The sequence below is a fragment of the Aplidium turbinatum genome, chromosome 18 (genome assembly GCF_918807975.1).
Source record: "Aplidium turbinatum chromosome 18, kaAplTurb1.1, whole genome shotgun sequence".
Classification (NCBI taxonomy): domain Eukaryota; kingdom Metazoa; phylum Chordata; class Ascidiacea; order Aplousobranchia; family Polyclinidae; genus Aplidium; species Aplidium turbinatum.
Genome location: NC_137489.1, coordinates 7409076 through 7481164, shown reverse-complemented (window position 1 = coordinate 7481164; position 72089 = coordinate 7409076). Strand labels below are relative to the sequence as shown.

At 36.4% G+C, this 72089-nt stretch overlaps 3 protein-coding genes across 5 annotated transcripts in view; all 3 read left to right on the top strand.

Moving 5' to 3' along the window:
* Window positions 1-14333, top strand: part of LOC145787813 (uncharacterized) — a 15466-nt gene extending 1133 nt beyond the window's left edge. Inside the window, exons 2-14 of one of the 3 annotated variants that reach the window (XM_082599647.1) lie at window positions 2339-2386; window positions 7043-7168; window positions 7382-7594; window positions 7761-7844; window positions 8243-8352; window positions 8448-8524; window positions 8731-8930; window positions 9872-10084; window positions 10687-10867; window positions 11413-11542; window positions 12026-12215; window positions 12511-12675; window positions 13192-14333. In XM_082599647.1, coding sequence (XP_082455773.1) covers window positions 2357-2386; window positions 7043-7168; window positions 7382-7594; window positions 7761-7844; window positions 8243-8352; window positions 8448-8524; window positions 8731-8930; window positions 9872-10084; window positions 10687-10867; window positions 11413-11542; window positions 12026-12215; window positions 12511-12675; window positions 13192-13374 — 1902 coding nt within the window. In that variant the 5' untranslated portion in view covers window positions 2339-2356 and the 3' untranslated portion in view covers window positions 13375-14333. Of the gene's footprint in view, window positions 1-2338; window positions 2387-5154; window positions 5231-5832; window positions 6915-7042; window positions 7169-7381; window positions 7595-7760; window positions 7845-8242; window positions 8353-8447; window positions 8525-8730; window positions 8931-9871; window positions 10085-10686; window positions 10868-11412; window positions 11543-12025; window positions 12216-12510; window positions 12676-13191 lie in introns of those variants that run through there. The other 2 variants (XM_082599645.1, XM_082599644.1) reach the window with 2 other exon arrangements.
* A 15320-nt stretch (window positions 14334-29653) lies between these two features.
* On the top strand, window positions 29654-38665 carry LOC145787944 (uncharacterized). The gene is made up of 6 exons (XM_082599783.1): window positions 29654-29657; window positions 31704-31867; window positions 34365-34664; window positions 35276-35441; window positions 36210-36272; window positions 38379-38665. The coding sequence occupies exons 1-6, from the start codon at window positions 29654-29656 to the stop codon at window positions 38438-38440; spliced, it is 759 nt and encodes a 252-aa protein (XP_082455909.1). The 3' UTR covers window positions 38441-38665.
* Window positions 38666-57333: 18668 nt separating this feature from the next.
* LOC145787788 (uncharacterized) lies at window positions 57334-65834 on the top strand. The gene is made up of 13 exons (XM_082599615.1): window positions 57334-58415; window positions 58544-58669; window positions 58883-59095; window positions 59262-59345; window positions 59744-59853; window positions 59949-60025; window positions 60232-60431; window positions 61373-61585; window positions 62188-62368; window positions 62914-63043; window positions 63527-63716; window positions 64012-64176; window positions 64693-65834. The coding sequence occupies exons 1-13, from the start codon at window positions 57510-57512 to the stop codon at window positions 64873-64875; spliced, it is 2778 nt and encodes a 925-aa protein (XP_082455741.1). The 5' UTR covers window positions 57334-57509; the 3' UTR covers window positions 64876-65834.
* Window positions 65835-72089: the final 6255 nt, after the last annotated feature.

Below are 72089 nucleotides of genomic sequence, written 5' to 3'. Positions count from 1 at the left end.
TGGATTCAACGTCTACAGACATTGAATCCATGTAAAAATCACGAGTTTTGCTGTCTGGGAAACAGTCCGATTCTAATTCAAGCTTTTACTCGCTTTTGCTGAGTCATGGTGGAAGTTGTAAAACACAGTTGCGCATAAACGTATTAATCTGCAAGTCATCAGCATAGTTCGTCTAGGTCAGCAAATGACATCAGCTAAAAAAATTACATTGTGATTTTCCATCACGTTTATTACGCGCATGGCCGCAACAACGGCTGGTGCATTGCACCGGGGCCCCTAAACGAGAGGGCCCCACGTTGCTAAAAAAATTTATGAAATATATCGGTAAAAAACTAAAGTAAACTTGTTATTATTTCATTTAAATCGTCCACGTATGATTTTTTTTCGTGCAGCATTTTTGTTTACTACTGGAAGTTTTTTTCTTTCGATTGTTGACAAAAAGTTTATAAAAAAATCTCTTCATGAAAAAGTCGGCCATGTTTAGGAGTCTTGGGATTTACTCTGCGACTGTTATATCACCAACCGCAAACATTCCTGTCACATAAAGTCTGCTATAAATAAATTGAAGTAGGTATTTTTGATTTTTACTTGTTTCAACAAACGGGTGTTTTGCTGCCTTGAGGCCCATTAACCCAAAATGAACTAATTTCAATTCCCTCGATTTCAACATAATATAACATTAATTAAACCAGTGATGTTGAAGAAGTTGTCAATTTTTTTGGACTAGTTCGGGAAAAAGTTTTGTACAGTATTTCTCACCATGATGCAATTTTCGGCGGTTTACGTGGACTCTGTCATTGTGACTAAAATACACTTTTTTAAGCATGTTTTTCTGTCTGGGGAGTTCTAAGCTATTTTCTGCTACATGTAAAACTTCAAAGTGATTATATGTCGGCTTGTGTGAAATTTTTTGCGTAATCAGTCGGCGAATTAACGAATATGTTTTGAAATGTAGTTCCTCATCACATTTTGATGAAAGTACCTTAAATTTCATAAAGTTGTGCCATTTTTTAGCAACAGTTGATAGCAGGCAATTTTAAGCTTTTGAAATTAAATTGATCTGTCGTCGTTACTTTAATGAAAGCACTTTTAGTTTAGAATGCTTTTGTTTATCTGCAGTTTTATTTCTGGTATGACAAAAATCAATGAATCAGCACTTTTACGTACGAGAAGTGACACTTTTAATTTTTGATTTGAGAGTCATAAACTCAATTTTTAGTTCTGATGATCCCTATTTCTGACTCCCAACAAATTGCAGAAAGACAACTTAAAACACAAACAACTCATTTCCGGTTGGCGGCACGATTTTTCTTGGGCACATTTTGTAATTCTTTTGAAGTCTGCCTCCCCAACGTGTTTCTTGCTACCATTTCCTATGCCACCATATCGTTCGGCAATAAATTTTGATTCATCATATAAAAATAAATCATTATGAAAACATCGCTTTGCAATTAGGTTGTTATAAAAAGGTTAAATTTTTATGTTATTTGTATTTGCCACAGTCTTTGAGTGAATATTCTAAAAACAACGGCAGCAACAAAGAAAACATTGCACTAACCAAGTCTAATATATCAAGAACTATATGACCAGTTGTCGTTGGCTGGACTTGATCATGGAGCTTTATAGCACTGTAGGTGATGTTCAACAATGCGATTAACTGTTAATAATGATTTAGTTCTTTTATCACTTGAATAAAGGTTGAATAAACGTTGTCAGATAGTAGAAAGTCTTTTTTTATTGTAAAATTAACTTCAGATTACAAACAAAGAAAATTTGCAATCGCTAAAATACTGAAATTGTATTGATAGATTGGGCTTAGAATATTAGACTTCTTCAAGATAAAGTTACTTAAGGTGATTTAAGATTTACTTTTGGAGACAAATACACAAAATTTATGCTCTAATGAAGACTACGTAGCCACAGAATGAGCAGAAATGCTTTGTTCTCGAGGGGCGAAGTGTTTAGTCCAAGTCACTGTCGTTTTGGCATCTTTCTAGAATCTAGAGCACTTGTGTGGGCACGACAATAAAGGATATGTCCGAAAATGGACACGAAGAATAACGTTTTTTGTTTTTTCATCAAATTTTGACCTCAATCTTCTACTACGAGGCTGAGAAACGACAAAAAGTTATTGTTTTTTTCTTTCCGCCCACCTATGGCCACTGTAAAAGTAGCCACACTGCACATTTGCAGCAATGTAACTTTTTAACGTGTTCTTGAACTATTTGTCAGTCAAATTGCAGCAAGGAAATGTCCAATCAACAAATCATTTTCATAAGGGTCAGTTTGTGAACTGCTGTTCTATGTTATTTGTTAATCCTCAGTTCTTGCATTTCAGAAGCAACTAGCTTTGAAAATGGCAACGGATTATCTCATCAATGTACAGGTGAGTTAAAAATATCAGTGTCGTGTAGCTTAGTAGGCTACTACAAAACAAATATTAAGAAACAATAATAGAATTTTCATAGATTTCAATGTGCGAAACTTGAAAATTTTTCTTTGTAGTATATGCCGTCTCTGATGTAGGGTTGGAGCACAGGGGGTTCTTGCATTCTCGGTGTTTCCATGGTGCAAGAAACATTTTTTTTTTAAACACTTTCTAACTTTTTGTTTGGTCCCGTATAGCTGAATAATGCAACGTAGACCAAAGAACGCAAATTTGCAATCTTTGGTTGGAATTTAAATTCAAGAGGTCATTTTTTCTAATGCTGCAACAAAACGTTTACTTTACGATAATGTCCCATTTTTGATATGAGTCAGTTTTCATAAATAGGGAGCCTACAATAATAGAAAGTTGATAATCAATTGATTACTATTGGTCTGACATTTTTGAATTTTTATTATATAATGTGTCAAATTTTCAATAATGTTCTCAAAAACTTCAACCATGTAATGTTGATCAAACCCACAAAATTCTAAAGTTTGCAAGGTCTCATAATTTTGACTAGATGAGAAATGAACAAGCCTTTTATGGCGTGATATTTGAACAAGGTTACGACCCCTACCTCTTCTCTATCGGGCAACGTCAAATTTACTCAAAAACGATCACAGGCTTACAGATTGACCTGTTTTGTCTACAAACGTAGGTCATCCTGCTCATACTCTACCATTTGTGATTGGCACATTTTTCTTCCGGCCGGTATCATAAGACTTTCATAAAAAACGTGTTGACAGAAGTCCCTCGGTGAAAGGACAATAACAACCATTGATGGCAAAGTAGATTTTCTCCCTTTTCACGTTTACTTATCTAACCTCCTCCCCTGCATGTGTCCACAAGTGTAATATAATGTGAAGATAAACTGACAGAAAATTTAGCCTATGCCAAACAGTCCTGTATAAGTCAAAGTTTGCCGGTTTAAACTGGTTTGGATTTAGTAAATTATTAATTTTGGTTTAATAACCTAAAGTCGGTCAATATTTGCCTTACGAGAATTAATCGACAGAATAGAATGACATGACAATGCATATATTCATGAAATTGAACTTGCGCATAGGGCTATGTACAAAGTTCATCTGCATTCTTAAATTGATAGAGCTTCGGTAGAGAGTTTGTCTTGTTGAACTCTGGTTGAACCATAGGCATACGAAGCCGAGTAACGTGATCAAGTTTAACATCTTCAAGTTAATTACATATAGAAACACAAAACTACGCAACAAATTAAGTATCGAACGTTTTCAACATCACAAAATGTCCTCTTCACGAATAATATACATACAACATGTATGCCTATGATTTTTAAATTGATTGTTGAATAGGCTAGTCTACCGAGCATTTTAATTACGAAAAATAGCTTCTAACTTCTTGACTTTTTAAAAAATCGAATTTGTCAAATGAATATCCATAGCCCATAGGTTATATATAAAGCGCATGCCAAAAAGTAAACCTGAAGATTTGCTTTATATGATTCCTGTCCACTTTATTTGAAAGCTAAGTCTTTATAGCAACCAGACATGAGGCTGGATCATACCCCAATATTTTGTTATCGTATTTTGCATGATAGCCTATGTTGCAGTGCAAGCCCAACCGACATTTAATTTTGGCCTACTTGTTTTTAATTGTCGTAGTCGTAAGTAGTATAGTTGGTAGTCTCCTGTGTTTATGACAAGTAACTTATTTGACATTTACGGAATAGCAATGAGCATTTTTTATGACAATGTAGCTTACAGAACACTGCAAATCACATACCGGTATGCAAAAGAGTGGAAACAGTGAAGAGACATGTATGTAGCCTAGAAATTGAGTTAGTTGTTCCACTTTAGTTTTCCAAGAAAATTTGCATTTATTTTATAAGCAAAGAAAAAACTTTCTTGACATTTTACGACATCTAGGTTTTACATAGCCAAAATTCAATTCCTTTATTTAAACACCCTGATTTATCACCATTGGCGTTTAACCAAAAGTTTTGGGGTAAATAGTGCACTCACTTGTCGTTACCATCTGGTCTGCGCAGTTGAATCATTTAAATGTATCATTTTGGAAGATGTGAGCAATTATGCGAAAGCCATATGGCTTCTGTCAGCTATTAAACTGGCGTCCTTCTCGAAAGATCGTGTCTGACGTCAGCGTTCTTTGTTCGCCATGTGATCGCATGGTTGAGCGGTTTCAATTTTTCCTTGTCATTCTGTTTGTGTTTGGTCTTGGGATCAGTTGTTCAAATTGTCCAAGTTAGCGCAAGAGTTGGATGATAAAGCATTGTGAAAGTGGAATAGTGATGTGATAATTTATTGTTGGTAAAAAGCCTACTATTGTTGTATTAAGAAAATTTGTAGACAAGTTATAAGACTTACATAACATCCAGTTAAGAATAGTCTAGTGTAGCCTCGTTCAAATTTTTAAAATCAGAATTGTGACTTGTCAGTGAAGTAATGGCGATATAAGAAACACTTTATATGGGAAATTTCATATGAAATTTAGCTATTCACAATTTATTATGTATTTCTGTGTAAAAAAGCTAAGACAAATAAAAATCTTTAAAATTCAAGAGTTTGATACCCTAATGTTAGAAACAATTCAGATTGATTGATTGAATTTTTGGACCAGGAAAGCTTCTTTGAAAGCTTAATCCTGGCAGTTTTGCATACTTGTAGAGTTTTTAAACCACTGATGCAGCCCCTGTCACCAAGATAAACAGGGAGAAGTTTCCGATTGTTGGTGTGTTTTGCAAGAGAGAATTTTTCCATTCATTTGATGCCATTGAAGGGAAAGCAGATTATCAGCAAAGAAATGGAAGTAATTTTTCTGTTGTGTGTTGATTAACAGTTGGCCTTACGGTTTAAGTTGCAAGTCACTACTATCAACAATAAACATACCATAGCGTATGATGAAACAATAGCCTAAATAGTTTCACCTAAGTCACATCTAAGCTTGGTTCAAAAAGAAAGTTTGATTATTGCACAAACATTTGAAATGTACCGTAATAGTGCACAAGTATAGACGCAACCTATTTCATCCTCTAAACACTTAAGTAGTCATCTGAAAAGATTGAGAAAAAAAATAGAACGAAGCTGATGTCGCTGATCGGAGTTTCCGCAAACATTTAAAAATTTTCCTTTTGAACTAATCATTGAAATTTAATGGGCCACCACAAAATAAGTGTGACTAACCCTAATCTAAATTTGATAACCCTAACCCTAGAGTGAGGTTAGGTTTATCAACTATTATTTCAAGATACTTCGCGTTGTCAATTGCTTGTAGTATTTTGAAATTATAAGGTTTAGGGCCTTAGTTTTAATATGAAAAGTGCGAAAAGGTTTTTGTGTTATAACCTAAATTGCTTGTTAAATTTTCTAAAAAATATTGACCTGATGAAGTATGGAACTTGTACGTTTAACAAACTTGTGTTTACCACAGATTACTATTTCAGCGATTATCTCTGTTGCTAGCAATGAATTGTTTGCTTTGAATTGCCTTTTAGTTAAGCATTTGCAACATGGCTGCTACCTGTCTTTATTTGATTGATATTATCGCTCTATAGTTTAATTGCATTTCAATACTATTTACCGGTACAATGGAAGTTGGGAGACGCTGGGCAATGAAGAAAAACCCAGCATTATATCTTTTAGACATTGCAGTTTTATTGGCATTCTTTCGCCAAATAGACATAGACAATGTATTTTCACCTTCTCAAAATTCTTTTGAAGAATTACTAACTCACGGTGGCCCTATTGTTGGCATTCTTCCCTCTGCATTGCATCCTCATCAATTTGGAGATGATTTATTGAATCTAAAGTTGTCAGCTCTAGATTATAGCAGTTTGCACAATGATTATCAAACAATTATGGATGATGCGCATAGCAGGATTCCTAGAGTTATCCAACATATTCAAAATACAACCAACAATGACACCGTTTCTGGTCGAAATATCACTGCTATGATTTTACAATTCCCTGAGAATGAAGTTGCAAGCGCACCCACAGAACTTAGTGTTTGGAACAATGCTACAGCACAAGTTTCTTCCAACACTGAAATTGAAAGAAATATTTTTGATTCTTCAAATACATCACAACTCGACATTTTTGACACCATGTCACTCAATGAACACAGTAACTTTTCTGAACTTTTATCTAATTCACAAAATAGTGAAGAAATATATAATAATGCTGATGATGTTCGGTGGCGAGAGTACCTCACAGAGTATAATGCTACCAAAGAACAAGGAAAAAACAGCTCTGAAAATAATAGTTCTAATCCGGATTACATTGATATCGGAAGTCTTGATGATATTGAAATGAATTCTCTCCCTGATGCTCGTCTCAGAACAACATCTGAAATCAGTGAAGAAAGTGGAATTGAACTTTTGGAAGCTTTAGAAGTCAAGTTGGTAGCAACCAGTGATTCACCACACAGTGAAAGCCATGAAGAACAGCTATTATTTCCAAACCAAGACAATAACGTCAATTTTATTTCTTTTGAGGTGCAGTTTTCTAACCAGTTTTTAGTTTGCTTTATATTTTACATTGCTTTTTGCAATCAATTTGACTTCATCTTGTCCTTTGAACAAAACTACATTGGATTGTTTGTTAATTCTGTTTTGTTTTTCAGAATGCAGACCTGATGCACATGTTGCACCAGCAAGATGTTGATCTTGGATACACTTTACCACAAGCACATGACCTTACAAAATCATCGAATGATATGAATGAAATTTCAAAAGAAAATGATACGCAGGTATGACATACAGTATTACGATAATCAACAGCAAGTTTTCTGTTCTGTGCAGGTGTACTTTTTTGTAAGAGGACCAGTAGAATTTATTTGATATAATACTATTTTATTTTCACTCAATTCTGGTGTTTTTGCCACATTATTCGATATTTCCACAGCTTAAGAGCAATACTGCATCTTGATTGATATAACTGTAAACATAACCTATTGTTTTAGGAGGTTATGGATTTCATAATTGATGGTGAAACAGGCGAGCACATTCCGGTTGCAGCTTCGCAACTGTCTACTAGTATTAACACTCCAGGATCACTGCTCTCACACTCAGTGGTCAATCCAGCTGACACAAATAACACTTTAAGCATTGAAGAGTGCTTCCAGTTGCTTGAAAGCTCTCTCGATGACATTCAACCGCAGAATCTACAAAATCAGGTTTGTTATGTCATATTTTGCCAATAAACTCAAAAAGTATTATTTGTCATTGGTCTTTTCATGTTATGTAAGTAATGTAACAATGTAACATGAACTCAAGTACCCAGGTTCCTGTTTTGAATGGTCCTTATTTTTTCCAATACGTCAATTTTGTTTTGTATCACAGATTGCACTGGACAATCAAACCAACACAATTAGAAATTTATCGTCATTACTTGATGAAAATGAAACCGCCGTGCCAACACAGATTGTAAGTCTCAACTTTGTAGAAGACAAATGATTGCCACTTTAGATATCATGCGAGTAGTCTTAACTGTTCATTTGTTGTTTGAAATGCTTCTCTTTTGTCGATTTTACAAATACCTTATGGAAATACTCACTATGTGATTATCTACATGTAGTTTATAAGAACAAGGCATTTTGATTCTTCCTGTCTTTATGCATTATGCAATACATTTAGCTGGCTGACTCGGAAATCAATGAGATGTTTGTATTTTAATGTCATATAATTTCTTCCTCGTTATACTTCCTATTAGGCTACCAACCATCTGGTAGAGCAGATTTAAACTATTTCCAGCAGTGTATTTTTTATGGAAGTTAAAGTGCTTGCAGAGGTAGTAAGAATAAAACATTTGATTTATGTTTCAGAACAACGATTTGTGGCAACAAATTGCAAATATATCAGAACTTGCTGGCTTAAACTTTACAGCAGAAGACAGCCAGCCGTTGCTGCAAAATTACAATGATACAGATCTCAGGTAGGTTAGCCAACCATTATTTTAGTGGCATAGTTTTCTGAATTGTACTCTCTTTACTTGCGTGAGTGACATTAACACTTCTTTTTTACACTTAGACCGTCATCCAGTCTACAACCCAACGTTACAACAAATGAACAACCACTGGATCTTTTTGTTCAGCCAAATCATCTGGGTACATTTGTGTTTTCATATTTAGGTGCAATGGTGCATGACGAAAATATTTGAAAACAAAATAAAGAACTGATAAAGTGGCTAAAAATCTCGATGAAGAGACATTGCACTGATGTTATTTTACAACCAATAGGTTTGGGTTAAAACTAATTCTCATCAGTACGGCGCATGTATAACTCAGCGGTTTATTACCTTTTTGCTTTTTAGATGATACATATGGTGGTTCACCCATCGTTATGCCACCCGCAGCTCAACCATATGATGTCTCTGGTGGGTTTCCATCGACTAATTTGAACTCTTCTTTAAACACTCCACCAACTGATGCCATGTCTTTCACACCAAGTTCAGAATATAGACTTCCAATGGATGCCGGCTTTGCTTCAAACACCACTTCTCCTGACCGAGAGGTAGCTAACTTTTCTTTAATTTTGCTTTTTGTTGTTGTTTAATTTTGCTTCTAATTTCCAGCAAATTGATTTGTGTAATCAGCATAAAATAAGAAAATTGTTTACCCAGCTAATAAAATGCTTCATTTTTATGTCAATATAACATCTCTATACATCGATGGATTTTTCTAGCTGATTTTGTCATCTAAAGCTTGTTTGATCTTGATTCTTGATGTGAATCCCAGACAGCAAATCAGCTGTTTTTTACGTTGATTGAACGTCTGCAGACATTGAATCAATGAAATAACGGCTGATTTGCTGTTTGGGAAAGCATCCTGTGTTCAAGTTTTTAAGTATCTATTACATTTTATTTAATTGGAGGTGCTCATATTTTATCTTCTAGTTTACCTCTCGCCAAAGATCTAAAGTTAAATTACCCCATCATATTTTGTTCTTTTAAACTAAATTGTGAGCATTTATCATGATGTACAATCAGTCTGTTTTTTCTTCAGTAAATTTACTGGACCCCATCATCATAATCCATCGTCGGTTTGTTCCCCACTAGTGGGGGTGGCCGATTGTTTCCGCGCAGCAATTGTTTTAATCCCTTTTCTCCATTTCACCCTGTCCCTTGCATCTTCCTCCTTCAGTCCGACTTTTTTAAACTCATCCTTCACTTGTTGTTTCCACGTTCTTCTTGGACGACCGCGTTTCCTCTTCCCATCCACCTTTAGATCTAGTGCCTTTCTAAGAAAACTTCCTTCCTCCCTCCTTATCACATGTTCATACCATCTTACTCCATTTGCCCTTGCCAGTTGGTCTATGGTCTCTCTCATCTCTAGCATATCCAACAATTCTTCAGTAATTTCAGTAACTTCAGTAATTCCCATTTATAGATAAAATTTGTCTCCGATTGGAGCTCTTGACAAGTCAAATTTTTAAAGCACTGTTTTCTCTTCTAGGAATCTAATTATGGCTTCGGCGGTTTGAGCAACCTGACCCTTGTGGATACGAACGCCAGGCAACCATCCACTTACAGCAATGGCTCCATGTTGTCGTCACTGTCTGAACCGGGACAGGGGTTCTTTGACCTAAACTTGAAACCGGTCGAAAGTACCTCAAATGTACCCCATCTTGCGTCGTTCAACTCTACAGTGTCCCCATTCAACAATATGGTAAATTTGTCTGGTTCTATCTTGCTCAGAGTACCACATTCTGTTTTTTGTTTATTTTGTTGAATAAATTCGATTAGGTCATCACTTCTGTCTTCCTGTGCTTGTTTCTGGATACTGTTTTACAGATAAGCGAGTTGCTCAAAAGAATCAGTCACCTATCGTTTAAATTGATCACTTGTGACATGCGACAGCCTGGTTTAATTCATATTTTGCTGATACGAAACAGATACCTGTCAATTATTACGTTATTTGTTATTTCTGTAGGCTGATACTCAGTTTACCTTCATAGCTAAGATACAATATCAAACTAACTTTTATTTTTCATTGGCTTAACTTTGGTACTACAAGTCCTGCCAAAGTGTACTACAGTATTAGTTCAGTGTTTTAATGCTATTTTTGTTTGCCATTTGTTATTTGCGTTGTGTTTCAAAACACTTTTTTTCGTACCATACTTTGCTCCCCCTGTTTACCTCTTGTTGAACGGTATATTTTCAAAATTAGAAAGCAACTCTTAGTTTTTCACCCACATGCAGGTTGAATGAGAATGTTTGGTTCTTAAACGAACCTCTTGCTGTCGTCTAAGTTCAGATTTATTTTTCTAGAATGGGACTTACTTCAATCCTCCTGCCTTACAACCTCCCGCATCGCTTTCGTCATCTTCATTTCCATCCCTTTCCAACTCCTCCAAAAATCACCATCCAGCTGGGAGCACTCTGGATGTCAATGCGATTTCCGAATTCAGTGATTCGGACTCCGGAGTGTCCTTGGAGCTTAGTCCGAGAGGTGAGACAAAAGTGCTTTTACAATGATTATGATAACCTTGAATACCTCTTCTTCTATTTAAGTGAGTCAATAGGTTTTAGTTGTATAATTTGCATCGCACTGCTACTTCTTATCAGTCAGGGCTAAGTCATTTAATCTTTTCTCCTTGTGGAACACATAGCTCATTAACAGAAGCATCTATTGGATTTCATCATCATCATAATCCATCGTCGAAAGGATTTATTTACAGCAATTACAACAGAAGGCCACCTCTTTTCTTTACTGCGCTATGTTTTTGAGCTCTTGATTTTTTGTGGGTTTGGTCGGGATTTAAATTCTTTTTTCAATGCTATAGCACAGCAGAATTAAATTAAAGTCGTAATTTTTTCAGCTTTTTTCTCCACGATAACTTTCACATACAATTTGTGGCTTTTGATCACTTCAACACCGAAGCACGTCAATTATACATAAAAAAAACAAAAAAAACAACTCGCTCTTTAGGCAGGAGTGTAAACTGTTTTAGTGTGAACGAAAAGTGCGCTTCATCACTTTGAATAACCTTCTAGGATTGTACTCCAACGGCGGGCAGCAGTTGAACAACAATGGTGGAAGTGTCGACATGCGAACATTGAAGTCGATCAACCACAACCACACCTACAATGGAACCGATGGGGTGCGGAAGCAAACGAACAAAAAGTGAGTTTTGAATGCAAAAAGGCACCGTTTGTCAATTTCCAGACAGCAAAATCAGTCGTTTTTACATTGATTCAACGTCTGCAGACCTTAAATCAATGTAAAACTAGCGGATTTTGCTGTCCGGATACGTGAAGCTATTTGTTTATTAGTTTACCCTTACTCAATGCTCAATCTCTTGTATGCTACTATGCATGGGTAGTTTCAGTTACCGAAGCTAAGTTATAGTCTGCTTAAAGGGTTTTAAGTGTCGCTAATGTGATTTTCTCTGCCTTAACGTGTTTTTTGAAAAAGAAGTGCTGTTTCATTCAAGTAAACTTATTCGCAATCATGTCATCGTCTTACGAAACACAACTAGCAAGTCAAGCCCTATTTACATTAATTCAACGTCTGCAGACGTTGAATCAATTTAAAAATGCGCTGATTTGATGGCCGAGAAAAAAAATGTCTTATGTAGTATCTGATTATGATCTTGCTGTCCAATAGGAAGCCTGATCCTAATCAGCCGCGAGAATCACGTGACAAAAGAAAAGCGCGCGAACTTGACCTTCCTTATTCCATGGAGGAGATCATCTCCTCCCCCGTGGAGGAGTACAACGAGATGTTGCTGAGGTCATCACTCACTTCTGCTCAACAAGAGTTGGTCAAAGACATTCGGCGTCGCGGAAAAAACAAGGTATTTTCATTGTTGCATTGCCTTATACTGCATTATACCAATAGAACAACATTGAGTAGTGCTTTTCTCCCCTTATTACACGTTTGCGGATAATTTTTATGTGTATTAACGTTGTTTTTGAGTCACAGAAGTAAGTCAAAGTCTTAAGACAGTGATTCCAGATTGCATCTCATTTGGGGAATAACCAACATCGTTTAAACGTCGCCATCATACAAAACTACAACGCTTCACAAGCTTGGAATGCTATCGTTTCAAAGTAAAGTTGAAATTGCATCATTATCCGTCTTTTTTGCAGGTTGCAGCACAAAACTGTCGCAAGCGTAAGATGGAGACGATAAATGACATGGAGGAAAGCGTTGACATACTGCGGACACGGAAGCATCAACTGATGGACGAACAGAGTCTTCTAAATGCGCAGAAGGAAGACTTGAAAGCACGATACAATACCTTGTACCAGGAGGTGGGTGCTTTGGGTTTGCTGTGTTCAACGATATTGCCTCTCCCTGGTAAAATCTTAACGTCATTTCCCGGACAGTAAACCCGTCATTTTTACATTTGTTCAACGTCTGCAGACGTTGAATCAAGAATAGTAGTCAATGAGCTGGTCGGTCCGACAAAACGGGGTCGGCTGTCAAGCATAACTTTCTGTTAACTTTGTAATAGTTTCAACTGGTATGTAATAAATCCAGATAGTTTAAGAAATTTTTTGCGTCTAATTTAGTGCGAAAAACATCACTCTCCATAAAATTGTGGCTTTCGACTGTTTCGAAATTATGCTTAACAAAACCTTTTCTAGAATTCCTTTTTAAAAAAGTTTAAGATAATAATGTATTTGGCAGCTCTGACTCCCCACAGCAAAATCCGTCATTTTTACACTCTAGGTCTGTCTGCTTTGTAAAATGCCGAGAGCAATCCGAATCTGCAATGTTTGTAACGTTGTACAAAAACACATCATTACTTTTTATTATGCTTTCAGGTTTTTTCATCTTTACGTGACGACCTGGGGCGGTCGTACGACCCCAACCATTACCGCCTGGAGCGGGCCGGGGGCATTGCCATCATCGTCCCCCGAATGAGCCAGTCCGCTCAACAGTCCATGGACCAGGACGAATCTAACATGACTGTTAATTTTTCAAAAGTCAAAACTGAAAAGTCGTAACAGCCAAGACAGGATATTCTTGCTGCTCGTTTAGAATCAGTTCGGTTATATTGCGTTGATACAACGTTGCTAAACTACATTGGACGGTCCGTAGTACGCGTAGTGCCATATCACAAAGGCCTTATGTATTCATCGGCAGATATTAGTGGCACTGTTTGCTTTTTGAACTACCTTGGTATTAGAATTATCGGTTGCTAGCAATAATATGGTGATGTCTCGATGTTCATATGAAGATAAGCAGCACCCCTGACAGAAAAATGACGGATTTTTCTGTCTGAGACTTTATTTATTTGTTTTTTTCCGAATGGAAGAAAAACGATCTTGTTAAAATAGAATGCAGCAACAACAAAAGAACATGGCAAAACCACAAAGGCTTAAGACGTACATATTATGCTGCAAGGTATACTTTATATGCAGACTAAAGTTAATTTTAGCACCACCACCAAGCCTCAGCTTATTTATAGCCAATTTATAATGACAGCTTTGTCTCGTCACTACTCAATATAGCCTAACAATTCATCTGTGTTACAACCCTCAACTGGCAAGTAGCATAATAAAGTATGTTGTTGGTAAATCGTTGATAAGAGTTACATGTTTATCGTAGTCGTCCCAGATAACAAAATCCGTCATTTTTTACATTGATTCAACGTCTGCAGACGTTGAATCAATGTAAAAATGACGGATTTTGCTGTCTGGTGTGTGCTTTAATGCGAGGCAAATAATTGTGTTTTTTTTTAACTTTAGCAACAGTGGTTGAATTTGTACAGCAACACGGCTCAGTTGACCATAATATCACAGATGAGCCTTTGTTGCTGGTGGCATTCAGTGAAACGTATGCGACAAAATGTGACGCAGAACTTAGCAATGAACGTCACTGAAACAAATACGTTAAAATGCCATTTTTGTATGATTTTTTGATTCGTGTTTTGTATTCGATTAAAAAAAGATTTTCAACTTTATTTCGTTTGCTTCATCGAAAGGCAGGTATTTGAAATTGAGTTTGTGATCGATTGTTGAAGAATAATTCTTGATCTATTCAGATAATATGAAACCAAGGAAGTTTTCAGAAATATTTGATAATCAGAAATATTTGATTATCAAATAATTCTTGATGTACAATTGGAAATAGTTTGGCGTTAAAACTCGAGTTGTCCGTTAAACTCAATCTATCGATTAAATATTGTGATTTATTGAGAAATATTTGTTTTCCCTCTTATGAACTGAACCAAGACTTCAGCTCCTAGGCCGTATTCTTTATTTCAGGTTGACTGGGTTGGGAAGTGAACGTATGAAGTAAGAAGTTTTGTAAAACATTATTCAAAAGGCAAAATATTATGATAACTGACAAAAACTCATCAATTTTTACAAAAATCTCATGAAACCAATCCACAAGAGCACGCTAGTGAGTAGGTTGACTGTCAAGTCAAATCGTCATCGAGTTTTTTTTAATATGCAGGTTTTACAGGCATGTTTACACTCGTAGGCCCCACTCCAGATGACTGGTTAGTTGCACACATTACAGATTTCACACTTGATCTCGAGTTCATTGTTAGGGTTCGTTGTTAGATCTTTCTACACGTTCGTACCAGCGGGCAGCGGAACCTTCTTTACATCAAAGTAAGATCAATTTTAGCAAGACCCAGTCGATCGAGCAACACGGTTGAGCACAGCTTTTTCACTACGCTGCAGACTACTCTACACTGTATATACTCTACTATACATTGTATACACTCATGCCCGGATTTAGGGGGGCAGAGGGTTCCCCGGGCCCCTCGACTTTTAAAGGCCCCCCTACGTGGAAAAAATGTGATTTTTGTGTTGTTGTTTTTTTTATTTGAGCCTTTGAAGTTTCTACCAAATGCTATGCAGTGCTGGATTAATGCTACTGTAAACGTAGAGGTGGTTTTTCGCGCCGTAGGCGCAAAAATTTTTTTTGCACGGGGGCCCCCCCGATCTAAAAGTGCCCCGGGCCCCCCATCAGCTAAATCCGGCCCTGTATACACTCTGCTACTCTACACTGGATATTTGGTATATTTTAAGCCAAGGCCTTGCTGGCGTAGAGTATAGTCTTCCGCACAAAAGTGTTAAGCCATACACTGTTCCGTGTTGGTTGGTTTTGAATGTTTATCCTCGGACTGACAAAGCCATTGATAGGTTATTCCTGGTAGTTTCGCATACTTGTAGAGGCTCTTGAATAATTTTTTTATAAGACAGGTGACGTGATTTTAAGATCACGTGGGGTGTAGCTACAAAAACCTTCGGACCGACCTCACAACACATAAACTAAGTTGTATCTTACAGTAACTTACTAACCTCATCAGATTTAGAAGTGGAAGCCAAATCCAGTAGCGTAGCCAATTTTGAAAAGGGAGGTTTTAACCACCCAACGGCGGGGGGTCTGGGCGGCCTCCCCCAGAAAATTTTGAAAAAATACTTTGAATTTGGTGCATTCTGAGAGCATTTTCAACAAAAATGTGGGTACGAATATTCCTGTAAAATGGTGTTGTCCGGTAGCATAGCAAAAGGATAAGATCATGTTTTCTTCGGCATTTTTTGGAAAAAAAGCTAAGTCACTGTGTTTTTTGTTGCTAATTCCTAGCTGAGATGTTTGAATGTTTGGTATTGGCAAAACTCGCTCTTTTAATGCAATTTTTTTTTAGATTAAAAGCATCATTCTCAATATCGTGACGTCACAAGCGTGCCAAAGGGAGGGGGGTTGTAACCCCCAACCCCCCCCCCCTTGGCTACGCCACAGGAATCAATGAATAGTGAGCAAAGATTTGAACTGGTTGAGTTTTTGCAGCCCGCATGCAACATAACGCTCTAAGGTTATTCTGATAGTGGTTCATCACAGAAAGTTTATATACACCAGTAACATAAGCTTGAAAAGCTGTTCTTTTTTTACATTGATTCAACGTCCGAAGACATCAAACTGCACAATGGCACTACAGAATAGGATTTAGAATGACGTTTTCCGTCGAGGTGTTACCTAGACAGCAAACCAACCGTTTTTACATTTAATTGCTTGGTAGTTTAGTTTTGCAACTTCAGATAAAAGTAAGAAACACTTACAACAGTAGCTTATTTTCGGCCCGGTATTATTTATTTTTGGCTTTGATAGCGGTGCCATGAATCTAAATCATTTTAATGACCAAACAACCAGTTTAGAACAAAATTCTTTATTTGTCGTCTAAAAAGATTATACTCAGCTGAAATGAATGGCATTACACGGCAAGTTTTTTAGCCTTTAGCATAAATTTTATTACTCTTTCAAGCAAAAAAAAAGTGACGCAATTTCAACATTGACAAAATAACTTGCTGGTAGCCATGGGAATGACCTATACACTTCAAACAAATAAGATTAACTTTATTTGTGGCTTATGCAATAGTAGTCACCTTTTCAGCAGAAGCAGGTTGACGTATTATTTTTCATGCGTAGGTACATTTTTCTACAACTTATATTTATCTGAATGTCATTCGTGCCTCCCTTCTTAAAATGACTCGTTGGTGTGACTTTGCCAATCTAAATTCAAGAAAAATAAAACAAATATTAATTTGTGATACCAGATTGTCAAAGTAGCTTTGGTCATGTGGAGGTAGCATAACAAGAATTACCACAGATATGCTGACTATGGAATATTTCATAAAATACTGCTTATAGTTTGATAATAATTCAACGAATTAATGATCAGAGCTATGAAAATAGACAGCAGTTCTCGCTTGTAAAAATCCTATTTTTTTCACAAAACTATCAAATTTATTTGCATTTTTGCAAAGGCTTATAGAATACAGAGTGGTATTTTCATATTCGTTGTACGGTCACTTATCTCATAAGCAAAACTATCATTAGTCTTAAACAAGACCAGTCAGTGTGATAGATCCATTGAGAAAAGTTGCCTTTCTATGTTTTCGTGCGATAGAAGCGAACAGCAGCATGAGCTTTTATGTTCACTGAAGAGTTTTTTTGAGTAAATGATTGAATACAATACCGAAAAGTGTCCATAATCACTTATCCTTCAAAATATTTTCGACGACGAGGAAATCGATTTGTTTTGTTGCGCTTTAGAACAGAAATAGTCAGAAAAGTAAGAGTCAAAAATTCAACGTCTTTCTTAGAAAGTAAAGGTTATAAAAGTTCAACTTTGAGAAATGAGAAGTTTTGCATTGATTCGGGTAATAATACAAGAAGATAAAACGACTGATTTAGCATTCGCAAAAGTTTTTTCAAACTATCGATGGTTTAGGTGAAAAAGTTTTTATTGACATAAATTGGCATAAAAATAAAAATGTTATTCATGACTGCAATAGATTTATACGATTCCAATAATTATGATGCAGTTGTTGCATAAAGTTATACAAAAAAAAATCAAAAAAAATCTGGCTCTTTTTTTAAAGCAATCAGTTTTCGAAGTTGTGCTCTATTCATAAAGAGTCTATGGCTCTATTTGCAATGCCAAACTTATAGCATTGCAGCAGCATTTGACTGGCCTGAACACTAGAAAAGAATCTTGATGTTGTTAAGTCTAGTCAAAAATATTTATGATAAATTTTCAAGTTCCAAAATACTCTTTTGAAAAATCAACAAAGTCATTAATGTTTATGGGATTTTCTTTTTCTCTCAAATAAGATGTCAATTGTTCCTGATTCCTGAAGATAAAGAGAATTCGAGTCAAAAAACAAACACCTGAATACTGTAACAAAACTGTCAAACAAATTTTATCACAAATAAGCGAAGCGGAAACCTTGGATGACAGATCTCCAGATCTCTAGCGTGGATCAGCTGATAATGAACCTGCCATTTTGTCAGCAATGTATCGTTTCGTGACGTTTGATAAATTCACGTCATAGGCTACTATTTGAATTGGGACGTTTACTAAGACGAGTCTGGTTGTATTGTGAGTCTGAAAATCCGGAAACAAATATTTATAAAACAATAAAAATAATGATCGTAGACACCAAAGACACCAATCACCAATTTCTTGCTGTAATTCCAACACCAATAGAAAGTAACATCTGATAAGTTGTTGATACGACTGTTGCGGTATTAAAACTTGAAAATCTTGTTTTTCGAGATGTGAAAGAACATGTTTTGTTTGTATATGTTACGTCATCGCAAGAGTAAAACTACATGGTAGCTTGAAAATGATCAGAGGACACGTGCATTTATATTAAAATGCACAAAACTTGCTTTGGCAACAGATTGTCAAGTTGTAATCTCTCCTGTTGACAATTGTAGGCGCGAGTCAGGCATTCAATGACTTTTTTGGTGTCCTGGTTTGTCTGTCTACAGATCTAAACTACAATCAATGATTTTGTCGAAAGAAATCTAGTACAGTAAACCATCTTTCTAAAATCACCCAAAGTATGAACCAAGTTTTGGCAAAACTTCAGATGCCAAAGAAGAGCAAATGTAACGGAAAAGCCTAGAACATCACACAACTAAGGCAAAAGAGAAAACTAAATTGAGTCCTGTCTTTGTTATGAGTTACCAAGGGGGGTGGGGGGGAACTTATATACCAGTCCCAGGTATACAAGTCCCCCCACCCCCTTGGTAACTCATGACAAAGACAGGACTCAATTCAATTTTCTCTTTCGCCTTAGTTGTGTGATGTTCTAGGCGTTACCAAATGTAACTAACAGAAGGGTTTGCGTTTTTTCCAGGTCTTTTTTTTCTTTTGTATGAAACAGATAGTTCAAATTTCAGGACAGGTGGTGGAAAGCAAGTCTAAGGAGCTTTGTTCAGTGCGTCTGATTGACTATGATGACTTACAAAAAGTAAAATCTGGTTGTTAATTATCTCACAGCTGAGAAAGTTAAAAACGTTAAATGAGAATCAAACCTGCAACATAAACAACGTTTGTATGAGTAGGCCATTAATTCTTGGTTCTTATAAGGTCATAACTATTGAAAACAAATTCAGGCAACACCTTTTTTGTAAATATATGTTTTAAATTTAAATTATCATTCAAAAATTGACCAAACCACGCCGCGCCATAAAATTGTAAGCAATATTTTCCGTAGCTGTGACTGTATTGCAAACTTATGGATACATTTAGTCTTGATTGAAGCAGTAACTTACTACGTGTAGCCGTCTAGTGACTAGCTAACAACCAGACTTCAAATCGTTTTTGCGGGATTAAAAAGTGAGGTGGAGGTACTTATCAGGTCTACTGTAGGCGAGTTACATGTGTTTTATACAGCTAATTTTAGTCATATAATTTTGTTTAAACAGTTTGGACTAACTTATGATGGGCTCTGGACCCCGCATCACCGCCTCGCCCTTTAAAAAATGTGAACTTTCAAGCACTGCCTCACCGCGTGTCGGCATGCCGGCAAACGAGAAAGATTACTTCAAGCTCAAAACAACAACAGTGTAGTAATGTAGGCTACCGCTGGCCAGACAATCGGTTTAATGAGCAATTGGTGCCATAATCTGTATAGTCTCGAATTTTATCTGCTGCTCGATCAACGCCAAGTATTAGCATTCTTTTTCACTTTAAACCTTTTTGGTGAAAGTCCAGTTCAAAGAAGACGACTTTAACTCATTCAATCAGTTTTAAAATCATGGGATCACTGTAAGACAACGTAACTTTTTCCTGGTTTGCTATTTCTGAAAACTATAGCAACAAAGCAAAGTAGCTTACTATTCATCGTTTGACTGTGTAATTTATGCTTAAAGGTCATCTGACACAAAATAATCGTAAATGAAGTTATGATTCAAATTACTCAAGATGTATGTAGCGATATGTCTTGCTGGCGTTTGGTCTTGACTGTGGGAATGTGTAAAATCTACTTTAAACATAAGTTATATTTTTCTTCAAAACACCTAGCCTAGACAGACCGCGGGCATTTCAAGTTCTTTTGATCTTGCTTTTTTGTATCCGTATGAGATGATAAAAAGTAAAGCTGAACAAACAGTCTTTTATAATTGGATGCAGGCCTAGTGTAGTTGTCAGTTGGACTAAGCGAGTTGCCCTATAATTAGATAGATTCCTTAAAAATTTGTTATTTCAGTAAATGTTTCTAGGAGTTGCTGCAGTGCTCATCCCATAAAAGCAGAATTATTGTTTTTTAATACCTCAACTATATTTCGTGCACCTTACCAGCGAACATTTTTCAGAACGAAAACATTCGTTGTACAATAAAGCATTTCGAAAATACGCTAGTAAAAGTGAAAGAAAATAGGTTGAGTACTGAAAAGTTTGAGTATTTATCAGGACAATTATCATTTCTAGCAGAAGTTGCAACTTTTATCTGATGAAAGTGGAAGTAGAAGTCGGTTGATTTATTGCTTCACTGACGTTTCACGCATCATGACAATGCGCATTCTAAAAGCGAATAACATAGAAAATAAAACTTTCAAAGTTATACTGCAGTGCGGTTGAAGGCAAGAAAAAATGAAATACACATTATTTTAAAGGTTGGCCAATAGATGTGTGAGCGTTTACTTTTTACGTTAAATTACGTAAAAACTTCCAGCACGCAACACAACTTCCAACATGCAATAGATTGAGTTTCGCAGTTACCAGCATGATTGTTGTTAAGTTAGTTAAGTTAAGCAAAGTGTACCGAATATATTAAATGCAAAAGTATCAGTCCAGCCAGAAAAACAGCTACTTATTGCATTGATTTAAAGTCTTTACAATATAAAGCGAGTTGAATCAAAAGTAGCTAGATTTGCTGACAGGAAATATGTTCTAAAACAGGGGTGACGAACCTTTTTGCGGTCGCGGCCACTTTGTCAATTACACACGAGTTATCGGGCCACACAACTTTTTAATCGTAACCTACTATGAAAACTTTTAGAAGCGACTCAAGATATTATTCATGAAAAGTAACAAACGGCAGATGAAAGTAATAAAACCCACACAGTTGAAATTATCTTACGCAGAATCGAAACATACAACAATAAAAAATAAAAACAAATCAACTTGAGCAAAAAGGATAGAGCAATAGTACTTGCACTGATAATGAAGACAGTTTCATTTTCGAAGCGTTTGTTTTCATATGAACATGATTTCTTCTTTTTTTGGCTCTATCCTTTTTGCTCAAGTTAACTAAATATTTCGACCATTATGCTCCGAAACAACAAATCAGTTAATGAAATTTCTTTTTCAAACAACAAACAAAAGCCAATGCGAATCATACAGCTGAAGCTATCTAATGCAGAATTGAAGCATAAAATATCAAAAGCTTTGAGATGTCTTTTGTCTTTAATGCATGAGCGATTGTCATATTGTTTTACGGGCCGCACAAAATTCTTTGACGGGCCGCATGTGGCCCGCGGGCTGCAGGTTCGTCACCTCTGTTCTAAAACATGTGCGGCAAAGTTTTTCATTTAAGGACCACAAATTTGTCAAATTTTAGTAGACGGCTATGTGAGTAGACTATAGCCTATGGTGGACAGAGATTATTTGTACTTGACCAGAGCTAGTGTGATGAGTTGTTTTACGCAAAATAATTCACAGTATAACCCTGTTTACGAAAAGCAACAAAACTTACAGAAAAATTAGATTTAATTCCAACATAAATGATGTTCTTAGATGACCTTGTCGTCACAGCATTAAAACTTGGTGTTTGATTGGTTGAGGTAATTGTTAGAAGTTAGAACAGATCAGAGATGTGCATTAGTTAGTTGATTTAGTTCTGTGGTAAGGTTTGTCGATGCTCATCAACCTGAGTTAACTTGTCCATGTTTTCTGTTTGTGAATGGACAAACAGATTTGCTGTCTCTTTTGTGCACTGCTTGAAAAACTTTCCGTTGAAGCATTTGAAAATTAATTTAAAACCCAGCAAAAGGCAAGCCTTCTGGTGATCGACACTTGAGTGGTAAATTGTTGAATAAGAAAATAGTACTGATACATGATATTTTTTCCTGTTTCTGAGCAGTTAGGTTACCTCTCGTTGATGATTCATCGTTCATGTATTTGCTAAGGTACCGTAGTTAGGATGATTGGCGTTAAAATAACGGCGGATGTTGTAGTCGTTTGTTACATGTTGTTATTTAAGTGTTACAGGTAATAATGTAACTACACACTCCAGTCTGGCCAGATCAATTTGTCAAACTTATTTGAACTTGCCACGCAAACCTTTTGCAACTTGGGTCTTTTAATGTTTGAGCTTCGGTAATTGCTCGTAGTTGGCAATATATTCCGCATGCCTACTAGATTGGCCATTTTCTAAAAAATGAGATAATTGATTTTAAGCTGTAGATTGCTAGGTTAGCACAAGCAATGTTTCATTGAGGATTTTGTGGATTGCAGAACCATGTTACATGCATGAGTTGCTGTATGTAAGTTCAAGGCTTTGGTTTACCATGCCACAAAGCTATTGATTTATATTCTATTGAAAACATCTGAAATCAACTTTGTAAGTCATGGGGACAAAGTTTATTGGCGTTTTTTGCACAACTAGCTGTAAAAATAAAAATTACACTTTTCCTTTGCCAATCACACAAGGCCCAGTTATGTGACTGTTGTGCTTAGAGTTTTGTGTCGCTTTCTTTTTCAAGTTAAAATTTTGTGCAAGCTATTTTTGTAATTTTCTTTCAGACCACCATTAGTAGCGTTGACAAGGGGGTCCAAGGGGTGCTTTTGGACCGGGGTTTGAAATGATTTTAGGAGCCCGTAGCCCGTAACCTTTCCGAGGGGCGGGAACTTGACAAAACCACCGTGTATTCCTTGGACATAGCTGTGTCTCTCTTTCTAGAAGTGTCTTGTTTAGCGGCGAGGATCTCATTAGCACCGAGCCCAAATTATCCTCTCAACGGCCCTGACCAAGAGTAGATATCATGACTTCTGCGGAAAGTTAACTGTGCTCAGTAGCGTAGCCAGGAATTTTGAAAGGGGGGGGTTTTGACGACCCAGCAATTTTTTTTAGACTGAAAGCATCATTCTCAATATCGTGACGTCACACGCGTGCCAAAGGGGGGGTTGTAACCCCCAAAACCACCCCCCCCCTTGGCTACGCCACTGACTGTGCTGCTGTAGAAATGCGGGTCAGCCGCAAACATAGCTTTCCAAGAAGCAAAACTGAGATAGAATGATTATAGTGTCACTTTGCAATGTTACTCAAGCGTTATAGTCCAACAATTGCCAATCATATAGCTTTGCCAGGATTTCATCGAAACGTTAACTTGAATGTACAGTAGCAAGACTTTGGTCTAATCCTGGGGTGAGAAACCTGCGGCCCGCGTGACTGTTCCATGTGGCCCGCGTCAAAATTTCTTTACCCAAAATATATTGAAACAAGGGCTCAAAAAAGAGTAGACTCTGCATTCTCGGTATATTACAAATGGCCTTCTATGACTAGTTAATCCAGAAGGCCAGTACGTTGAAAAGTGACGGTACGTTGAAAGCGATGTACCAAAACATTCCACTGCTCAACTTTTATCAACGCTACATACTGTAAATGCTGATGATTTTCCAGTCGTGCGGAAACATGCTTTGAAACATGTGTCTCTGTTTGGAAGCACCTACCGTTGCGAGCAGATTTTTTTCCAAATTGAATCTATTGAATCTAATAGAAAGTGGGCTTCGCTCCAGACCGGTCAACTGATAAAAACGTGGAGATGCAGTTAAGAGTTGCAACATCTTCCGTGTCAGCAGAAATCACACGACTCATCAAAAATAAAAACTTTCAGCCATCCTACTAGCTGTGAAAGTGAAATAAATCATTGTCTACTTCGCTGCATTTTTTATCTGTAAATAAAATTTCGAAATTTTTAGTTTATGTGGCCCGCAATACTAAAAAGGTTCCCTACCCCTGGTCTAATCATCTACTCTACATTCTACATTAATATACTGTAATAACAATAGTAAGATGCTTTATTTTGCGCTGCATCCTTTAGCAGAATTGCGTTACTTTTCACTCAACCGGCCCGTGTTCGGTACTCGGTGCTGTCACGGGATGTCAAACATAACTCTTAAATGGCTACATTCCCATTGTGCATAAATTGGGTTAGCGGTTAGTGCAGTGGAGTCTCACTCATCCGGCCCATGTTCGATACTCGGTGCTGTCACAGAAAGTCTAACATATACATGAAGTGGCGTTGTAGTTAGTGCAGTGGTGCCTCACTCAACCGGCCCGTGTTCGATACTCGGTGCTGTCACGGGAAGTGTAACAAAACTCGTAAAAAGCTACTTTCTGATTGAGTGGCGTAGTCACCGTAGTGGTTAGTGAAGTGGTGTCTCACTCAACCGGCCCGTGTTCGATACTCGGTGCTGTCACGGGAAGTCGAACCAAACTCCTAAATAGCTACCGGTACATTCACATTGCGCATACATTGGCTTAACGGTTAGTGCAGTGAAGTCTCACTCAACCGGCTCGTGTTCAATACTCGGTGCTGTCAAGGAAAGTCTAACATAACTCTTAAAAGGCTGCATTCTGACTGAGTGACGTACTGGGTAGTGAAGTGGTGTCTCACTCAACTGGCCCGTGTTCAATACTTGGTTCTGTCACGGGAAGTCTAACATAACTCTTAAAAGGCGACATTCTGACTGAGTGACGTACTGGTTAGTGAAGTGGTGTCTCACTCAACCGGCCCATGTTCAATACTCGGTGCTGTCACGGGAAGTCTAACGTTACTCTTAAAAGGCTACATTCGCATTGCGCATAGATTGGCTCAACGGTTAGTGCAGTGGTGCCCCACTCAACCGGCTCGGGTTCAATACTCGGTGCTGTCACGGGAAGTCTAACATAACTCTTAAAAGGCTACATTCGCATTGCGCAGAGACGAGCGCTTGAATCACTCAGCCCCCGAGTTTGCTTAAGCATGACGCATTTCAAGTAGGCCTAGGCTATAAGCGAAAAACATTTGGTTATGACTCCATGTTTATGGACCACGTCTATCGACTTGGACGTTGTGCCTTGTATATTTAATACTCTTCAAAACAATTAAGCAAAACAATAAAGTTACAAATGTGTGTCCAGTTGACAAGGTCACAAGCATGTTATTGTTTGACGGACAGACAATACTTGGTGTGAGTGTGACTGACGTTTTGGCAGTTGCATAGCCTAATCTACCAAGCTCGGGACTCGTTACTGAGATCAGTCACGTCGCTTAAAAAGAACTTTTATTTAACCTACAATTGAATGTGCTGTAAACTGCAAACTTGTTGATTAAATATCACTGCAAGTAAATTTTAGTTGGTTGATTATATTTTCACCTTTTAATCAAATGTCTCATTCAAAGCATGCTCGCACTTCCTCTGTCATTCCACCAGATTTTTAGGAAGCCTTCAAGTATTAAAATAATTTTGGTATTTATTAATTATTTTTGAGACAATGATCTGTCACTTTGTCGCAGAATGTCTCTTTCCGTTGATTGTCCACATGGCAGCACTTATTTTTGTGTTAAACTGACGTTTAAATGACTTTGAATGAACCCTGTGTTTATAACTAAGATGTGGATGGTAAACTCAAGCTAACCCAGGTAAATACAAATCCAGAAGGTAATCAACATTTTTTACGTTTATGCAACGCCAATTATCGTACAATCATTGTTTGCAACGTAAATTTATGTTTGTTACGACGCATCTGATTTTTGCAGCCCAAGACAAAGTCCAACCGGAAAATGGCAGCAAGGGAACGTATAAAATAATTTTATAATGCATAGCTCCATCAGTTTGACAATTGAAGACCTTCGGTGCTTCATTAGTTAGAGCAGCGCTTCACAATATTGTTCAATCACTGCACAGTGCGCATTTATACAGCTTAGCAGTTGGCGCCACATTGATATCGCAAACGTTACCAAAAATACAAGAAATATATGAATATCATCTTTTGAAACAGCATATTGTCATACCAATGAAATCGCACATATCTAACACACACTAGAAGAAATACCGTGTTGCTTACTGATAAAAGAAAGTGACAAAACTGAATGAGATGAAGTCAAGTTTCAATTTTCACATGAGGGCTTTTGTAGTGGTACGAAGCACATCGGTGGCAGGATATTGGGCGTATAGACAACTTTTCAGCAAATATCAGTTGAACACATGTCAAACCACAGATACACGTCGACTTTTTCTTACATTCATAAAATTGCGTAAATCAGATTTTGGGTTTCGAGTTAGACCAACACATAGTTGAGCAATCAAGCGAGTCTTGATTATACGAACGAAACTACGATTTTCATCTATGAAAACGCTGAGGCAATCGTGTTTTTTAAAAAAAACAACAACAGTTGGTTAGCACAACTCTTTTTAGGACCTTAACAACTCTTTCTTTTCTTGATTCAGCAACAGTGTATAAACGATTTGTCTGTGAAAGCTCATGGCCTTAAAAAGAAGGGTAAGTTGAATCCAAACACTGATGCCAAGAAGAAAAGTTTGGTAAGTTATGTGAACTAAAAATATTTGGCCAAGATCAGTAAATGGATAAAATGTTTAGCTTTTGAAGATATTACAGATTTTTTCGATTGCAGTCTCATAGTTTTATTCGTAAAATGAATGGCAGTTCTGCCTTTGTGCTTGCAATGCTTGTATGACTTTGCCAATGAAAGGCCAGGATAGAGTTAGTCATCAAGGGAGTGTAAGGCAGCATCAGGATTCCTTTATCAAATCAAGAATTTGGGAGCCGTTGTGCATAAGAGCAATAAGTTACAAGCTTTGACTTGTAATCTACCATGCTAGATTGTTTTATGATGTAGCTTATTCTCAATCTTACTCTAACTCTTCAACTAGCTGCAAATAACGTAGTGAGGCATTCAGAGTTAAGAATAAAGGTGTTTCAACAAATAACTATTTGGTAAAGGCCGTTTCACAACTTAAAATGTATTACACAGTAGGCTACATGTACATGGAAACTGTCCATTGTAACAGTGAATATTACCGTAACGATAGACCATGTCTAGGATAGACATAGCGCTGGATAACAAGCTATAGCATTGAGTTGTCATTAACTATAATTTTTTAATTTTAGGTGGCCTAGAATGTAATTCAAAATATTATTTGAACATAATATTTGAATCAAATTTTCAATTTGGATACCGGTGGTTGAATTTAATGTTGTCTGTTTTCACATATGTTTCAAAAATAATATGAGTCCTGATATCAATATTAAAACAAACTTAAACATATTTTTGGACCTAAATTTTGAGAAATCACAAAATAAACTGTGTTTTTTCAGGATGTTTTGACTGACGCTTTAATGTTACGAAGATAATTATCATTATCACAGTAATTTCTTTTAAAATTTGAGTTTGCGGAAAACAAAAAAATGTATAACTTATAGATAAAGCTGCTTTATTTATTTTATACACGTACAAAAGACATCTAACATAACAATCATTTTATTAATTGATTGATTAATTACTCCCAGAAAATGGATTTTACAACAAGCGGTAAGAATGATAAATTGTAAAAAAAGCAAGCAAGATCAAAGTGCAGTCTTTCTCAAACCACCGGACAAAAAAATTTCATCGCTAGATGATGCACGCCACGCATACGTTTGCAAAGTTGGAAAAATGTAATAAAAAAAATAAGAATTTGCTCAGATTTGTTGATTTGATTTGATCGAATCTTTATCCTCGGACTGGGAAAGCTTCTTGCAGAGTTTAATCCTGGCAGTTTCGCATACTTGTAGAAGCTTTGAATCACTGACGCAGGCCCGGTCAGAGAGCAATCCCGAGCGTTTTCGGTCTCCAAATTATCCTCTTGCACCATTGATTGTGATGCAAAAGCTAGGGAAGATCCATAGTAGCTCTTCGAAAGCTTTGAAGCAAAATGATTGGAACGCTTAATCAAACCAATAAAGAGCCCAAAATGTAGATACTAAACTCGTGCTATGCAAATCTTTCGAAAACCGAACTGATTTCCTTTTCAGTGCCATTACATGAAATTCTTTTCTTTTTTTGTGCTATTAAATTCTTTTCTTTTTTGTGCCATTACATGAAATTCTTTTTTCAGTGCTTTTACATGATTTGTTTTTTGTTGTTGATAAAACTAAGGCCCTTTCATTATGTCAGCTCTCATCTGCTCAATGACATTCAGCAGATCTAGAAATGAATATTCTTCAAAATGTACAAAATCTGGAAAGTCAGTCTAGAACCGAAAAATGTTTTCAGCATAAGCTGTATCAACTTATATGGGTTATGGTCCAGCAGGACCGCAGAAATTTTCCCTGCGGGCCGTATCTTTGGCATTCCGGGTTAAACATTGATTTCATGACTGCAGTTATTTAGGGTTTGTAGCTTATCAATGCCGACAAAAATCAGTCATTGATTGATTGTATATTTACAAAAATAAACAAATGACAAAAAATCTACTTTTAGCAACTTTAATCAGAGCATTTCAAACGTGCCATGGGGGCGTGTCACCGGAAAGCACAACAGATAGTGGTTTCTGCGTTATGCTTTAGTGAGCTATTGCTGCAATTTCATAGTGACAACATTAGTGAATGATGCATAGGCTGACAATTTTAATAGGAGTACCTTGATATCTAAATTTTGGCCCAACGGTTTAGCTTCTGTATTATATTCAACTTTTCTAATTTGATTTTAGCCTTCTTGATTGATGTCATTTCGTTTCATGAGTCACTTTTCAAAAAAACTCGGCCGGTACGTTTTGCTTGGAACATTTATGCAAGGTGCAGACTTGAGTAAATTGGAAAGCTTATTTCTTAAAGGTTACCATTACTAAAAACTAGTTTAGATTATTGTGAGCAAAAAAATGTGGTTATATTCCACTATTTTGACATGTAAAGTTAGTTAAAGCCAAAGTTAAAAACTGTAGGTAACAGGTTGGTGATTTATTTGAAAAAGTGGATTTTGAAAAGAGTTTGATTTCAGCTTCAGAAATTTGCATTTAAAACATTTTCAGCATTTACTCGTTGACTTAACATAGCCCAACCTCCCAGAGTCTAAGACTAAGTCTAACCCCTGTAGCCTACAGCTGTAGGTTATTGCATTAGCTGTTGAAACTTTCTGTTCCCGATCTTTTTTTTTTTTTATCAAAAAGTTATAAAATTTGGGAAAAATGCTATTGATAGCATGTTTTGATTTTTTCCATGCATTGCACAAGATTATGTCATAAAAATTATAAACGTACACAAATTCCAGAAAAAAAACGATCAGTGATTCATCAAAATAATAGCCTATCCTTTTTTTATCCAGAATAATCGTTGCAACAGAACCCGAAATCCACCGTTAGGTGTCGTATAAAAGCAACGCCAAGCGACCTTTCATCAATCACCTCCTGGATTTGCACACGGCACTACGAGCCTCCACCACTTTGCAGAAAGTACGAAGATTTTTCATCAGCGTTTCGTGTGTAAAACAATGGGTGAGTGAAAGTTTTTAGTGTTGCCGAATGTCGGCTTTCATCCAATGTAAAGTTGATAGTAGCAGCAAAGGTTTGTGTAATTATTGTTGAGCTTTCAAAAGTAAACTATTGCATGTTAAATAATTTTTTTACTTTAGTTTACGTGTATTTAATTTAAAGCTTAGATAGTTTTCTAAAGTTGCTGTGAAAGCTTTTTACGGTTGTGGAATATGATTTGTCGTTTTGTTAGTTTCCAAAAACTTTAAGTTGGTTAGGTTTAATTATTAGCTGTAGCTACATGAACAGTTCACTGAAGGAAAAAAAAATAAACATTATCATTTACGCAAATAGTTTGCATAACTCTTTCCAGCAGACTTTTTTGGTAAAATTACGTACCTTAGAATTATTTTAATGTGCCCTAAGTAGGCTACATTTAACAGTTTGTGAAAAGAATGATCAAAAACATGAGAAAACATGATTGAATTTGGGGAATCACCACCGAGGGAATAACTTTATTTTGTTTTTGATTGCGTTTGCGTGACCAGATGGCAGTGCTTCACTGCTCTGCTGTTGCAAAAAGAATTCAAACATAAGTGCTTTAATTTTATTGCTTTTAAATTGAACTCTGGGTTGGGGTTATATTGATCACAAAACTTAATAAAAACTGAAACTATTTCATAACTATTTGCTTAAATGATGTTCTAGGATGCTGGGCTATGTCGTTGTAATTACCTTGTAATTAACATTTAACATTTAAACTGCATTTAAAGGCATACTAAATGAAATTTTCAAACCGGAATTAAGCATTAAAATGCGTAAACTGAATATTCAAGAATACATTTCAAAACAAATTACCGAAAAAAAATTGTTTTCAATGGCACTGGCAAGGCCCAAAGTCCAATGTTTCATTTATTTTCATTATTTTTCAAAATGACCAAAAAGTGCAAACACAGCTCGAGAATACGTCACAAAAGACAGCAATAACAAAAGCCACTTACAACATCTGATGTTTTAACATCAGATCTGAGGTTTTGAGCAAACTGTTTGATGTTTTGATGTACATACATATATAGCCTACAGTTAAATCGCCGGCAGTAACAACTGTTGCGTGATTAGCTGATTGCTCGTCTTTTATTACGAAGACTGTACAGTCGCACGCTTCGCTGCTCAGGCCCATTCTGGTTTTGAAAGCTCTGACAAAAGTACGCGCGGAATGTTGATCAGACCGCAATGGGGCAAAATTTTATTCAAAATCGTTTTATGGTAGCAAGTTAAACACAAAGAACGTGGAAAATCGCCAAGTCAGGTTTTTCCTTTAATACCCCTTTAAAGAACAATAGAAACTAATTTGTTTGAAAATCGTTCACTTTTATATAGTTCCAGAATGCCATCAATCACCCATGAGGCTGCTACGATCATGGACAATAATGAAGTATGTTGGAAATTTTTTTATATTTTGCTGTGATATAAGTGACTATGAATTGAATCGATATTGAAGCTGCAGGAGTTGTCTTTGTGACTGCTCATATACTCTTTTTTAAACCCAGTAATTTTAGGATAATAATTTTAATGTTAAGATAATTTTTATTATTGCATAGCTAGGCATGATATTTTTACAACTATTTTTTTATTTTTTTACAATACATAGCACCGCCACCATCTATAACATTTAAATAAAATTATATAAACTCTTAGTTACAGACACCCTGGTTTTGTCACGTCTTGGAATGTGAAAATGTTTTTGTTACTTCAAGTCATTTCAACACTACAAGGTCAAGGTAAAGAATTAAGTCCCTACTTTATGTTGCTATGTTTCCTTAGCCTAAGGTAGGTTATATATGAAATGATACAGCCTACTAGGCCTACTGGTTGCTAGTTACCTTGTTCTTTATTTTCCGTAGGCTACTGTAGTATGAAATATGTATTGTTGTATGAAGGTAATGCAGAAAAACGATAACAATGGCCCTAATGATTCATTCAAATAAAATTCTTGCAATATTAATGGAATGGCACTATTTTCTTATTTCAACAGCTACAAAACTTGTTAAAAAAAAACGTTCTTCTCAGCTTCATACAACGATTCGACCAGTGTGCCTCCTGATCAATCTATACCTGCATATTCTATCACCGTCCCATCTACTGAAGAGAAATTCACATCGATTTCTTCCCAAACGTGGAAAGCAAAATGTGAAAAGAATGCATGTACAGTCCGTTACAATTCCTCAGAAACGGTATGTTTTTGTTATTGTTGTAAGTTAAATTTTAAGTTTTTTTTTGGATTAAAAGTGTTGATAACTTGGAGTTTGGTCTATGGTTTGTGAAATAATAATGACACGACGGTCGCTAAAGTTACACTGATATAAAATTAGTAACATTTATCTCTCAAAATGAGAATTGAACTGCTTCACTAAAAGTATTAGCAACACGAATCAGCAGTTTGTAGGAACTTAGAGAATATGCGTGGCAAATGTAAAACTTAACGCAAAAAGAGAGCAGCATAACACGCTACACGCATCAGCTGACAGTCTATGTCAGGGGTGTCCAAACTGTTTCTCATGCGGACCAGATTTGATATTGCGGAAGTGCCCGCAGGCCAACAGCCTCTAACAATCTTGTTTAGCGTAAAGATGCATATACAGTAATACTGTGTTGTTTAATGTCATTTTCGTACAACACAGCAATATGCAGATTAAAGTATTTTTTAGATAAATAGGCTGTCACGGGATATACTATACCAGGGGTGTCCAACCTTTTTGGCCAAAGGGCCACATGTATTTTACGAATGGTTGCGCGGGCCACTTGAGTATTTACTGCTAATTTGTAATCTTAAAAATGACTGTCTGATAATTTCTATATAAAACCTTCACACCCAATTCCAATCTTAAAAATGTGTTTGTACATTTTATGGGTTATATAAGAAGAGTGAAGTTGGTTTTAAAGTGGTTTAAGGTTTTTAGTTGAAAACAAGCCAGCAGCAAAGCGTAAAAAATGTCAAATTGGCAATTGACCCTTCTGATGTTGCCGGAACAGCGGAGTTGAGCGTCCCGTAATGTATTGTCCAGCTGTCCCTAGGTTCATCCACAAAAAACTTGCTCGCACAAGTAAGTGCTGCCGAATAATGATGTCACGAAAACTGCCAATCTATGAATCCTCTGATCTTTTTCTTAAGAAACAATTTTTTTTGTAAAATTCTAGCAATAGAAAGTTTTGAACTTCTCTCGCTAAAAGCAAGAAATATTGCTGATTGACTGCCTCTTGAAGCACCAGTACTATTGTGTGGAAAAAGGTGGACGTAACAATGCGGAAAATGTAATGCGTAACAATGTGCATTGTGATACAATAAAATTAACTTGAACAGTTGCGCACCCCTTGAACTAGGGATTATAGAGTAATAAAGAAAGAAAGCAAACAATAAATGCCAATTTATCGGAATGTAAGTTCGCCATAAATTACGTTGGCTATTGAGTTGATTATATAATATAAGTCATTTCGAAAAATATTACGCGGGCCACTCAGAACCTTCTCGCGGGCCACATGTGGCCCGTGGGCCACGGGTTGGACGCCCCTGTACTATACTGTAGCTAATAGGTTAGGCTGTATAAGTTATCTGCTTTTCCATGAGAACTTAACACATCCAGAAAAATTAAAAAACACAGCTGTGTGTGGAAAATGAAATTGACGATTTCAATACCCAGGTCAAGTCTAGTTGAAGAGTAGAGGTCGACAAGCTTAAAATATCATGCGGCGGGAATTGCTAGCTTTCATCTCAAAGGGTTCTTGTTAAAGTTCATAATCGAGACTGTCTGCTCACACAGATATGTTGAAGTCGAACCTAACAAGCTCAAACTTTTCTTTGCAAACTTTTGCTTTTCTGGAAATTTGTTTATATCCAGCTGCTGGTAAAAGGGCACGAAAGAAAAATGTTGCTGTTGGCATCGCAGAGAAGCTCAATTAGCTGCAAGTTAGCTGGAGCTTCATCAGGGTCCAAGCAGAAAGGCGAAGTGAATAACAATAAGTTTTTTTCAATTGCAGCAAAATTCCGAAGCGGTCGTTGAATTCGTTAGCAAGGGATACCAGGACTGCTGCATATTTTTTATTTCAGCAACCCCTCAGTGGCATTCTACAAGCTGGAAAATGTGTTGTGCAGGGCTCCATTTGTGATAAATTTCTCTACTGTCATTTGTTTCAAAAACAATGCAAATTGACTCGATACGATTTCTGTATGTCTGCAGGCCAAAAATAAAACATTGTACAAAAACAAGCGCGGGCCATACAAAAACGTATCGCGGGCCGGATTTAGCCCGCGGGTCGGACTTTGGACACCCCTGGTCTATGTGATAAGTTATGTTGAAATCATGAACTTCAGCGTTATAACGCTGCTTGTTAATTCTCTCTTTGATGACGTAATTAACTTTCATTGACATTTTTGATCAATTGTAAACAATAAATTTGTGTAAAAGTTAAATATAAAATTGTTATAATTTTGTGCGAACTTAACCGGGATGTTACTGTACCATTAGGTACCACGTACCAAGTAAGAGGGGTAACATAAATGAGCCTCTCAAATTGATAACAGTATCCGCTACCACTTATGCCAAGTTTTGGGCATCGTCAATCCATCTTTTCAGCCAACAAAACTTGGTTTTGCTGACTGGATTTAGGAAATAGATAGACAGAGATTAGCTACAATTTTGATTAGACTGTCTTACAATGGATGCTTGTTTGCAGAATATAAATAAAGGTTTGGAGTGGACACAAAAGATTTTCGTTCGGTACAAAACACCTGGCTCCGACTTCTTGAGTTCAAAAAACCTAGAATCGCTCATGAAACAAATAGGAATGTTTCAATCAATAGAAAATGGTACAACTGAAAGTGTCGACTTAGACTATGAGTTTGAAGCTGATGACGTATCAAATCATGACGTCAAACGCGCGGGAGTACACGAAGAGCACGATGGTGCTGATGAAGATGATCCCAATGAACACGTCATCGGTTATTTGGAAGATAATAACAACTGGACCGGAATGGTAAGTCGTATTTCAAGGTGTTCGACTGCAAAAATTTGTAGGCGTCCGAGACCGAGGGAATGTTTTCCTGACAAACCAACGGTTCCACTTTGCAAGAAAAAAATACACACTATTGTGACTAAAACTATGAGACTCTCCCGTAGTTTCGTTTCAAAATAATTTTCCTAGTAAAGAAAGTTGTTTCATTCCCGGTCTTCCGTAACGTGACGTCAGATCAACGGTCTGATTCGCATTGAACAGTCCAACAATGTGCCTCTGGCGTTCATGCGTGCACGCGTACACAATCGTTATCCCTGTCATCTTAATTACACATGAGATTAGAGCCTGAGCATGCGTTTAGAAAAATATGCAATGCCTCAGGTATGGCAAAAATGCTGCAAATTTACCAAGCAGCAGTAAAAAATGTGAAAAACTTTATTGTTGCTTGTTTTTTTGACATTTTTCCCAAAATAAGTTTAATGTTAGAATTTTTGTTTCTATCTTTGTTGCCATTCTGTTGCTGCATAACCTCTAGTTTCAACTTTGCCAGAGTTAACAAAGATGCAAAAATGGCATCCAAAACGACCCGGAGTTGAACTGTATTGACACAACTTGTTATCTTTCGGATTCAGTATCAGTGCATCAAGCATCCTTCCGATGTGCTTGATGAATACTTTCCGGACGTTGCACACGAAGAAGTTAAAATATCTCTGCCAGATCTTTACTTGATTCTTCCAAGACTGCTTCATCAGCTATCGTCTCCATTTTGTCCTTCCGCCAATATCATAGATTATACAGGTAAGCGTGGTAACTGCTAGCTTGGAAAAACAGGCTTATTTTGACATCGCTTGAATGTTAGTGGCGTAAAGATATCAAACTTCTCCGCTGAAAAATGCGCTCTTTTTACATTGATTTTACGCCTGCAATATTGATGCTCGTTAAATCGATTTAAAAAAGAAGGATGGTGCTAGTTTGGTTGCTGCTTAGTAATGCAAGGTGGGTCCTGCTTGCAAACACAATTTGTCAACAGTGACATAAATAGTTATTGTTGCATAAGATAGGTTTCGGTGTTTTTCATAGTTGGTCAGCATTTTTGAAGCTGTTCTAATGTCATTACATACCTTTCGTATGGAGTCGGAAACTTCATGTTGCGTCATGTAAAGCAGATTGTCAAAAAGGGATAATATTTGGCGTTTTATGGAATTGTGTAAGAAAAACAATAATATGGTGTCTTGTGTCATATGACATTTGAACAGCTCCATAGGTCATTTTTACGTTTAGCGTGCGCTCTTGTTGTGTCGTTGCTTCCTCCAATCATTGCAGAGGTGTACAAACGTTATTTTGATGTGAAAATGACTGTTTTTCTGACTGGAAAGAAGTTGAGGGCCAACAAATGCTTCGGAATGCTGCAAAGCGCAGTTGTATTTTCAATATAATTTTTGTTTTCAAACATATGTTTCCTCAAACCACAAAGCCACCATACCCACTTGCCTTTTTAGCGTTGATTTAACGTGCTACGACATTGTATCGAAGTTTAAATATTAACCTGTTTTTTAATATGCACAGATGAACACAATCACAAACACGATTTGCTGGAAGTAAAAGCTGTGAAAAGATCTCGATTGGAAGGTAAGTTTATCTCTGTTTTGGCAACATCTTCTGCAGCAGTAACGTAGGTCAGTTTGTGTTGTAAATGACAATCAACCACATCAGAGTGTTTGTATTGGCTGCAATGTTCTTTCATATTATTAAGAGCTATCATTGCAAAAGCAGTATTTATTCAGTCATGTTTTTTAGTTGCGACCATCTAAACAAAAAAACAACTATATCCCCGGACAGCAAAATCCGTCATTTTTACATGGATTTGATCTAAAAATGACCGATTTTGCTGTCTGGGTCACTTGCCATAACATCGTAGGGGTCTAGAAAAAGTTAGAAGCGACAAAACGCGAACGTTAAAGGGTGCTCGAGAGAGACTTTATATGTAGCTTATTTAAGCGCTTTTGAATCGTCTCTTGCGATATGATTGCCCATGAATTGCTTCTGTCATGTTTACAATACGAATTTTCTTTATAATTCGATTTAAAAGTAAATATTTTTTAAATCAATAATCCTTTCAGTGTAATGTTCTCGCTTACATAGTACATCTGCCATGTTTAGTGTCGAAGCCGTGTAGACGTGCACAACACTATTCTACCCAAAGCAGGAGTCCGGGTGTGTTTCAAGTCCTTTGATTGACTGGGGGTATCTTTTTCCTCGGACTGAGAAAGCTTTTTGGGTGCTCAATCCTGGTAGTTTCGCATACTTGTAGAGGCTTGAATCACTGACGCAGGGCCCGGTGAGCAAGATTGACAGAGTGAAGTTTCCGATTGTTGAAGTCTTGTGGCCTGTGAATTATCCCATCCCCTTGATGCCGCTGCATAAAGAGTTATCCTTTGAAGGCATGGCTCAAGCGCACACTCCGATACAGTGGCGTTGACAGGGGGGTCTAGGTGGTACTTTTGGACCCGGGCCCGGAATATTTAAGGGGCTCGGATTTTAAAAATTCCCCGCGACTTCAAACATTATCAAGATCTTAATATAATCAGATCTAAAGGAATTGCCATCAGAGGTTAAAACAGTCATTTCAGTCGTCAGATGGTAAAGTACCGGGTCTCCTTCTGGGTACCGGGCCCTCTTCAGCTTTCAGGTGGTAAAATAGCCACTTCAGCCACTAAACAGTAAAATAAGAATTTAGTCTAGTATAGTGATTTCCCTAACCACGAATATTACCCAAAACACGAATTTCAAAATAAACAGGCTAATATTTGTTCAAACTCAAAACTAAAATAACACAGGTAAGATTGCTATTCCTATTTCTGCACTAAAAATTAGATCAAAACCGCTTTTCAGATTGCAGCAAGCAGCAGATGTTTGACCTAGACTCAAACACTTTTCCCAAATCAAACTGAAAACTTTCTGACTGTCTGCACTGCTGTAAATTCTCTTCTGGTGAGCCTAGAATGACCAGTGAAACATCAATGGAATTGGGAAGCAATACTCTAGCGCCATGTGGCAAATAAAGTTCAAAAGAGCACCCGCTAGGTAGAGATAGTAAGTTTTGCGCCTCAAAAATGTTTAAGATTGCGTAAGATTTGTTAAACGACTATGCTTAAACGACATCAATAAAAGTTTGTACACAACCTTTATATTCATAACATTGTCAATGAAGGGGGCCCGAAAATAAATTGGTACCGGACCCGAGAAATATTGTCAACGGCCCTGCTCCGATAGTCGAACCAGCACCGCTTGATCTTGAAGTTTCTTCGTCTGTGTTTCTTTGTTTCCTTTTCTAGGGTTTTGTCGCATTTTCTCGTGTATCACATCGTAAAATCCTATTTGTACTTTCTTTGTTGTCCCGGATATGTCAAATAAAAAAAGAAAAGAAAACGATAGGTTATAATACCTCAATTTAATAAGAATTGTGATCTTGCAATCAACAATTGAAAACTTCACTCTGTCAAATTCGGTGACCGGGCCTGCTTCAATGGTTCAAAGCCTCCACAAGTATGCGAGGCTGCCAAGATAAATCTTTCAAAAAAAGCTTTCTCAGTCCAAGGATAAAGATTCTCACAATCAATCAATCATAAGGGTCGTGTAAATGTCATATAGCACCCTTTTGGAATCTAAGATTTAGCGTCTTTTCCTGTAAGTAAAAAGAAGTAAAAAAAATGGCGTCATACAATATTTGAATAGATCTTATCCCGCTGCAAATAACAAGACACAAAATGTGGTTCTCTTTGTTGTTAAAACCTTGAGCTACAATCCAAATGAGACAAAATACTGGGATTGGAAACAATGGGATGTAGCTGTTCGTGAATGAAAGGACTTTTTTGAATAAAAGTTTTGATGTAACCACTCTATTATCGTTATCTTTGTGTAGCCTATTTGTATCAACAATGACGCCCTTTATCCAGGCTAAAGAAATTTGTTGTGTACAGTCATAGGATAGTTGAAATTTTATCATTTTTGTATCATTTTTCCAGAACAATTAATAAATAAATAACAATTACAATAAGGAATAACATTGTACTTCATCGTATAAAAAACATATCGGGAAAGCAACTCAGTTGGCATCTGCATTTGTGTATTTGGTAGTAGGGTATAGATAGAATAAAGTTATTGAAGTACTTTGGCGTGCCAACATAAAGTCCGAATTTCAAGTAAAATTATGTCAGCGATCTTGCAGAATCTTTTGTAACGATACGAAAATCATATGCCTACCACCAGTATGATTCATTGTGGTTAACAAGTTTATTAAAATTCCCTTAAGCCAATCAAGTTTCATTTGGTTCTTTCCGCACGCTGCTGATCCAGTCACAGATTTGTAAAGTTCTTGCCGTTTGGTTAAAAGACCTTTCGTAACAGTGAAAAATTGGCCAACCGACAGGGCGTGCTGCTATAAAATAATATTGGCATTTTGTTGGAAGCTTGGTTAAGCTAAACGTCTATTCTACAGGCACGCACGGCCTTCAGAAAATATTGTTTGATTCAGTAATAATAATATTGGCTCTGCCCTTTGAATGACTTTGGCTGCTTTTACAAACATTTCTGTTTGGTTTGGGTCATCTAGTAATAACGGTGGCCTTTACTTTATGTGATTTCAAATCTTATGGCAGTTATTTAAGCGAAGTCGGTTTTAGCACGAAGACGTTACAGATGGTAGTTTTTAGAATGTTTGTTATTTTAATATAACGTTATATTACGCAAAGTCGACAGAACTTTTGATACACAATATTGAGGACAATAAATCTTCACAAACCAAAAAAAGGTACAAAACCTGTCGCCAACTTTTTTACAATTTGCTCATTGCGTTCTTTCTGAGCTGTTGTGATACCAACCGGTTCCTCCACGGAGCTAAATAGGGACCAATCGTCATACGTTCATATAAACGCGATTATATTGACGTGAAAAATAAGCAATGGGAAAGTGCAGGTTTGGGATATTTTTTTCTGGGACAAGTGGTTTGCCTCGTTTCCCATTCCTCTTACCCCTGCCTGTTCAGGCGCTACTTGTAAAAACAAGCATTCTTACTGCGGCTCATTCAGGCGAATGTTAGTGAAAATTTATAGAAATAGTTTATAGTCAGCAGAGAAATAGTTTATTTTTTCGAAAGGGTTGTTATTACTACCATTAAGGTTTTTGTAAAATCAAGCTAACATTTTTTTTCTAAATGTCTCATCCTGTTGTCTGACGCATGGGGCTAAATAATACTAAGTAATTACTAAGTAATTAGCCCTAATTTTCTCCATGCTATAACTTGGCGTTGTGTAGCCTACTTTATTGGAGCTCCTTGTTGACATATCAATAATATATTTCACATCTTTAAAGTCTTCGATAAGCGTTCTATTGTAAATCAGTGGAGTCATGCCACTCTTTTCCATTCGCTGATAATAAACACCATTCAACTTTCAATCATCTGTCTCTATATCCATCATGAATAGGTCTGTTCATTAGAAAATTTTCCAAGATCATTGCTGGACATAGAAGGCTTAAATTTCAATACAGTACAAGCAACGACAGTCAAAATATTAGCTTAAAATATTAGCAAATGTCCGCCCCGTTAGTTCAGTGGTGCAGCGCCCGACTCAAGATCAACCGGCGTTGGTTTGCTCTTGGGGTGTGCGCTTAAGCAACGCATTTCAGGACAGCTCTCCATTCAGCGGCACCTAGTGAATGGAATAATTCACAGACAAGAACATTTCAACAACAATCGGAAACTTCGCTCTTCCAATCTCGGTAACCGGCTCTGTGTCAGTGGTCAAAAGCTACAAGTATGCAAAAGTGCTAAAATTATCCAATCAAAGGCTTTGTCGGTAGGGGAGAGTGGGGTTAGTTGGAAGGCGGGGTTAGTTGAAAAATGATCATTTTTTTAACTCTCAATAACTTTTTTAATTTTTTACTGCCACCATGTGATGTAGTTTATAAAAACACATAATCCATGTTAGTTTCGATTTGTTGAGTCAAGGTATACCTGTTTGGCTGACAATTTTCTATTTTCTTATTTTCGAAGTAAAATTTTTGGCGTACTAAAAAACATCTTATGCGTCGATATCGTTAAAGATAGGCAGAAGTTTTTTGGTGTGTGTCAGCTGTAGGTGTTCTACAACACTAAGACATAAACAAATTTTAGTCCAATGCACCATGCCTGAATGTTTTAGGAAAATAGTTTGTCATATGCTAATGGGGCTAGTTGGAAAATAGTGGGTGGGGTTAGTTGGAAAATGGTTTGATACCAGTATGACTATGTAGTATGATACGAGTATATCGTCGTGGTATGATAATAAGTAGTATAAGCTCCAATGTACTTGTTTTAAGCAGACATACATTGTAAAATTGTAATTTGAATAACTTGGAAAGTGTTATATATACGGCATCACAAGTTTTAACAATGCTTTTATTAAAAAATGTTTTAACGATGATTAGGTGTAGAATTTATTACATTTTGATTTTAAAGCAGGTAAACATATTTGCTTACAACCCCATGTAAATGTTTGTTGGTTGAAAAAAAGTATCCAGTTCATTAGTGGGCATTAAACTTACGTTTTTCAATTAACCCCAGGCATGGGGTTAGTTGAAAAATCAATTGCATGTTTGTTTATTTTAAATTTCCATTAAAAGCTGAATTGACTCAATACTTAATTTTGGTTGTATGATAGAGTACACCATATATCATAATTTAAGCCACTTCAAGTTGTCAGGTTATGCACCAATTGTTTTAAATTTCAATTTAAAAAAAAAAACTTTCCGACTAGCCCCACTCTCCCCTACAAGCACAAGGCTGCAAAACCAACCAACACAAGTCCAGATTTTGGTTTATCATCAAATCGTCTCAGTGAAGTTGTGGGTTTGTCTTGTAGTCATCTATGAGCATTGTGAGAAAAAGAGGAGGTGGTGTACCTATAAACATTTGTCAGATTGGCCCATGATGCAAGAGAAGGGTCCAAAAAAAATCCAAATTGATTCAGCTATAAAAGTTTAAATGAAGAAAACAAAAAGATCCACAACTTCTCAAGGACATGTAGCTCCACACAAAGTGAAAACTGCACAAACTGCATGACTTCAAAAATTTTTTACGGTTTGAAAGAGAATGTCTAACCTCATACAGTATATCTGCTTCGAGAAAAACGGTGCATCAAAAATTTTAATTCTTCTGAAGTTATGTTGGTTATAAAACGTTGGCTGATAAAAATAAATTTTGACACTATTAAGGAAAGATGCAACTGCATTTAATTTATGTGATAAAAGGCTAGCTTCATTTCTATTAAAAGTGACTTCAGCTGTATTAAAATTGAAATTATATTTCTGATTTGGAAGCTGAAGTAATAAAATTTTTATAACACATTATAAGACTTTAGAATTTATTATACTGCAGCAGTAGGGTCTTGCGGTTATTCCAAATATTAAAAGCATGTAGGCTACGTAGGTTTACATCTGTTTGATGTAAGTGCAACCGTTGGTTGCAAAAATTCTAAACTTAATTTCAAAAAGCCACAATTGTAACATTAAAATTTTATGTTTTTTTCAAACAAAAATATAATGTTGGGATTGGGAAAGATTTTTACTTCAGTGGTGGAAGATTACAAACCGACAAAGAAGCAGCATGGGGGGACTAAAAAGGCGCCAACTAACTTTATACTTTTTTTTCAAAGATGTTTTAGTTTCATTTTTATGTCTTTGGATCAACATTTAATCTGCATCCAGACCATTGTCCGTTGTTTTTTTCTTTTTACCGTGTTTAAAACATCAAACTTATTTCTTTTAAAGCTCCCAGATGAGGACAAACGCACGCGGTAACTACAAATTAGCAGTAGAGTTCTGATGAGTTCTTCACGACACAGTGAACTTGAAAATCAATGTTTTTGAGCTTGAAAAAATGTAGATGAAATATTCACGATGACTTTCTTGTTTCTCTGGTGTAGTTGCTATATTATCATCAAATGAGTTAATAATTAAAGTAAGGTGGTCAATGTTAGGTGAGTTAATGAGTTAATGTTAGGTGGTCTAAAACATTAAAAGTTAATAGCCTACGCGAGGACGTACATACTAGCGATAATGATACGTTACTGGTGTTAGAGAGAAATGCTACCTCTCTCCCATCCGGGGCACTGTGCTTGAACATGTAGTATCATAGTAAAATGGAAAATGTATTTTTATGTTGCTTTTGTATGATATAAATGTAATACTATGAATTGTATGAAATGCTATCCATCATACCACCACCAAAGGAAAATGCGTTCATTCCAAGGAAATGCCTTGCAGTGAAAGCCTCTGGTTTATGTCTTGTTCTTTGCTGCTATCTCGCGGCAAATATTATATAGATTTACAATCGGAGTGAGCAGTCTATCTATAGCTTGGCTTGTGAAAGCAGACTGTTTCGCTATGCATTGAGTCGATGCAGTGGTTTACGCTTTTCATCTCGTCAAAAGTTGAAACAAAATTTAGATCTCAGCTACAATGACTACTTTTGTAGCAACCATTGTAAGAGATATCAACGGATAGCCTACTTATCAAAATCTAACACGTATTTAGAAAAGACTAAATGGTGTTTTTGACTACCATGTGTAAAATCTTTTTAATAATAATGATACTTATTTTTATCTAGCGCTCTATTCCATCGCACAATGTGTTGCTTCTCAGCTCTTTACAAAGCAGACTGTCAATGCAGCCGTATAGAGGCGCAACTGAGTACATTATTACCCGAATCCATTTCGTTGGTCAGTGCCAAGCAAGAATTAGATTCAGTACCACTTTTTTTAAATCTTTGGTATGACCCAACAGGGTATCGAACCTATGCCTACCGATTCAGAGGCAAACGCACTGACCACTAAAACACTAAGCCACTTTTCAATAGGGTAGGAAGGGAATTATTTGACAAAAAGTTTCAAATTAAACTCTATATTTGATTCTAAGATACGACAGGAACTTTTAGACCATTGGTAAAAAAATTGAAATTTTCGTCCAGGCCCTTGTTCTGAGATTCTCCACTCAATTCCTTTTCAACTTGTGATCTGTTTCATCTGCTGGCTTGTTCAATTACGTCGGTTGATTTTCCTTTGCTGTGCTTCTGGTGCAACAACTAATTAAACAGTTAAGGCTGACAACTGGTGCGTGATGCTTCTTACAAGCAATATTGAGTGTGAAGTTATTGGTTGTCGACTTGTGTTCTATCAAATCAAATGAACACCAGACAATATATCCACTGCAATGTAAACTTTCCCAAGCTTTGCCTCAAATACTCTCCGTAACGTTGACAGGAGGTCCAGGAAGTATTTTTGACTCGGCCAATGAAGATTTTCGGGGCCCTTAATGTTTCTAAGGGGCCCAAGACTTGATAAAAACACCTCGTATTCTTGCAATACAACGCTTTTTGCTGATACGTGCCTCGATTTGGGATGGAAAAATCTCATTGGTACAGTGCCTAAATTCTTTTCTCAGCGGCCCTAAATACCCATTTACAAATACAAACTTACCTGCTGTTCTGTGGCTGCAAACATACTGATGAGTTCACGTTAAACATACATGACTGGCAGAAATGATATGTGAACTTCCCAAGCTCACGATCCGCCGCTTTGTTAGCGCCGGGGTGGGGGCTATATAACGCATAGCCATCTTCAGTTAGGCCGTGGTCATGGCCTATATTAAGAAGGTCATGGGCCAGCGCCATCAGTGTGCTTGGAAATGATTTCCTCTCGAATGCTTTTTGACGGGGTATTTTGCATGATTGACAACAAACAGGCATTCAGAACTGTAATTCTGACTGCATGAGCTGCATTGTCCTCATATCTCAACAATTTCCTCTTGTCTCCGCATACAATGTCTTTATATTGTCATCAATGTTTTCTCAGAAGAAACCAGGAAAACAGAAAAGAGGCCCTGTAAGCTTGTTATCGTTAAAAAGATTACCAATTTCTGAAAGTGCGGAGTTCAAAATTCTTCGCTTGTCAAGCGTAGGCTATACGAATCGTGATGAACAGTGTGCGCTGTTCAGGAAGGTTAAATTAGGCTTGTCTTCGTTTGTGTGCTTAGAGACTATACCGCTCCGGCTATAGGCTAGTACTTCTTCGTTTACCCGAAGAGAATACTTATAATCCCACCAGTGGTAGTGCCTACTAACTTATACGAGCCTTAAAATACACTCGTGCTTGGTTTATTTTTATACACATGTAGAACTTCAGCTTGACCTTATAGCCATAGATGCACGTACTGACTTATTTTATACAAGCAGGCTACAAGTAGGTGGTTGCAATCACTAATTTACAACACAGTATGCCTGGTCTTGTGCATGACCCACAACCAGAAATGGGCAAGATCACCAGTATAGGTGATCTTGAAGATCAAGATCACCAAGAACAGGTGATCTTGAAGATCAAGATCACCAAATTATGTGATTTTGAAGATCAAGATCAAGATCGTGATCTTGTAACTCAAGATCACTTTCAAGATCACTTTTTGTGTACTTAAAAATAAATGAAATTTTTGATCAATGATGTTGGAAAAAATAATTACTATAAGCAACCTGGGTAAAGGTATATAGTTGGTATTGCTAACTTTTACTTTTAACTACTCGATTGCTGGCTTCAGAATTGTAATAAATTAGTGACTGTTACTATGAGGCCTATCAATGTTGACGTAGTTTGCGTAGAATTGCAACGTCACACCCAAGGCCGAGGTTAATTACAGTAGTTCTGAAAAAGTTGCAAAATTTGCAATTAGTTTTATACTTTTTATTTATAATAAATAAACAAAAATAAACTTTGAACTGCACCATTTTTTACCAAATTTTTATCTGGTTCATGTGGGAGTTTTTATTCGTGTTACTAAGTACAGTAGAATTCGCCTATAGTGACACCTGAAGGGACCGCGGAAAAAGCGTCACCATAACCGAAGTGTCACTATAGACGAATTCTACTCAACTGTTGCGTATGCAAACGGGACTTTGCAACAGGTGTCACTATAGGCGAAGTGTCACTATAGCCAAAGTCACTATAGGCGAATTCTACTGTAGTTTTAACTTTCACTGTATTATATCAATGTTTATTGCACCATTTATCCATCTGGCAACCTTGATACTGTTGTCTGCTATCAATAAAGTTCAGAGGTTTGCGGTCAGACAAACCGCTCAATACTCAGACCCTAAACAAGTCTTAGTCTGGTTGATTTGCTGCAATAAACCACTTTACATGACCAAAGTCGGCTGGAGTCCAGATTTTTTAACACCGCCATTCTAGACTTTTGAAACATCTAAAATTAGGTCAAAGAAAGCAAACATTTCTTTAAAATTCACACATGGAAATTGTGAACAAAGTTAAATCATTTTTTATTATACGTCAACATAAAGTACACAAAAGTTGACTTTTTTATTATGACCAACACAGAAAACTTTTTCCATTTTGAAGTGGCAACACTGAACAGATTAGATGGAGACTTTAAATCATCTTTTGTTGGACACAAAACTTATCATATTAACAGTGGCTTAATGTTAGTAGTTTCCACTAACTACTTTGTACAGTGCGAGTTCTAAAAAAATGCCTCTATCTAGTAAGTAAACTTCAGTTTTGAAGTGATCTTGATCTTATTGTTCTTCAAGATCAAGATCACACAAAAAAAGTAATCTTTGATCAAGATCACCAAAAAAAAGTGATCTTGAAAATCAAAATCACGCCCATCTCTGCCCACAACGGACTTTGGCATTAATCTTTCTGCAGTGTCTAAAAAATAATTTTATGATGCAACATAGGCTACAACATGATTAAATAAATGAAGTAAAAATTTTCCAATGTAAAATTTTTTATGGAAAATTTTATCAAAAACCAAAAGACTCAAAGTTCTACTTTGATAAGAATGATATGCAGCTTGCTGTCAATGCAATACTTGCGTGGTTAAAGATGTACAATACCCTTGAATCTATCAACCTAGTGTGCAAGTCTACTCTCTAATTTTTCAAAATGAAATGTCGCATTGTAGGCATGCGTAAAAATCGTAATCACTTCTTTAAATCGTAATTACTTCTTTACCATATTGAATATCAAAGCCCAGATCAGATAAAGTGTTAGCGCCTATCTTACAACATGTTGACGGGTTTTAGTACAGTAGCAAGCAATATTTGAATTTTAAATGCTATAAACAAAAAGTGGCGGAAATGCCGTAACCTACATGGCATACAACGTGAGGCAATTTTGCGCAACATAAATATATTCCTTCCGAAAAGTAACTTTTGAGGTTGTAGTGAGAAACGCTGTGGCAGAAAAATGGGTTCCACGATTTTTTCGTGTTAAAATAGTTTGATAATAACACGGAGAAACAAAAAATTAAGATTTTAGGTCTTTAAGCCCCTCCCCCCCCGTAGCTAAAGTGCGGGGTGCCGCTAATCGTGGAGTGCCCCATTTTGCTAATAAAAACATTATTGCAAGTTTTGGTAGAAAAAGTTATTATTGGATACGTTTAATACATTGCAATTTCTGCAGGCTAACCCATTTTTCCTAGCAGATAAGTTACATTAAATGTTAAATATTATAATAAACAAACAAAGAATTTTTCCTGTATAAATTCAGTTAGCTCAACTAAGTACTAAGGCAACTAAGTACAAAATAATTTTCAAAGATACGCTTCCGACTTTTTCAAATTACATTTGTTAAAATTACTCACCATTAAACTAACCACACTACAAAACAAAATCAAAGTTATCAGATCAAAAGGGAAGTATTTCGTTTCCTTGTAATAATATAGTTTCTAAAAATAACCATAAAGTATATTGTACATAACGTTTTTTTATCAGCATAAAAGTGTCTGTCGTCACATAAAATGACGTCATAATTGAAACTTGCGTTTTGATGCCATAACGAAGATTCCCACTGCACTGCCAATACCATTATAAAAAACTTTTTGTTTTTCGTGAATTACTAAAAGGCCAGAATTCTTTATGAACTTCACTTTCGTTGACAAGCTCCTTTGAAATGGAAATCAGCAGCAGACCACTACTCTGCATTCTGCAAAACTAGTCTGCCAGGTAGCCTATAAAAAAATCTATTGCATGATTTCACAAATGAATTCATGAAATCGGCTGAGAGCTCAAACAATTTTTCGTAGAGTTGATATGGATGATAGGTTGTCTGCAGTTGGAGAAATTACATCATATAGTCGAGCAAAGTTTAATTCTTAATCTTGAGATATAGTGTCGTTTGCGAGGTTCAAACTTTGATGACCAAAATCGTAAAAATGTTAAAAAATTTCTTTGTTTATTTATTATAATTTGAAACTTTTGACTTATAATATCTCATTAACTACATTGCATACGAACAAAAAATTATACTCAGGCAAATGTAAACCTAATTTTAGAGTTGAAGCAAGCAATAAACTATTTTGGGACCAGATGGAATCGGGGCTCCTGGCCCTTTCTTTAGGGGGCCAAAAACCTGAAACCCTAATTTTTTCATGTTTTAATAGGTTTGAAGGTAAATCAAGCAAAACATCACTTTTAACACGAAAACATCACGAAAGAACACAACCACCCCTACTTTAGGGTGAAGCGTGGCATATAAGAGGCCACGGATGGAATGTTTGGATAAAATGTCCAAAAAATGATACCAGAGTTGGTAGAATATCCTGCTGTAACCTAAAATTAGGGCTCAAACTGAAACTAAAATTTACACCCCTCCCCCTGGTAAGTAACAATGTTTCTAAAAACACAAACTCGTCCATTAGTGATGTATTCTAGAAATGTCACCGCTGTTTATTTAACTTACATTCTAGTTTTGAAAATAGGAACTTTTCAAATCATTTTTTGAATTACGCAATTTGAGTGACCCGTGAGCCCTCTAACCCCTCACCCTTGAAACTTCTTAACTTTATTTCAACCAAATTTTATTAAAAACAATTTAAAAATTGAATGAGGTTCTTTACCAGGCAAACAATTTGGTTATTTTTAATAAAAACAATTACCACAACTTCGAAATGAAAAATGATTGGGGGCACGTGCCCCTCCCTCGTGCCCCTTAGAAGCTACGCCACAGACATCAGACCATTCGACTGCGAGTATTGTTCGTTGTCACACGACTTTGTTCTTCATTACTTGCTCTTTTCAAGCTTTGTTACTCAGCAGACAAAATGTGATGAGTCACGGGTAGTGCTTGGCTTGTTATCAGGTAGAAGGTCATGTGATGTGAAGATGATGCATGAAAAAAGACCAATGCCCGGATATGTGACGTCAAAGTCATTCAGCCGTGTCAGAAAAAATACAAAAAGTGAGAGGGATTAGCAACAGTCAAAGAAGGCAGCTTCTCGTAATGTTTGGATGAAGTTACTACAAAGCTAAAGCGAACGTGTTCCTGCATTTCGAGAGACTTTTGCATGTGAAAATGACTGACTTTTTCGATAAAGACGCAGAACTTCATCAATATTATTTTGGTAACATTTTCTATGTTCTATTTCAGTTAGAGACCTGCCGGTATTTCACAAATTGTGGCGTGAGAAGCGACTTAGGTAAAGGTTTGCATTTTATCTGAAGAATTTCTTGTCTGTGTAAGCTGAAAACACAGAAAGTTTCAGTTTCTATCTAAGGAATGTAACGCATCTCGAAAAGTTCAATTTCAAAATACATAGTTCCATGGGTGATCAATTGCAATTGTCTTTTACAAGGTCACCTTTTCATAGTATTCTTATATCAATCTTCAACAGTAAATAATGAATTGGACGGCAGAAAGCTTACAGGTAGGTAGGCATACGCTGTGATTACAAGGTTAGTAAGCTTATCATTTGATATTTGTGAATGTAAACCCGACCGCGTAGCACTGTAGACTTTAGGAGATTAAATCTGCCAGTAAGATAATTTATTGTTTTGAGGCTACAGTTCATTGTGTTTAAACTTATTCTAGTCAGAAAAAAAGACATGTTTTGGCAAATAAGTGAAATTTCTTATAATACGGTACAGTAACAGTAAAAGCTCTGCAAGCTCATTACAGATTATCAAAACTACAAAAATAAAGCTTCATTCAGCCTACCAGAAAGTTTTTGCGGCGTAGGGCGATAGCAATAACAAGCATTTTATTTTGCGTCCACAATGTAATTAGAGATGCAACGCAACAGACAGCAATCACTTTGTCACCGGTGAAAGCCGTGGTACCCACTCGAAAGAGCACCGGTTCGACACCGCTTAAGAGCATGCAGCTGCGTCTAACATTAGAATGCTACCGGTACATCGTTTGGTCGAGTCAGAGCTTTGAACTGAAGCTAAAAAAATCTTAATTATTTGAATCTATTACGGTGTCATGTACATACTACCAACATTGCCGAGATAGACAGAGAATAGAGAAGTTTAAAGTGAACTTGAGGTCAGACTTATATTTATTCAATTAAAACTAGAATTTGAACAGGCATAAAAACTGGCGTAGCTCTCCACTTTGAGTTTAAACCGCCACGGTTTAAACATAAAACTTTTGAAATCAAAACCTATAGTAGCCCCTGGCATTAAATTTTAGCCTATACCAATGTAGGCTAAATAAATTCCTTAAATGACATGAATTATTTAAACAAGAAATTTTGAAATATAGCCTATCAATGCTTGTGCAGTAGCCCACGGCATGAAACACTAGTTTTTTAATCACTTTATTAAAAATACTAAATCGATCTTAGATATGTCACATTTTGCTGGTACATTTTTGGGATAATTGCAGAAAAAAGTAAGTGACGTACTAATTTGTTGGGTAAAAAGAATAACTGAATACTCAAAGACAGCATAACAACGGTCACAGAAACTACACGCAAAACACAAATTACCCATTGCAAGTGAGTAGTATTCATATGCAGTATTTTTAGAACAAGAGTAAACCTACAGTACTTCAATGTCTGTTCAATGTCATTGAATGTAGAGTTCTTAGTTTTTCATTATGTAACTTCTCAACAACTTATATAGCTTATATTCTATTTGAACAATGACCTTCTGATGATCCCCCTTCCAGGGTGAAACAGACTGTAGAGGTTTTAGAGAGTAGTAAGTTAGTAGTAGGCTGAATATATATGATGTAACTTATAAAGAAAATCACAATTAAGAAAAACGAGTTAGTGAAAATTCTATTCCAGGCTGTTTAACGTGAGACTATTTTTGACGACTATTTTAAATAACTTCTTTATTCTATTTACAGCTTGTTTGCCACCGGTGGAAGTTTAACACACAAAAATAACAAAAACAATCTCAAAAATTCAAAATATGAATCGTTTTGCTTCTCCATACATTTTACTTAAGAATGTAGTCTAAGTAGATTACAAAGGATAAAAAGTACCATAACGTACTCTTGGCAGCCTGTTTCACCAATAGTAGGATGTTTAGTTCAATTCACCATTGATAGAACATTCAGTCGCAATTGATGCGTAATGCATTCTTAACAACGGATTTATGCTTTATGAAAAGGTGTGACAAACACATGTACATGAGTTTCCTGTTCAATTGTCGTCCAATTTTCTCCCAATATCTTATCATTCAAAACCGGCTCTCAAGGCACGTGAAATGTTTGCTCGACCAGCACAATCACCCCTTTATCTGCTCATACATAGATGATTGATGCGTTGCATTGTCTGAGTGACATCTTTGACAAAGCGATCACAAGACTTTTCGAAGTTCTTTTCTCCAATACTGTTCCGGCAGCGTCGGTACAATATTGCTTTACGTTTTGACAAGGGCGCTGACGCCGGTTTCGCTTCATGTTGTTTTGTTGGGTGAAAACGATGAACCGGGACTTCGTGATTGCTTTTTCTTTGTGCCAAGAGGCCAACAAGGTAGATGAATGAAACATGAACCCTAACAGTAAAATCCGTCAGCTTTACATGGATTCAACGTCTACAGACATTGAATCCATGTAAAAATCACGAGTTTTGCTGTCTGGGAAACAGTCCGATTCTAATTCAAGCTTTTACTCGCTTTTGCTGAGTCATGGTGGAAGTTGTAAAACACAGTTGCGCATAAACGTATTAATCTGCAAGTCATCAGCATAGTTCGTCTAGGTCAGCAAATGACATCAGCTAAAAAAATTACATTGTGATTTTCCATCACGTTTATTACGCGCATGGCCGCAACAACGGCTGGTGCATTGCACCGGGGCCCCTAAACGAGAGGGCCCCACGTTGCTAAAAAAATTTATGAAATATATCGGTAAAAAACTAAAGTAAACTTGTTATTATTTCATTTAAATCGTCCACGTATGATTTTTTTTCGTGCAGCATTTTTGTTTACTACTGGAAGTTTTTTTCTTTCGATTGTTGACAAAAAGTTTATAAAAAAATCTCTTCATGAAAAAGTCGGCCATGTTTAGGAGTCTTGGGATTTACTCTGCGACTGTTATATCACCAACCGCAAACATTCCTGTCACATAAAGTCTGCTATAAATAAATTGAAGTAGGTATTTTTGATTTTTACTTGTTTCAACAAACGGGTGTTTTGCTGCCTTGAGGCCCATTAACCCAAAATGAACTAATTTCAATTCCCTCGATTTCAACATAATATAACATTAATTAAACCAGTGATGTTGAAGAAGTTGTCAATTTTTTTGGACTAGTTCGGGAAAAAGTTTTGTACAGTATTTCTCACCATGATGCAATTTTCGGCGGTTTACGTGGACTCTGTCATTGTGACTAAAATACACTTTTTTAAGCATGTTTTTCTGTCTGGGGAGTTCTAAGCTATTTTCTGCTACATGTAAAACTTCAAAGTGATTATATGTCGGCTTGTGTGAAATTTTTTGCGTAATCAGTCGGCGAATTAACGAATATGTTTTGAAATGTAGTTCCTCATCACATTTTGATGAAAGTACCTTAAATTTCATAAAGTTGTGCCATTTTTTAGCAACAGTTGATAGCAGGCAATTTTAAGCTTTTGAAATTAAATTGATCTGTCGTCGTTACTTTAATGAAAGCACTTTTAGTTTAGAATGCTTTTGTTTATCTGCAGTTTTATTTCTGGTATGACAAAAATCAATGAATCAGCACTTTTACGTACGAGAAGTGACACTTTTAATTTTTGATTTGAGAGTCATAAACTCAATTTTTAGTTCTGATGATCCCTATTTCTGACTCCCAACAAATTGCAGAAAGACAACTTAAAACACAAACAACTCATTTCCGGTTGGCGGCACGATTTTTCTTGGGCACATTTTGTAATTCTTTTGAAGTCTGCCTCCCCAACGTGTTTCTTGCTACCATTTCCTATGCCACCATATCGTTCGGCAATAAATTTTGATTCATCATATAAAAATAAATCATTATGAAAACATCGCTTTGCAATTAGGTTGTTATAAAAAGGTTAAATTTTTATGTTATTTGTATTTGCCACAGTCTTTGAGTGAATATTCTAAAAACAACGGCAGCAACAAAGAAAACATTGCACTAACCAAGTCTAATATATCAAGAACTATATGACCAGTTGTCGTTGGCTGGACTTGATCATGGAGCTTTATAGCACTGTAGGTGATGTTCAACAATGCGATTAACTGTTAATAATGATTTAGTTCTTTTATCACTTGAATAAAGGTTGAATAAACGTTGTCAGATAGTAGAAAGTCTTTTTTTATTGTAAAATTAACTTCAGATTACAAACAAAGAAAATTTGCAATCGCTAAAATACTGAAATTGTATTGATAGATTGGGCTTAGAATATTAGACTTCTTCAAGATAAAGTTACTTAAGGTGATTTAAGATTTACTTTTGGAGACAAATACACAAAATTTATGCTCTAATGAAGACTACGTAGCCACAGAATGAGCAGAAATGCTTTGTTCTCGAGGGGCGAAGTGTTTAGTCCAAGTCACTGTCGTTTTGGCATCTTTCTAGAATCTAGAGCACTTGTGTGGGCACGACAATAAAGGATATGTCCGAAAATGGACACGAAGAATAACGTTTTTTGTTTTTTCATCAAATTTTGACCTCAATCTTCTACTACGAGGCTGAGAAACGACAAAAAGTTATTGTTTTTTTCTTTCCGCCCACCTATGGCCACTGTAAAAGTAGCCACACTGCACATTTGCAGCAATGTAACTTTTTAACGTGTTCTTGAACTATTTGTCAGTCAAATTGCAGCAAGGAAATGTCCAATCAACAAATCATTTTCATAAGGGTCAGTTTGTGAACTGCTGTTCTATGTTATTTGTTAATCCTCAGTTCTTGCATTTCAGAAGCAACTAGCTTTGAAAATGGCAACGGATTATCTCATCAATGTACAGGTGAGTTAAAAATATCAGTGTCGTGTAGCTTAGTAGGCTACTACAAAACAAATATTAAGAAACAATAATAGAATTTTCATAGATTTCAATGTGCGAAACTTGAAAATTTTTCTTTGTAGTATATGCCGTCTCTGATGTAGGGTTGGAGCACAGGGGGTTCTTGCATTCTCGGTGTTTCCATGGTGCAAGAAACATTTTTTTTTTAAACACTTTCTAACTTTTTGTTTGGTCCCGTATAGCTGAATAATGCAACGTAGACCAAAGAACGCAAATTTGCAATCTTTGGTTGGAATTTAAATTCAAGAGGTCATTTTTTCTAATGCTGCAACAAAACGTTTACTTTACGATAATGTCCCATTTTTGATATGAGTCAGTTTTCATAAATAGGGAGCCTACAATAATAGAAAGTTGATAATCAATTGATTACTATTGGTCTGACATTTTTGAATTTTTATTATATAATGTGTCAAATTTTCAATAATGTTCTCAAAAACTTCAACCATGTAATGTTGATCAAACCCACAAAATTCTAAAGTTTGCAAGGTCTCATAATTTTGACTAGATGAGAAATGAACAAGCCTTTTATGGCGTGATATTTGAACAAGGTTACGACCCCTACCTCTTCTCTATCGGGCAACGTCAAATTTACTCAAAAACGATCACAGGCTTACAGATTGACCTGTTTTGTCTACAAACGTAGGTCATCCTGCTCATACTCTACCATTTGTGATTGGCACATTTTTCTTCCGGCCGGTATCATAAGACTTTCATAAAAAACGTGTTGACAGAAGTCCCTCGGTGAAAGGACAATAACAACCATTGATGGCAAAGTAGATTTTCTCCCTTTTCACGTTTACTTATCTAACCTCCTCCCCTGCATGTGTCCACAAGTGTAATATAATGTGAAGATAAACTGACAGAAAATTTAGCCTATGCCAAACAGTCCTGTATAAGTCAAAGTTTGCCGGTTTAAACTGGTTTGGATTTAGTAAATTATTAATTTTGGTTTAATAACCTAAAGTCGGTCAATATTTGCCTTACGAGAATTAATCGACAGAATAGAATGACATGACAATGCATATATTCATGAAATTGAACTTGCGCATAGGGCTATGTACAAAGTTCATCTGCATTCTTAAATTGATAGAGCTTCGGTAGAGAGTTTGTCTTGTTGAACTCTGGTTGAACCATAGGCATACGAAGCCGAGTAACGTGATCAAGTTTAACATCTTCAAGTTAATTACATATAGAAACACAAAACTACGCAACAAATTAAGTATCGAACGTTTTCAACATCACAAAATGTCCTCTTCACGAATAATATACATACAACATGTATGCCTATGATTTTTAAATTGATTGTTGAATAGGCTAGTCTACCGAGCATTTTAATTACGAAAAATAGCTTCTAACTTCTTGACTTTTTAAAAAATCGAATTTGTCAAATGAATATCCATAGCCCATAGGTTATATATAAAGCGCATGCCAAAAAGTAAACCTGAAGATTTGCTTTATATGATTCCTGTCCACTTTATTTGAAAGCTAAGTCTTTATAGCAACCAGACATGAGGCTGGATCATACCCCAATATTTTGTTATCGTATTTTGCATGATAGCCTATGTTGCAGTGCAAGCCCAACCGACATTTAATTTTGGCCTACTTGTTTTTAATTGTCGTAGTCGTAAGTAGTATAGTTGGTAGTCTCCTGTGTTTATGACAAGTAACTTATTTGACATTTACGGAATAGCAATGAGCATTTTTTATGACAATGTAGCTTACAGAACACTGCAAATCACATACCGGTATGCAAAAGAGTGGAAACAGTGAAGAGACATGTATGTAGCCTAGAAATTGAGTTAGTTGTTCCACTTTAGTTTTCCAAGAAAATTTGCATTTATTTTATAAGCAAAGAAAAAACTTTCTTGACATTTTACGACATCTAGGTTTTACATAGCCAAAATTCAATTCCTTTATTTAAACACCCTGATTTATCACCATTGGCGTTTAACCAAAAGTTTTGGGGTAAATAGTGCACTCACTTGTCGTTACCATCTGGTCTGCGCAGTTGAATCATTTAAATGTATCATTTTGGAAGATGTGAGCAATTATGCGAAAGCCATATGGCTTCTGTCAGCTATTAAACTGGCGTCCTTCTCGAAAGATCGTGTCTGACGTCAGCGTTCTTTGTTCGCCATGTGATCGCATGGTTGAGCGGTTTCAATTTTTCCTTGTCATTCTGTTTGTGTTTGGTCTTGGGATCAGTTGTTCAAATTGTCCAAGTTAGCGCAAGAGTTGGATGATAAAGCATTGTGAAAGTGGAATAGTGATGTGATAATTTATTGTTGGTAAAAAGCCTACTATTGTTGTATTAAGAAAATTTGTAGACAAGTTATAAGACTTACATAACATCCAGTTAAGAATAGTCTAGTGTAGCCTCGTTCAAATTTTTAAAATCAGAATTGTGACTTGTCAGTGAAGTAATGGCGATATAAGAAACACTTTATATGGGAAATTTCATATGAAATTTAGCTATTCACAATTTATTATGTATTTCTGTGTAAAAAAGCTAAGACAAATAAAAATCTTTAAAATTCAAGAGTTTGATACCCTAATGTTAGAAACAATTCAGATTGATTGATTGAATTTTTGGACCAGGAAAGCTTCTTTGAAAGCTTAATCCTGGCAGTTTTGCATACTTGTAGAGTTTTTAAACCACTGATGCAGCCCCTGTCACCAAGATAAACAGGGAGAAGTTTCCGATTGTTGGTGTGTTTTGCAAGAGAGAATTTTTCCATTCATTTGATGCCATTGAAGGGAAAGCAGATTATCAGCAAAGAAATGGAAGTAATTTTTCTGTTGTGTGTTGATTAACAGTTGGCCTTACGGTTTAAGTTGCAAGTCACTACTATCAACAATAAACATACCATAGCGTATGATGAAACAATAGCCTAAATAGTTTCACCTAAGTCACATCTAAGCTTGGTTCAAAAAGAAAGTTTGATTATTGCACAAACATTTGAAATGTACCGTAATAGTGCACAAGTATAGACGCAACCTATTTCATCCTCTAAACACTTAAGTAGTCATCTGAAAAGATTGAGAAAAAAAATAGAACGAAGCTGATGTCGCTGATCGGAGTTTCCGCAAACATTTAAAAATTTTCCTTTTGAACTAATCATTGAAATTTAATGGGCCACCACAAAATAAGTGTGACTAACCCTAATCTAAATTTGATAACCCTAACCCTAGAGTGAGGTTAGGTTTATCAACTATTATTTCAAGATACTTCGCGTTGTCAATTGCTTGTAGTATTTTGAAATTATAAGGTTTAGGGCCTTAGTTTTAATATGAAAAGTGCGAAAAGGTTTTTGTGTTATAACCTAAATTGCTTGTTAAATTTTCTAAAAAATATTGACCTGATGAAGTATGGAACTTGTACGTTTAACAAACTTGTGTTTACCACAGATTACTATTTCAGCGATTATCTCTGTTGCTAGCAATGAATTGTTTGCTTTGAATTGCCTTTTAGTTAAGCATTTGCAACATGGCTGCTACCTGTCTTTATTTGATTGATATTATCGCTCTATAGTTTAATTGCATTTCAATACTATTTACCGGTACAATGGAAGTTGGGAGACGCTGGGCAATGAAGAAAAACCCAGCATTATATCTTTTAGACATTGCAGTTTTATTGGCATTCTTTCGCCAAATAGACATAGACAATGTATTTTCACCTTCTCAAAATTCTTTTGAAGAATTACTAACTCACGGTGGCCCTATTGTTGGCATTCTTCCCTCTGCATTGCATCCTCATCAATTTGGAGATGATTTATTGAATCTAAAGTTGTCAGCTCTAGATTATAGCAGTTTGCACAATGATTATCAAACAATTATGGATGATGCGCATAGCAGGATTCCTAGAGTTATCCAACATATTCAAAATACAACCAACAATGACACCGTTTCTGGTCGAAATATCACTGCTATGATTTTACAATTCCCTGAGAATGAAGTTGCAAGCGCACCCACAGAACTTAGTGTTTGGAACAATGCTACAGCACAAGTTTCTTCCAACACTGAAATTGAAAGAAATATTTTTGATTCTTCAAATACATCACAACTCGACATTTTTGACACCATGTCACTCAATGAACACAGTAACTTTTCTGAACTTTTATCTAATTCACAAAATAGTGAAGAAATATATAATAATGCTGATGATGTTCGGTGGCGAGAGTACCTCACAGAGTATAATGCTACCAAAGAACAAGGAAAAAACAGCTCTGAAAATAATAGTTCTAATCCGGATTACATTGATATCGGAAGTCTTGATGATATTGAAATGAATTCTCTCCCTGATGCTCGTCTCAGAACAACATCTGAAATCAGTGAAGAAAGTGGAATTGAACTTTTGGAAGCTTTAGAAGTCAAGTTGGTAGCAACCAGTGATTCACCACACAGTGAAAGCCATGAAGAACAGCTATTATTTCCAAACCAAGACAATAACGTCAATTTTATTTCTTTTGAGGTGCAGTTTTCTAACCAGTTTTTAGTTTGCTTTATATTTTACATTGCTTTTTGCAATCAATTTGACTTCATCTTGTCCTTTGAACAAAACTACATTGGATTGTTTGTTAATTCTGTTTTGTTTTTCAGAATGCAGACCTGATGCACATGTTGCACCAGCAAGATGTTGATCTTGGATACACTTTACCACAAGCACATGACCTTACAAAATCATCGAATGATATGAATGAAATTTCAAAAGAAAATGATACGCAGGTATGACATACAGTATTACGATAATCAACAGCAAGTTTTCTGTTCTGTGCAGGTGTACTTTTTTGTAAGAGGACCAGTAGAATTTATTTGATATAATACTATTTTATTTTCACTCAATTCTGGTGTTTTTGCCACATTATTCGATATTTCCACAGCTTAAGAGCAATACTGCATCTTGATTGATATAACTGTAAACATAACCTATTGTTTTAGGAGGTTATGGATTTCATAATTGATGGTGAAACAGGCGAGCACATTCCGGTTGCAGCTTCGCAACTGTCTACTAGTATTAACACTCCAGGATCACTGCTCTCACACTCAGTGGTCAATCCAGCTGACACAAATAACACTTTAAGCATTGAAGAGTGCTTCCAGTTGCTTGAAAGCTCTCTCGATGACATTCAACCGCAGAATCTACAAAATCAGGTTTGTTATGTCATATTTTGCCAATAAACTCAAAAAGTATTATTTGTCATTGGTCTTTTCATGTTATGTAAGTAATGTAACAATGTAACATGAACTCAAGTACCCAGGTTCCTGTTTTGAATGGTCCTTATTTTTTCCAATACGTCAATTTTGTTTTGTATCACAGATTGCACTGGACAATCAAACCAACACAATTAGAAATTTATCGTCATTACTTGATGAAAATGAAACCGCCGTGCCAACACAGATTGTAAGTCTCAACTTTGTAGAAGACAAATGATTGCCACTTTAGATATCATGCGAGTAGTCTTAACTGTTCATTTGTTGTTTGAAATGCTTCTCTTTTGTCGATTTTACAAATACCTTATGGAAATACTCACTATGTGATTATCTACATGTAGTTTATAAGAACAAGGCATTTTGATTCTTCCTGTCTTTATGCATTATGCAATACATTTAGCTGGCTGACTCGGAAATCAATGAGATGTTTGTATTTTAATGTCATATAATTTCTTCCTCGTTATACTTCCTATTAGGCTACCAACCATCTGGTAGAGCAGATTTAAACTATTTCCAGCAGTGTATTTTTTATGGAAGTTAAAGTGCTTGCAGAGGTAGTAAGAATAAAACATTTGATTTATGTTTCAGAACAACGATTTGTGGCAACAAATTGCAAATATATCAGAACTTGCTGGCTTAAACTTTACAGCAGAAGACAGCCAGCCGTTGCTGCAAAATTACAATGATACAGATCTCAGGTAGGTTAGCCAACCATTATTTTAGTGGCATAGTTTTCTGAATTGTACTCTCTTTACTTGCGTGAGTGACATTAACACTTCTTTTTTACACTTAGACCGTCATCCAGTCTACAACCCAACGTTACAACAAATGAACAACCACTGGATCTTTTTGTTCAGCCAAATCATCTGGGTACATTTGTGTTTTCATATTTAGGTGCAATGGTGCATGACGAAAATATTTGAAAACAAAATAAAGAACTGATAAAGTGGCTAAAAATCTCGATGAAGAGACATTGCACTGATGTTATTTTACAACCAATAGGTTTGGGTTAAAACTAATTCTCATCAGTACGGCGCATGTATAACTCAGCGGTTTATTACCTTTTTGCTTTTTAGATGATACATATGGTGGTTCACCCATCGTTATGCCACCCGCAGCTCAACCATATGATGTCTCTGGTGGGTTTCCATCGACTAATTTGAACTCTTCTTTAAACACTCCACCAACTGATGCCATGTCTTTCACACCAAGTTCAGAATATAGACTTCCAATGGATGCCGGCTTTGCTTCAAACACCACTTCTCCTGACCGAGAGGTAGCTAACTTTTCTTTAATTTTGCTTTTTGTTGTTGTTTAATTTTGCTTCTAATTTCCAGCAAATTGATTTGTGTAATCAGCATAAAATAAGAAAATTGTTTACCCAGCTAATAAAATGCTTCATTTTTATGTCAATATAACATCTCTATACATCGATGGATTTTTCTAGCTGATTTTGTCATCTAAAGCTTGTTTGATCTTGATTCTTGATGTGAATCCCAGACAGCAAATCAGCTGTTTTTTACGTTGATTGAACGTCTGCAGACATTGAATCAATGAAATAACGGCTGATTTGCTGTTTGGGAAAGCATCCTGTGTTCAAGTTTTTAAGTATCTATTACATTTTATTTAATTGGAGGTGCTCATATTTTATCTTCTAGTTTACCTCTCGCCAAAGATCTAAAGTTAAATTACCCCATCATATTTTGTTCTTTTAAACTAAATTGTGAGCATTTATCATGATGTACAATCAGTCTGTTTTTTCTTCAGTAAATTTACTGGACCCCATCATCATAATCCATCGTCGGTTTGTTCCCCACTAGTGGGGGTGGCCGATTGTTTCCGCGCAGCAATTGTTTTAATCCCTTTTCTCCATTTCACCCTGTCCCTTGCATCTTCCTCCTTCAGTCCGACTTTTTTAAACTCATCCTTCACTTGTTGTTTCCACGTTCTTCTTGGACGACCGCGTTTCCTCTTCCCATCCACCTTTAGATCTAGTGCCTTTCTAAGAAAACTTCCTTCCTCCCTCCTTATCACATGTTCATACCATCTTACTCCATTTGCCCTTGCCAGTTGGTCTATGGTCTCTCTCATCTCTAGCATATCCAACAATTCTTCAGTAATTTCAGTAACTTCAGTAATTCCCATTTATAGATAAAATTTGTCTCCGATTGGAGCTCTTGACAAGTCAAATTTTTAAAGCACTGTTTTCTCTTCTAGGAATCTAATTATGGCTTCGGCGGTTTGAGCAACCTGACCCTTGTGGATACGAACGCCAGGCAACCATCCACTTACAGCAATGGCTCCATGTTGTCGTCACTGTCTGAACCGGGACAGGGGTTCTTTGACCTAAACTTGAAACCGGTCGAAAGTACCTCAAATGTACCCCATCTTGCGTCGTTCAACTCTACAGTGTCCCCATTCAACAATATGGTAAATTTGTCTGGTTCTATCTTGCTCAGAGTACCACATTCTGTTTTTTGTTTATTTTGTTGAATAAATTCGATTAGGTCATCACTTCTGTCTTCCTGTGCTTGTTTCTGGATACTGTTTTACAGATAAGCGAGTTGCTCAAAAGAATCAGTCACCTATCGTTTAAATTGATCACTTGTGACATGCGACAGCCTGGTTTAATTCATATTTTGCTGATACGAAACAGATACCTGTCAATTATTACGTTATTTGTTATTTCTGTAGGCTGATACTCAGTTTACCTTCATAGCTAAGATACAATATCAAACTAACTTTTATTTTTCATTGGCTTAACTTTGGTACTACAAGTCCTGCCAAAGTGTACTACAGTATTAGTTCAGTGTTTTAATGCTATTTTTGTTTGCCATTTGTTATTTGCGTTGTGTTTCAAAACACTTTTTTTCGTACCATACTTTGCTCCCCCTGTTTACCTCTTGTTGAACGGTATATTTTCAAAATTAGAAAGCAACTCTTAGTTTTTCACCCACATGCAGGTTGAATGAGAATGTTTGGTTCTTAAACGAACCTCTTGCTGTCGTCTAAGTTCAGATTTATTTTTCTAGAATGGAACTTACTTCAATCCTCCTGCCTTACAACCTCCCGCATCGCTTTCGTCATCTTCATTTCCATCCCTTTCCAACTCCTCCAAAAATCACCATCCAGCTGGGAGCACTCTGGATGTCAATGCGATTTCCGAATTCAGTGATTCGGACTCCGGAGTGTCCTTGGAGCTTAGTCCGAGAGGTGAGACAAAAGTGCTTTTACAATGATTATGATAACCTTGAATACCTCTTCTTCTATTTAAGTGAGTCAATAGGTTTTAGTTGTATAATTTGCATCGCACTGCTACTTCTTATCAGTCAGGGCTAAGTCATTTAATCTTTTCTCCTTGTGGAACACATAGCTCATTAACAGAAGCATCTATTGGATTTCATCATCATCATAATCCATCGTCGAAAGGATTTATTTACAGCAATTACAACAGAAGGCCACCTCTTTTCTTTACTGCGCTATGTTTTTGAGCTCTTGATTTTTTGTGGGTTTGGTCGGGATTTAAATTCTTTTTTCAATGCTATAGCACAGCAGAATTAAATTAAAGTCGTAATTTTTTCAGCTTTTTTCTCCACGATAACTTTCACATACAATTTGTGGCTTTTGATCACTTCAACACCGAAGCACGTCAATTATACATAAAAAAAACAAAAAAAACAACTCGCTCTTTAGGCAGGAGTGTAAACTGTTTTAGTGTGAACGAAAAGTGCGCTTCATCACTTTGAATAACCTTCTAGGATTGTACTCCAACGGCGGGCAGCAGTTGAACAACAATGGTGGAAGTGTCGACATGCGAACATTGAAGTCGATCAACCACAACCACACCTACAATGGAACCGATGGGGTGCGGAAGCAAACGAACAAAAAGTGAGTTTTGAATGCAAAAAGGCACCGTTTGTCAATTTCCAGACAGCAAAATCAGTCGTTTTTACATTGATTCAACGTCTGCAGACCTTAAATCAATGTAAAACTAGCGGATTTTGCTGTCCGGATACGTGAAGCTATTTGTTTATTAGTTTACCCTTACTCAATGCTCAATCTCTTGTATGCTACTATGCATGGGTAGTTTCAGTTACCGAAGCTAAGTTATAGTCTGCTTAAAGGGTTTTAAGTGTCGCTAATGTGATTTTCTCTGCCTTAACGTGTTTTTTGAAAAAGAAGTGCTGTTTCATTCAAGTAAACTTATTCGCAATCATGTCATCGTCTTACGAAACACAACTAGCAAGTCAAGCCCTATTTACATTAATTCAACGTCTGCAGACGTTGAATCAATTTAAAAATGCGCTGATTTGATGGCCGAGAAAAAAAATGTCTTATGTAGTATCTGATTATGATCTTGCTGTCCAATAGGAAGCCTGATCCTAATCAGCCGCGAGAATCACGTGACAAAAGAAAAGCGCGCGAACTTGACCTTCCTTATTCCATGGAGGAGATCATCTCCTCCCCCGTGGAGGAGTACAACGAGATGTTGCTGAGGTCATCACTCACTTCTGCTCAACAAGAGTTGGTCAAAGACATTCGGCGTCGCGGAAAAAACAAGGTATTTTCATTGTTGCATTGCCTTATACTGCATTATACCAATAGAACAACATTGAGTAGTGCTTTTCTCCCCTTATTACACGTTTGCGGATAATTTTTATGTGTATTAACGTTGTTTTTGAGTCACAGAAGTAAGTCAAAGTCTTAAGACAGTGATTCCAGATTGCATCTCATTTGGGGAATAACCAACATCGTTTAAACGTCGCCATCATACAAAACTACAACGCTTCACAAGCTTGGAATGCTATCGTTTCAAAGTAAAGTTGAAATTGCATCATTATCCGTCTTTTTTGCAGGTTGCAGCACAAAACTGTCGCAAGCGTAAGATGGAGACGATAAATGACATGGAGGAAAGCGTTGACATACTGCGGACACGGAAGCATCAACTGATGGACGAACAGAGTCTTCTAAATGCGCAGAAGGAAGACTTGAAAGCACGATACAATACCTTGTACCAGGAGGTGGGTGCTTTGGGTTTGCTGTGTTCAACGATATTGCCTCTCCCTGGTAAAATCTTAACGTCATTTCCCGGACAGTAAACCCGTCATTTTTACATTTGTTCAACGTCTGCAGACGTTGAATCAAGAATAGTAGTCAATGAGCTGGTCGGTCCGACAAAACGGGGTCGGCTGTCAAGCATAACTTTCTGTTAACTTTGTAATAGTTTCAACTGGTATGTAATAAATCCAGATAGTTTAAGAAATTTTTTGCGTCTAATTTAGTGCGAAAAACATCACTCTCCATAAAATTGTGGCTTTCGACTGTTTCGAAATTATGCTTAACAAAACCTTTTCTAGAATTCCTTTTTAAAAAAGTTTAAGATAATAATGTATTTGGCAGCTCTGACTCCCCACAGCAAAATCCGTCATTTTTACACTCTAGGTCTGTCTGCTTTGTAAAATGCCGAGAGCAATCCGAATCTGCAATGTTTGTAACGTTGTACAAAAACACATCATTACTTTTTATTATGCTTTCAGGTTTTTTCATCTTTACGTGACGACCTGGGGCGGTCGTACGACCCCAACCATTACCGCCTGGAGCGGGCCGGGGGCATTGCCATCATCGTCCCCCGAATGAGCCAGTCCGCTCAACAGTCCATGGACCAGGACGAATCTAACATGACTGTTAATTTTTCAAAAGTCAAAACTGAAAAGTCGTAACAGCCAAGACAGGATATTCTTGCTGCTCGTTTAGAATCAGTTCGGTTATATTGCGTTGATACAACGTTGCTAAACTACATTGGACGGTCCGTAGTACGCGTAGTGCCATATCACAAAGGCCTTATGTATTCATCGGCAGATATTAGTGGCACTGTTTGCTTTTTGAACTACCTTGGTATTAGAATTATCGGTTGCTAGCAATAATATGGTGATGTCTCGATGTTCATATGAAGATAAGCAGCACCCCTGACAGAAAAATGACGGATTTTTCTGTCTGAGACTTTATTTATTTGTTTTTTTCCGAATGGAAGAAAAACGATCTTGTTAAAATAGAATGCAGCAACAACAAAAGAACATGGCAAAACCACAAAGGCTTAAGACGTACATATTATGCTGCAAGGTATACTTTATATGCAGACTAAGGTTAATTTTAGCACCACCACCAAGCCTCAGCTTATTTATAGCCAATTTATAATGACAGCTTTGTCTCGTCACTACTCAATATAGCCTAACAATTCATCTGTGTTACAACCCTCAACTGGCAAGTAGCATAATAAAGTATGTTGTTGGTAAATCGTTGATAAGAGTTACATGTTTATCGTAGTCGTCCCAGATAACAAAATCCGTCATTTTTTACATTGATTCAACGTCTGCAGACGTTGAATCAATGTAAAAATGACGGATTTTGCTGTCTGGTGTGTGCTTTAATGCGAGGCAAATAATTGTGTTTTTTTTTAACTTTAGCAACAGTGGTTGAATTTGTACAGCAACACGGCTCAGTTGACCATAATATCACAGATGAGCCTTTGTTGCTGGTGGCATTCAGTGAAACGTATGCGACAAAATGTGACGCAGAACTTAGCAATGAACGTCACTGAAACAAATACGTTAAAATGCCATTTTTGTATGATTTTTTGATTCGTGTTTTGTATTCGATTAAAAAAAGATTTTCAACTTTATTTCGTTTGCTTCATCGAAAGGCAGGTATTTGAAATTGAGTTTGTGATCGATTGTTGAAGAATAATTCTTGATCTATTCAGATAATATGAAACCAAGGAAGTTTTCAGAAATATTTGATAATCAGAAATATTTGATTATCAAATAATTCTTGATGTACAATTGGAAATAGTTTGGCGTTAAAACTCGAGTTGTCCGTTAAACTCAATCTATCGATTAAATATTGTGATTTATTGAGAAATATTTGTTTTCCCTCTTATGAACTGAACCAAGACTTCAGCTCCTAGGCCGTATTCTTTATTTCAGGTTGACTGGGTTGGGAAGTGAACGTATGAAGTAAGAAGTTTTGTAAAACATTATTCAAAAGGCAAAATATTATGATAACTGACAAAAACTCATCAATTTTTACAAAAATCTCATGAAACCAATCCACAAGAGCACGCTAGTGAGTAGGTTGACTGTCAAGTCAAATCGTCATCGAGTTTTTTTTAATATGCAGGTTTTACAGGCATGTTTACACTCGTAGGCCCCACTCCAGATGACTGGTTAGTTGCACACATTACAGATTTCACACTTGATCTCGAGTTCATTGTTAGGGTTCGTTGTTAGATCTTTCTACACGTTCGTACCAGCGGGCAGCGGAACCTTCTTTACATCAAAGTAAGATCAATTTTAGCAAGACCCAGTCGATCGAGCAACACGGTTGAGCACAGCTTTTTCACTACGCTGCAGACTACTCTACACTGTATATACTCTACTATACATTGTATACACTCATGCCCGGATTTAGGGGGGCAGAGGGTTCCCCGGGCCCCTCGACTTTTAAAGGCCCCCCTACGTGGAAAAAATGTGATTTTTGTGTTGTTGTTTTTTTTATTTGAGCCTTTGAAGTTTCTACCAAATGCTATGCAGTGCTGGATTAATGCTACTGTAAACGTAGAGGTGGTTTTTCGCGCCGTAGGCGCAAAAATTTTTTTTGCACGGGGGCCCCCCCGATCTAAAAGTGCCCCGGGCCCCCCATCAGCTAAATCCGGCCCTGTATACACTCTGCTACTCTACACTGGATATTTGGTATATTTTAAGCCAAGGCCTTGCTGGCGTAGAGTATAGTCTTCCGCACAAAAGTGTTAAGCCATACACTGTTCCGTGTTGGTTGGTTTTGAATGTTTATCCTCGGACTGACAAAGCCATTGATAGGTTATTCCTGGTAGTTTCGCATACTTGTAGAGGCTCTTGAATAATTTTTTTATAAGACAGGTGACGTGATTTTAAGATCACGTGGGGTGTAGCTACAAAAACCTTCGGACCGACCTCACAACACATAAACTAAGTTGTATCTTACAGTAACTTACTAACCTCATCAGATTTAGAAGTGGAAGCCAAATCCAGTAGCGTAGCCAATTTTGAAAAGGGAGGTTTTAACCACCCAACGGCGGGGGGTCTGGGCGGCCTCCCCCAGAAAATTTTGAAAAAATACTTTGAATTTGGTGCATTCTGAGAGCATTTTCAACAAAAATGTGGGTACGAATATTCCTGTAAAATGGTGTTGTCCGGTAGCATAGCAAAAGGATAAGATCATGTTTTCTTCGGCATTTTTTGGAAAAAAAGCTAAGTCACTGTGTTTTTTGTTGCTAATTCCTAGCTGAGATGTTTGAATGTTTGGTATTGGCAAAACTCGCTCTTTTAATGCAATTTTTTTTTAGATTAAAAGCATCATTCTCAATATCGTGACGTCACAAGCGTGCCAAAGGGAGGGGGGTTGTAACCCCCAACCCCCCCCCCCCCCCCCCTTGGCTACGCCACAGGAATCAATGAATAGTGAGCAAAGATTTGAACTGGTTGAGTTTTTGCAGCCCGCATGCAACATAACGCTCTAAGGTTATTCTGATAGTGGTTCATCACAGAAAGTTTATATACACCAGTAACATAAGCTTGAAAAGCTGTTCTTTTTTTACATTGATTCAACGTCCGAAGACATCAAACTGCACAATGGCACTACAGAATAGGATTTAGAATGACGTTTTCCGTCGAGGTGTTACCTAGACAGCAAACCAACCGTTTTTACATTTAATTGCTTGATAGTTTAGTTTTGCAACTTCAGATAAAAGTAAGAAACACTTACAACAGTAGCTTATTTTCGGCCCGGTATTATTTATTTTTGGCTTTGATAGCGGTGCCATGAATCTAAATCATTTTAATGACCAAACAACCAGTTTAGAACAAAATTCTTTATTTGTCGTCTAAAAAGATTATACTCAGCTGAAATGAATGGCATTACACGGCAAGTTTTTTAGCCTTTAGCATAAATTTTATTACTCTTTCAAGCAAAAAAAAAGTGACGCAATTTCAACATTGACAAAATAACTTGCTGGTAGCCATGGGAATGACCTATACACTTCAAACAAATAAGATTAACTTTATTTGTGGCTTATGCAATAGTAGTCACCTTTTCAGCAGAAGCAGGTTGACGTATTATTTTTCATGCGTAGGTACATTTTTCTACAACTTATATTTATCTGAATGTCATTCGTGCCTCCCTTCTTAAAATGACTCGTTGGTGTGACTTTGCCAATCTAAATTCAAGAAAAATAAAACAAATATTAATTTGTGATACCAGATTGTCAAAGTAGCTTTGGTCATGTGGAGGTAGCATAACAAGAATTACCACAGATATGCTGACTATGGAATATTTCATAAAATACTGCTTATAGTTTGATAATAATTCAACGAATTAATGATCAGAGCTATGAAAATAGACAGCAGTTCTCGCTTGTAAAAATCCTATTTTTTTCACAAAACTATCAAATTTATTTGCATTTTTGCAAAGGCTTATAGAATACAGAGTGGTATTTTCATATTCGTTGTACGGTCACTTATCTCATAAGCAAAACTATCATTAGTCTTAAACAAGACCAGTCAGTGTGATAGATCCATTGAGAAAAGTTGCCTTTCTATGTTTTCGTGCGATAGAAGCGAACAGCAGCATGAGCTTTTATGTTCACTGAAGAGTTTTTTTGAGTAAATGATTGAATACAATACCGAAAAGTGTCCATAATCACTTATCCTTCAAAATATTTTCGACGACGAGGAAATCGATTTGTTTTGTTGCGCTTTAGAACAGAAATAGTCAGAAAAGTAAGAGTCAAAAATTCAACGTCTTTCTTAGAAAGTAAAGGTTATAAAAGTTCAACTTTGAGAAATGAGAAGTTTTGCATTGATTCGGGTAATAATACAAGAAGATAAAACGACTGATTTAGCATTCGCAAAAGTTTTTTCAAACTATCGATGGTTTAGGTGAAAAAGTTTTTATTGACATAAATTGGCATAAAAATAAAAATGTTATTCATGACTGCAATAGATTTATACGATTCCAATAATTATGATGCAGTTGTTGCATAAAGTTATACAAAAAAAAATCAAAAAAAATCTGGCTCTTTTTTTAAAGCAATCAGTTTTCGAAGTTGTGCTCTATTCATAAAGAGTCTATGGCTCTATTTGCAATGCCAAACTTATAGCATTGCAGCAGCATTTGACTGGCCTGAACACTAGAAAAGAATCTTGATGTTGTTAAGTCTAGTCAAAAATATTTATGATAAATTTTCAAGTTCCAAAATACTCTTTTGAAAAATCAACAAAGTCATTAATGTTTATGGGATTTTCTTTTTCTCTCAAATAAGATGTCAATTGTTCCTGATTCCTGAAGATAAAGAGAATTCGAGTCAAAAAACAAACACCTGAATACTGTAACAAAACTGTCAAACAAATTTTATCACAAATAAGCGAAGCGGAAACCTTGGATGACAGATCTCCAGATCTCTAGCGTGGATCAGCTGATAATGAACCTGCCATTTTGTCAGCAATGTATCGTTTCGTGACGTTTGATAAATTCACGTCATAGGCTACTATTTGAATTGGGACGTTTACTAAGACGAGTCTGGTTGTATTGTGAGTCTGAAAATCCGGAAACAAATATTTATAAAACAATAAAAATAATGATCGTAGACACCAAAGACACCAATCACCAATTTCTTGCTGTAATTCCAACACCAATAGAAAGTAACATCTGATAAGTTGTTGATACGACTGTTGCGGTATTAAAACTTGAAAATCTTGTTTTTCGAGATGTGAAAGAACATGTTTTGTTTGTATATGTTACGTCATCGCAAGAGTAAAACTACATGGTAGCTTGAAAATGATCAGAGGACACGTGCATTTATATTAAAATGCACAAAACTTGCTTTGGCAACAGATTGTCAAGTTGTAATCTCTCCTGTTGACAATTGTAGGCGCGAGTCAGGCATTCAATGACTTTTTTGGTGTCCTGGTTTGTCTGTCTACAGATCTAAACTACAATCAATGATTTTGTCGAAAGAAATCTAGTACAGTAAACCATCTTTCTAAAATCACCCAAAGTATGAACCAAGTTTTGGCAAAACTTCAGATGCCAAAGAAGAGCAAATGTAACGGAAAAGCCTAGAACATCACACAACTAAGGCAAAAGAGAAAACTAAATTGAGTCCTGTCTTTGTTATGAGTTACCAAGGGGGGTGGGGGGGAACTTATATACCAGTCCCAGGTATACAAGTCCCCCCACCCCCTTGGTAACTCATGACAAAGACAGGACTCAATTCAATTTTCTCTTTCGCCTTAGTTGTGTGATGTTCTAGGCGTTACCAAATGTAACTAACAGAAGGGTTTGCGTTTTTTCCAGGTCTTTTTTTTCTTTTGTATGAAACAGATAGTTCAAATTTCAGGACAGGTGGTGGAAAGCAAGTCTAAGGAGCTTTGTTCAGTGCGTCTGATTGACTATGATGACTTACAAAAAGTAAAATCTGGTTGTTAATTATCTCACAGCTGAGAAAGTTAAAAACGTTAAATGAGAATCAAACCTGCAACATAAACAACGTTTGTATGAGTAGGCCATTAATTCTTGGTTCTTATAAGGTCATAACTATTGAAAACAAATTCAGGCAACACCTTTTTTGTAAATATATGTTTTAAATTTAAATTATCATTCAAAAATTGACCAAACCACGCCGCGCCATAAAATTGTAAGCAATATTTTCCGTAGCTGTGACTGTATTGCAAACTTATGGATACATTTAGTCTTGATTGAAGCAGTAACTTACTACGTGTAGCCGTCTAGTGACTAGCTAACAACCAGACTTCAAATCGTTTTTGCGGGATTAAAAAGTGAGGTGGAGGTACTTATCAGGTCTACTGTAGGCGAGTTACATGTGTTTTATACAGCTAATTTTAGTCATATAATTTTGTTTAAACAGTTTGGACTAACTTATGATGGGCTCTGGACCCCGCATCACCGCCTCGCCCTTTAAAAAATGTGAACTTTCAAGCACTGCCTCACCGCGTGTCGGCATGCCGGCAAACGAGAAAGATTACTTCAAGCTCAAAACAACAACAGTGTAGTAATGTAGGCTACCGCTGGCCAGACAATCGGTTTAATGAGCAATTGGTGCCATAATCTGTATAGTCTCGAATTTTATCTGCTGCTCGATCAACGCCAAGTATTAGCATTCTTTTTCACTTTAAACCTTTTTGGTGAAAGTCCAGTTCAAAGAAGACGACTTTAACTCATTCAATCAGTTTTAAAATCATGGGATCACTGTAAGACAACGTAACTTTTTCCTGGTTTGCTATTTCTGAAAACTATAGCAACAAAGCAAAGTAGCTTACTATTCATCGTTTGACTGTGTAATTTATGCTTAAAGGTCATCTGACACAAAATAATCGTAAATGAAGTTATGATTCAAATTACTCAAGATGTATGTAGCGATATGTCTTGCTGGCGTTTGGTCTTGACTGTGGGAATGTGTAAAATCTACTTTAAACATAAGTTATATTTTTCTTCAAAACACCTAGCCTAGACAGACCGCGGGCATTTCAAGTTCTTTTGATCTTGCTTTTTTGTATCCGTATGAGATGATAAAAAGTAAAGCTGAACAAACAGTCTTTTATAATTGGATGCAGGCCTAGTGTAGTTGTCAGTTGGACTAAGCGAGTTGCCCTATAATTAGATAGATTCCTTAAAAATTTGTTATTTCAGTAAATGTTTCTAGGAGTTGCTGCAGTGCTCATCCCATAAAAGCAGAATTATTGTTTTTTAATACCTCAACTATATTTCGTGCACCTTACCAGCGAACATTTTTCAGAACGAAAACATTCGTTGTACAATAAAGCATTTCGAAAATACGCTAGTAAAAGTGAAAGAAAATAGGTTGAGTACTGAAAAGTTTGAG

Bases quoted from the DNA above. Each gene is read 5' to 3' on its own strand.
- LOC145787944 (XM_082599783.1), top strand. The intron at 31,868-34,364 runs GTATGTTTTTGT...GCTTGTTTGCAG, and splicing joins GTTACAATTCCTCAGAAACG to AATATAAATAAAGGTTTGGA. The intron at 36,273-38,378 runs GTAAGTTTATCT...ATATTTGAATAG, and splicing joins GAAAAGATCTCGATTGGAAG to ATCTTATCCCGCTGCAAATA.
- LOC145787788 (XM_082599615.1), top strand. From the start codon at position 57,510: ATGGAAGTTGGGAGACGCTGGGCAATGAAGAAAAACCCAGCATTATAT. The intron at 59,096-59,261 runs GTTTGTTATGTC...TTTGTATCACAG, and splicing joins CGCAGAATCTACAAAATCAG to ATTGCACTGGACAATCAAAC. The intron at 63,044-63,526 runs GTGAGTTTTGAA...GCTGTCCAATAG, and splicing joins CGGAAGCAAACGAACAAAAA to GAAGCCTGATCCTAATCAGC.